This window comes from Micromys minutus (genome assembly GCF_963924665.1).
Source record: "Micromys minutus genome assembly, chromosome: 12".
In the NCBI taxonomy this organism is placed as follows: domain Eukaryota; kingdom Metazoa; phylum Chordata; class Mammalia; order Rodentia; family Muridae; genus Micromys; species Micromys minutus.
The window spans coordinates 15,204,016-15,276,104 of record NC_137981.1 but is presented as its reverse complement, the minus strand read 5'-3'; the positions used below and the strand labels follow the sequence as shown (position 1 = coordinate 15,276,104).

General features: G+C 40.0%; 1 gene segment (V, D, J or C); it reads left to right on the top strand.

Annotated features, from left to right (window-relative positions):
* Positions 1–370, top strand: part of LOC308428050 (T cell receptor alpha variable 19-like) — a 4,218-nt gene extending 3,848 nt beyond the window's left edge. The window contains exon 2 of the V gene segment in view: positions 60–370.
* The last annotated feature ends 71,719 nt before the right edge of the window (positions 371–72,089 follow it).

The following is a 72,089-nucleotide window of genomic DNA, read 5'->3' as shown; positions in this document are numbered from 1 at the left end:
TAGTGTTCCACTATAACAGCATAAGCTAACAGCTTTTAACTCTTCTGTTTGTTTTGCAGGATTCAATGTGGCCCAGAAAGTGACTCAGGTCCTGTCAACAGCAAGTGGGCAGGTGGGAGAAGAAGTCACCCTGGACTGCTCATATGAGACAAATAATTTGTTATACTATCTTTTCTGGTACACCCAGCTTTTTAGTGGGGAAATGGTTCCCCTTATTCATCAACCTTCTTATGATCCTGAGAACAAGAGGAGCGGCCGCTATTCTGTCGTCTTCCAGAAGTCACTCAAGTCCTTCAGCCTTGTCATTTCATCCTCCCAGCAAGAGGATTCAGGGATATACTTCTGTGCTTTCTGGGAGCTGACACAGTGATTGAAGTGACAGCACAGCCTGAACAAAAACTGGGGCTCCTTAAGCAGAGGCTCTGGTGGGAGAGCCCAGCCGAGAAGCACATCTGCACATCCTGGACCAGAAGGCCCCAACTGTGGATGCTGCCTCTGTGGTCTGCATCAGAACTGGGTTTCTAAGTAAAACCTCAGCCCATGCAATTTAGAAGCAGTTATGGTGAGAGGCTTTTGATAATACTTTGTCTTGAAACAGAGTTAAAAATAGAGCACTGAGAGTATGTTTAGGATTTTCTACAGTTGGGAATCTTGCACGATAATCATTTGAAGTTGTCTTTATTTTGGTAGGAGCACATATCTCAGATGAGATATCTACAATAGCAAAGGACATAATACCCTGGTGAGAGTTCCACTCAGAGAAGGAGATCCAGCATGGGTGAAGTAGTCAGAGACAGATTATGAAAATTTCACCCCATAAAATACCGGTGGTAACTGGGTTATCCCCACAAATCTTTTTCTTTGTTCCTAGTACTGGGCCTGAGGTACTGAAGGTCAGCTTGACCAGCAGTTGGGAAGGACAGTTACATGGCTGTATGGAGCCTTGTGAGAATTCAGGGAGGCCAAGAAAACCAATGGAATCTAGAAGGATAAACCTCCCGTACCTCCTCAGTCTCTTGGTTTGGAGGACATCAGAGGAAGTCATGCCATTTGTCAACACACTGCAAACAGACTTGACCCGAATAAAGAAAAGCTACAGAAGTAAGTAGAGCATTAAAGGTAAAGTGAGCTGGAATGTTTGTGGGGCCTGAATCTGCAGGGTTATATGAAAAATAATTAAATATCTCACACCTATCTCTCAAGTTTTCCTCAGTTGCCTTTTCCATGCCCACCCCCAAAACAGAGCACCACGGAAAGGAAATGTTGAGAAATGTGTTTCCAGATATGTTTTTAAAGATTATTTTTATATCATGTGTATAACCTTTTTATACATACATGTGTGTGTGTGTGTGTGTGTGTGTGTGTGTGTGTGTGTGTGTGTGTGTGTATGTGTGTGTACTAGGTGAAGTCTGGTTCTCAAGGAGGCCAGAAGGGAATATTACATTCCAGAAATTAGAGTTATTGAAGGGAAGGATTTACTATGGGGATGTCAGGAACTGAATCTCAGTCCTATGCCAAAGCACTGATTGCTTTTAACTAGTGAGTGTATACTCCAGCCCCTTCATTTCCATAAACTGTACATGATAACGGAGGTAAATAATTTGAATTCACCAATTAAAAAACATAGGCTACCTGGGTGCAATAACAAACAATACTTACTTTCTGTGTCTCCAGGAAACACCCCCCATAGCTAAGAACAATGACACTGAAAGTAAGCAATAGAGAGCAGCTTGAGAAGCAAATGAAAGCTGTGAACTTGGCACAGCCAGGGTCATCTCTGAAAGAGGAGACTTCACACCGAAGCTAGTCAGAGAGCAGAAGAAAGCCACTACATGGCCACAGACGGTAAGCTTTGTGAGTATGGACACATGGTGATGTTGCTCCCAGATCAACAAAATAAACACTAAGTGTCACAAAATAAAACATGGTTTCTTATTCAGTAATGACCTTAAACTTCAATGCCTCACTGTGATGTTAGCAAGTCTTCCTAAATTAAAAACTAAAAAAGAAACTCCAGAGTGAAGGCATCCTGCAAGTCTGCCTCTCTGACTTTGGCAGGAGATTCCCAGGCAGGGAAGGGAAGCCAATGTGCTCTTAGAGAATTCACTAAATGCAGGCTACAAAATCTTGCTAACGAATATGAAATCCACATTCTTTACTCTAAGAATCAAAAGCCTGATGCTTTATTAAAAAGCCCAACAAGGGAAAGAAACTTTGTAGAACATTTTAATGAGTAAATTACCATAACATCCTGAACTTGTTTGTACTTGTTCTTTTGAAGATTCCTCAATTGGACCTAATCGCACCAACCTGCAAGTTTAAGATACCATGGACCAGGGACGGAGGATTGCCAGTTTGAAGCAACCCAATACAACAGCCACAACCCTCCTAACACAAGACAATAACAAAGTTAAGAAGCAGGAAAGTTCATTGACATACTGGAAAATTGTTTTCACAATGTGTGTTTTGTTAGGAGCCATTTCGGTGATTCTAAATTAGCAGAACTAATAATTTATTGTGGCTGCAAGGACAGCAGATCAAATATTGGTTGAGTTTACCTATACAAAACTTCAGTGTCAACTTAGATACAAAAATTATGACCTTTAATTCTCCATGAAGCTGTAGGAGTCAGTGACAGAAAATTAATGTTTAGCCAGACAATTACTCTTAATGAGAACAATGCAAACATCTCTGTAATAAACTTCTTATTCAATTTCTAATTTGAATTTATGTTTGAACTTTTAATGAATTTTTGTTTTAAAAAATGCTCAGAGAAATCTTGTGATCTATTCTCCTAGGAAAGTTATGAAAAACTAGGAACAATTACATTGTGTGCCATTATTATTTTTTTAATTAAACAAATTTATTTTAAAAAACAAAGATGAATGTACAGATTTTATGCATTTTTGCATAAAAGTATATGAATTTATTTTTGTCAGTACTTGAGTTTTTTAAAAGGTTTGTTAGTATGCATTAAAATCTTGCTAGTTACAATGAGCATAAAGTACATGTAAAACAAGATGTAACCTGGAAATAGTCAAGGTTTTCTTGGTGTGTAAAGATTAAGCATAATAGTTTTTCATTTTCTTTCTTTCTTTTTTGCCTTTGTTTTTCTGGAACTTTATATAGTCTGTGAGTTGTTTTGGTGGTGTTCAGAGCTTTCTGGGGTTAGTATCCAATTATCAGTGACTGCATACTATGTCTGTTCTTTTGTGACTGGGTTACCTCACTCAGGATGATATTCTCTAGATGCATCCATTTTCTTAAGAATTTCATAAAGCCATTGTTTCTGATAGCTGAGCAGTACTCCATTGTGTAAATATACTACAATTTTTGTATCCATTCATCTACTGAAGGACATCTGGTTTCTTTCCAGCTTCTGGCTATTATAAATAGAGCTGCAATGAACATTGTGGTGCATGTATCTTTGTTGTAAGTTGGAGTGTCTCTGGGGTAAATGCCCAGAAGTGGAATAGCTGGATCTTCAGGTAAGACTATGTCCAGTTTTCTGAGGAATCTCCAGACTGATTTCCAGAGTGGTTGTATCAGTTTACAACCCCACCAACAGTGGAGAAGTGTTCCTCTTTCTCTGCATCCTCGCTGGCATCTGCTATCATCTGAGTTTTGGATCTTGGCCAATCTGACTGGTGTGAGGTGGAATTTCAGGGTTGTTTTGATTTGCATCTCCCTGATAGCTAAGGATGTTGAGCAGTTCCTTAGATGCCTCTCAGCCATTCGATATTCCTCAACTGAGAACTTTTTGTTTAAGTCTGTACCCCATTTTTTAACAGGGTTGTTTAATTCTCTGGTGTCTAGCTTTTTGAGTTCTTTGTATACCTTGGATATTAAACCTCTATCAGATGTGGAGTTGGTAAAGATTTTTTCCCAATCTGTTGGCTGCTGTTTTCTTGACAGTATCCTTAGCCTTACAGAAACTTTTCAATCTCATTAAGTCCCATTTGTCAGTATTTGACCTTAGAGCCATTGGTGTTCTGTTCAAGAAATTTTTTCCTGTGCCTATGAGTTCTAAGGTTTTCCCTACTTTCTCTTCTAATAGTTTCAGTGTACCTGGTTTAATGTGGAGTCTTTGATCCACTTACACTTGAGCTTCGTAGAAGGAGATGAGAAAGGGTCTATTTTCAATCTTCTACCTGCTGAGTGCCAGCTGGTGTGCCGTTATTATATTAGAACACGATAAAGCAAGATTAGAAGGGCAGCAGAGTAAAGCAACTTAGAAATGAAAAGGAAACTTAGAAATTAATAAAGCAATGCACAAAGAAGGCAATAGTGTCAAAGGTTCATGGTATTGGTACAAACAGGAAGGTAGATCAATGGAATAGAATTGAAGAGCCAGAAATGAGCCCACACATCTATGGTCACTTGATCTTTGACAAAGGAGCTAAAAACATTCAATGGAAAAAAGACAGCATCTTCAACAATTTGTGCTGGTTCAACTCATGGTCAGAATGTAAAAGAATATAAATTGATTTATTCTTATTGCCTTGTACAAATCTCAAGTCTAAGTGGATCAAAGACCTCCACATAAAACCAGATACACTCAAACTAATAGAAGAGAAAGTGGGGAAGAGCCTTGGACACATGGGCTGGGGAGATTTTTCTGAAAAGAACACCAATGGCTTATGCTCTTAAGATCAAGAATTGACAAATGGGACCTCATAAAATTGCAAAGCTTCTGTAAAGCAAAGAGCACCGTCATTATAAAAAACAGCAACCAACAGAATTGTAAAAAAAAAAAAAAATTGCCAATCCTGCATCCGATAGAGATTTAGTATCTAATATATACAAAGAACTGAAGAAGTTAGACTCCAAAGAATCAAATAACCCTATTTAAAAGCTGGGAGACAATGTGAAACAAAGAATTCTCAACTGAGGAATATCGCATGGCTGAGAAGCACCTAAAGAAATGTTCAACATCCTTAGTTAATAGGGATATCAAAATAACCCTGAGATTCTACCTTGCACCAGTTAGAATGGCTAAGATACAAAAAGGCAGGTGATAGTAGATGCTGGCAAGGTTGTAGAGAAAGAGGAACACTTCTCCATTTTGGTGGGATTGCAAGCTGGTACTTTCACTCCAGAAATCAGTCTAGAGGTTCCTCAGAAAATTGTACTTAGTACTATCTGAGGATCCAGCTATACCACTTCTGGACATATACCGAAAAGATGTTCCAACATATAATAAGGACACATGCTCCACTTTTCCTGTAGCAGCCTTGTTTATAATAACCAGAAGCTGTAGTGAACCCAGATGTCCTTCAACGGAGAAATGGATACAGAAAATGTGGTACATTACACAATGGAGTACTACTCAGCTATTAAAAACCATGACTTCATGAAATTCTTAGGCAAATGTTTGCATCTAGAAAATATCATCTTGAGTGAGGTAAGCCAATCACAAAAAATGAAAAAAAAAACACACATGCTATGTATTCATTTATAAATAGATATTAGATTACCAAAAGATCAGATTACCCAAGATACAATTCACAGACCACACGAAAAAGGAAGACCAAAGTGCAGAAGTCCTTTTTAGAAAGGGAACAAAAATATTCATAAGAGGCAATATGAAGACAAAGTTTGAAGCAGAGACTGAAGCAAAAGCCATCCAGAGACTGCCCTACCTGTAGATCCAGCCCACATATAGCCACCAAACCCAGAAAATGTTGCTGATGTCAAGAAGCACATGCTGACAGGAGCCTGACATAGCTGTCTCCTGAGAGGCTTGGCAGAGCATGGCAAATACAGAGACAGATGCTCACAGCCAACCATAGAACTGAGAATGAGGTCCCCAATGGAAGTTTTAGAGAAATGACAGAAGGACCTGAAGGAATTTGCAATACCATAAGAACAATACCAACCGACCAGAGCTCCCAGAGACTGAATCACTATCCAAAGAGTACACAAGGACAAACCCATGGTTTTAGTTGCACATGTGGCAGAGGATGGCCTTGTTGGGCATCAATGGGAAGAGAAGCCCTTGGTCCTGCCAAGGTTTGATGCCCAGTGTAGGAGAATGTCAGGGTGGGGAGGCAGGAGGTGGTGGGTGGGTAGGAGAGCACCCCATAGAAGCAGAAGGAGAGGAGTTGTGTTAGGGGGTTAATGGAGGGAAACCAGGCAAGGGGATAACATTTGAAGTGAAAATAAAATATATCCAATATAAAATATAATAATAAAAAATAATTGTAAAAAAAGAGGCATTCACATGCAAAATTCCAGGCAAATGTCTTATTCAATATTATGTTAGGATTCTCCAGAGAAACAGCATGGGGGGTGGAGGGAGTCTCAGAAAGAAACTGCACCTTCTGTTGACTCTGTGGAAGGCAGGTGAGTGACTAAAACCTCGCTGGTTGGGGAGAAGCTGAAGTGTTGCTGATCGAGAGCTCAATTGCGATTTTCCTTGGCTACATTCAGGCAAATTTTACTTTCTCATTTGAGGTTCATCTATCTGTGTTTCCCTGACATTTACTCCTGTCTCCATACAGGGAAATTTACCCTGCAAAGCCCTAGACGATCATTCCATTACTGTTAGAACCCCTTTCCTGTGCCCCTCCTCCTAGTGGCTCCCCGACTCTCCTTCTAAGCCCCCTGCTTTCCTGTATTCGGTCACTCTATTCTCCCTCTTATTTCCTGCCCTCTCCTAAGATCTGTGTTTTCTACTAGTGGTCTTTTTCTAGTTCACGGGACAATGACATTGGTCCACTTATCTATGCATACTTTAACATCACAGTCTAAGACATGCGTATGAGAGAAAACAAGCAGTGTTTGTTCTGACAAAGAAAAATGTTTTTGACAGAATTGGCCACCGGAGGTCTAAAAAATTGACATTTGAGCTGAGCTCCCGGCTGCCCTCTAGTGTTCATGAGTTAAATTGGAAGAATGCCTAGTGGTAGCAGTAGTTGTCTTTGCTGACTGGAAGGCATATGTTGTCCTAAACTGGAGCAGTCAAGTAGCTTACTTGTTACAAAAGGGTGTGTGGCCTGGGCTCCTGGATCAAAGTTCCTAGAGGTTTTAGATGGATCTAGTGCAGCAGACTGGCCAGGGACTGGAGGATGGTTTCTGAATTGTATACAACTAAGAAGGGGCAAACAAGTCCTTTTCTAGAGGAAGCCCATGAGTTGTATTTTTCATTTACTAAGTTTCTGGGTAGGATAGGCATGTCTAAGTATAGGAATTCAGGTTTCTAACTTGTTGTGGGAAGCAGAGTATGCTAGATTTCTGTAGCAAAATTCAAGGCATTTCTAGGAGCTGCTGGTGGGTCTGGATCATGTGCCCATAGACAGTCTTGGTGCTTAGTTCCCAGGTGGTATAAGTGGGCCTCAGCAGAAGAGGGTCCTCTCTGCTACTCTGATGGAATTATTTATACTTATAAACCTTTCTTTAAAAACTGCAAACTTCTGTCCACATTTTCATCTAAAACACGCACACACATATGTGGAGGGGGGCTGTTAGCATCTTTAGAAGGTATCTATGCTCACCATCATACCATGGGGGGGCTGTTAGCATCTTTAGAAGGCATCTGTGCTCACCATCATACCATCAAAGCTCCATTCATTCTCACATGGCAGTAATAACTAGTAACGAGGAAAGAAATATGAGGATTAAGAGACATCATGGATCAAATGGGCTTCACAGACACCTACTGAACAGTTCATCAAAAGCTTCAGAGTACACGTTCTTCACAATAGCACATGGAACATTTTCTAAAACAGATCACAACACTAATAATATCTTAATCCTTAACAAAAGGATTAAACTGATTGATTGTTCCTTATAAGATTGTAGTGGGATAGGATTAGAAGTTAATAACAATCCACTTCTAGGCATTTACCCAAAAGATGCTCCAACATACAATAAAGACACATGCTCCACCATGTTCAGAGCAGCCTTATTTATAATAGCCAGAAGCTGGAAAGAACCCAGATGTCCTTCAGTAGATGAATGAATACAGAAAGTGTGGTATATTTACACAATGGAGTACTACTCAGCTATTAGAAACAATGACTTTATGAAATTCCTAGGAAAGTCGATGTATCTAGAGAATATCATCCTGAGTGAGGTAACCCAGTCACCAAAGAACAGACATAATACACAGTCACTGATAATTGGATACTAGCCCTAGAAAACTCTGAATATCCAAGAAACAACTCACAGACAAAGGCCAAAAAGTGGAAGCCTCAGTCCTTCTTAGAAAAAAAAAAAAAGAAATACAATAAGTGTACAGCATTCTCTCAGAGTGGAGTGTACCTAGACCTTAAATCATTAATAACTCAAGAGCTACGAAGATAACTTTGTGACAATTTTTGATATTTAAAAGAAAGAAATGAAAAACCATTATTCTTAATCTTTACACACCGAGAAAACTTTGACTATTTCCATGTTATGTTATGTTTTACATGTACTTTATGCTCATTGTAACTAGTAAGATTTCAATCCATACTATCAAACCTTTAAAAAAATTAATTACGGACAAAAATATATTTGTATAGTTTTATGTTAAAATGCATTTAATAATCAGTACATATATCTCTGTTTTTTAAATAAAGTTGTAAGGAAAAAATTTTAGCAGCAAAAAAAAAAAAAAAAAAAAGAAGTTAATAGCAAGAAAAAATGAGTAATTACATGGTGGTATAAAAAGGGCCAATGATTCATTGAGAACAAACATTGAAGACTTTAAAATTCTTAGAATAAAATTTACAAATTATAAAAATATTTTAGGTATATTAAAAGCAGTTATATAGAGAGGAAAATGGTTTAGTGTATAAACTGTCTGTCTGCCTATCTGTCTCTGAGTCTATCTTTCCTCTCCCTCCCTCCCGTTCTCTCCCTCCCTCCTGTTCTCTCTCTCTCTCTCTCTCTCTCTCTCTCTCTCTCTCTCTCTCTCTCTCTCTCTCTCTCTCTCTCTCTCTCTCTCCCTCCCTCTGCCTCCCTTTCTGTGAGTGTATGTGTTTTCTAGGGCCAGTTGCTCAAAAGTGTTGCATTCACTTTACATGCGTCCGTTTTCTATGTACTTGTCTTGTGTGATCGCTATCAATTTTAACATCTTTTCACTATGTAGCTCCTCACTGGTTCCAGAAATTCCAAATTTGTACATCTTAGGGTGACTGGTGTCTAAACATATCCCGGGCATGTTGGAGTGTTGGGAGGCAGGAGAACAGTGAAATCCATTAATGAAGTACCTGTCTCAATGCCTTCTGGTTCTACTTAGTATTAGATATTCTGTATGATGGATGAAGCCGTCAAGAATATCATCAGAAATATTTATTCTAAGATTATAGAAATATATGAAACTGTGTGCTATAGATAGGTGACATTCAATTAGTTCTCAACTCTGGATTCTATAACTGTAAGACAATTTTTGAATGAAAGTAAAAAGTAAATAGATGAAGAAAAGTAATATTATAAAGAGGATTGGATCGAGCAGCCTGTGCAGCAGGAAGGAGCTGTCCACAAGGTGGCGCACCATCTCTGTGGCTTGCAAACTCACACAGAGACTCTGCCTGCTGTAAGAGCAGCCTGCCATCATCCGCCCTCTGTGCAGACAGCTGAAGAAGCCTCAGTGCTGTGGAGGTGAGTTGATCACAGAGGCATCCTGCCTGGCTGAAGGCACCGTCCGGAGAGAGAGCCATGAAGACAGTGACTGGACCTTTGTTCCTGTGCTTGTGGCTGCAGCTGAACTGTGAGTGAGCTTTTGGGGAACAAGGAGTGAGTGTTCGTTATCCGTCTGTGCAGCAGACTTTTCCATACTTCCTGAAATCACTTTAGGAAGGAAAGCAATGTCTGGAGAATGGCATCCTCATGGTCTTCTGCTGTTTCCACTTGCACAGGCGTGAGCCGAGGCGAGCAGGTGGAGCAGCGCCCGTCTCACCTGAGTGTCCGGGAGGGAGACGGCGCCGTCATCATCTGCACCTACACAGACTCTAACAATTATTACTTCTTCTGGTACAAGCAAGAGCCGGGGGCAGGGCTCCAGTTGCTCATGAGTGTTTTCTCCAGTGTGGACAGAAAAGAAGAACAAGGACTCGTTGTCCTACTCAACAAGAAAGACAAACGACTCTCCCTGAACATCACCGCTGCCCATCCTGCGGACTCAGCCACGTACTTCTGTGCAGTCAGTGCACAGTGCTCCCCAGGCACCTGCTGCCTGCACACAAACTTGAGACCAGAGCTGGAGACAGATGTATTTTCCTCTGTTGAGACCAGGAGTGTCCTGTATTTTATGCTTAGTAGACAGATGCTCTAAAACATCTTGAAATCGTGATTCTAAAACATACAGTGGATGCTTGGGCATCTTGAATGACGTCATAGTGAGAATAACTAATTAGATGTCAAGACTCTAGAGTTGACTGCCAGGTGCTATTTAGATTGCCCCCCTGCAAAGATATCTCAGTGCGACTGGAAGCGAATACTCATCCTAATGGAAAGGTCTTTATCTTTTAATAATGGCACTTAGTATGTTTACTAGGCTATTAACGAACAGTATAGAAAAATCATTAAAATTGAAAGCAATTTTTCAAGTAGCAGAACTTGATATGTGTTTGTTTGTGTGATATGCATTTCATTTACATATAGAATATATTATTTTAGATAAACATTACATATGATCCCCTGTTGGCTGCTTCTCTTCCTCCTTCTCCTCCTATCCCTCCTCCTCCTCCTCCTCCTCCTCTTCCTCCTCCTCCTCCTCCTCCTCCTCCTTTAATTGACACAGGGTCTCACTCCTTCTCCTCTTTCTTCTCCTTCTTTAATTAACATAGGGTCTCACTATGTATCTCTGAATGTCCTGGAACTCACTCTGAGTGAGGGGCCTCACTCTCTCAGACATCCACCTGCCTCTGCCTCTCAAGTACTGAGTTTAAAGCCATGTACCATGAAACCTGGCTCTCCTGTGGTTTTTTAAACCTACACGGTGTTACTCATTCCTCCTCCTTCCTTCTGTTTTGTATCTGTATGCAGTATCTCCCGTTTCTTCTGTTTCCTTATTAAGAGCACCCTTGGCATTCGAAGCCTCTCCCTGCAGTGCTTTCTCCCACTGTGATACTTTTTCACTTTCCAAGTTTCTGCATTTCTTCAGGTCAGTTACTCTGAAGACTATGATCTGGGAATCACAACTAAGAGAGACCATGCGGTACTTGTCTTTGTGGTCCGGGTCACCTCACGCAGTATGGTATTTTCCGGTTTCCGAGTTCCATCCATTTACCTGCAAAGTTCACGATTTTATTTTCTTTATGCCTGAATAGTACTCCATGGGTATATAGCATTTCTTTTCATGATCCCTTCATCAGTAGCAGGCGTTTAGGTCATTTCCATTTTCCAGCTGTTGGGAACACAGCAGCAATGAGCAAGGCCAGGCCCGTATCTACGGAACAGATGTCTAGTCTCTGAAAGTGTACAAAGGACAGTAAGGCTAGGCCACGCAGTAGATTTATTTTTAGGGTTCTCCACACTGACTTCCAGCGTGGCTGGACCAGCTTGCATTCCTATCAACAGTCAGTGAGGGCTCCAGCTTCCCCACAGCCTTCCTCACATTGGCCGTCACTTGTCTTGTTTATCGTAGCTCTTCTTGTTGAGATAAGATGAAACCTCAAAGTATTTTTTAATTTTTAATCTTACAGTTGTTAAGAGTGTTGGATCCTATGAAATGTTTCTTAGCTATTCTTATTTCTTCTTTTGAGCGCTCTCTATTCTAAACCTTAGCCAATTTTGTAACTGAGTAGTTTGGTTTTGACAATTTAAGAATTCTTTCTATTATATGCATAGCAGCCCTTTGTCATGTGTCCAGTGGGCAATAATCCTCATTTTGTGAGCTTCTTCTCTATTGACTTGTTTCTTTATCTGTGTAGAAACTTTGTAGTTCTATGATGTTACATTCTGCCCTGTGTCCACTTCCCTCATGGGGTGGGCAAAGTAAAGAATTACACTTAGGAACACACCTGGGAACAGCTTCAAAGAACAGGTTTGGTTTTATAGTGCAAAGGTTGCATTTATGCCCCCTGGGGAGGTGGCTAGTGTCTCTGGGACAAGGTTAGTGTGGTTGGGTCTGCCTTTGGCCAGGGCAGAGGTGTTCGAAAGATGCTTCGTCTGCATGCTCAGGGGCTGAACCATGGTAGAGATCAAAGGTGAAACAAGCAGTGTAATAAATTCTTACTTGGGTTAATGGTACAAGAGTCAGCTTTATGACACCAGGTTGAGAGGAAGGAGGTAGCTAACTTTGGCCATCCTCCTGATTGAGGTATCCAGAATTGACGCTCCCTTGATATTTCTCCGTAATCCTGAGCAATTATGGTCCCACCATCCTTCAGGCCAGACTTTGGCCTTAATTCTTGGATGAAATGAATCCTGTTAAGTAGGCCCTTTCCTCCATCTGTATGTTCTAAGGCACTGCCTCTGCTTTCCTCTAGCTGTTCCAGTGTTCCAGGTTTACCTGAGGACTTTGGTCTGTTTGGGGTTAGGCTTCGCACAAGGTGATACATAAAGTTGTAAGTTTATTCTTCTACATGTGGACATCAATTTTTTCCAATGTCATTTGTGGAGGGGGCTGTTTTTGTTTTTGTTTTTCATGTTTTAGCAACTTAGTCAAGTAGGAAGTGGCTGAACTTTGTGCATTAGGGTTTGGGTCTTTGTTTTTGTTCCATTGGTCCATCTTTCTAATGCTAGTATTATATTATTTTATATGCCCAGGGAGTTCCTTTTATAGACCTTATAGCATGAATACACACAGAGAAACACACACACACACACACACACACACACGACCTCGGTTAGAGTCCCATTCAAGTATAGGCAGTTTCTACTCAAATGTGTAAATGTGTTCCTAGTGTTGCTGGTTATATCCAGGTATGAAAGTCAAGGATTGATCTTCCCCAAACAGTTTTAAGTTCCTAAATAACAGAGCAAAGCGCGTCTTGTGAATTGCACAAGACTAAAAACAGAAACAAATTATTATTGTTGTTGTTATTATTAATTGTTTTATTTATTCATTTCACATCCCAATATCAGTTCCCCTTTTCACAATACCCCCTCACACAGATTTTACCCCCCATTCCCTCCTTCCTTTTCTCCTAGGAAAGGGAAGTCTCTCTGAGTATACAACCTCCCCAACCCAATTCCCCATCCACACGTAACAAGCCAGTGCAGTACTAGGTACACACTCTCCCACCGAGGCCAGACAAGACAGAGGAGTTAGGGGAACAGGATCCACAGACAGGCAACAAATTCAGAGACAGGCCCCACTCCAGTTGTTGATGGACCTACATGAAGAGTAAGCTGCACTCCTGCTGCATACGTGCAGGGGGCTTATGTACAACCTGTACATGTTCTTTGGTTGGTGCTTCAATCTCTGAGACCACTCAAAAATTCAGGTTAGTTGACTCTGTTGGTCTTTCTGTAGAGTCCCTGTGGTTTTGTGTGTGTGTGTGTGTGTGTGTGTGTGTGTGTGTGTTTGTTGTGTGTGTATTTGTGTCCCAGTCTTTCTCCTAACTCCTCCACAAATTTTCCTGAGCTCCCTCCATCTGATGTTTGACTGGGGGTCTCTGTATTTGTTTCCATTGGCTGAAGGGTGGGGTCTCTCAAAGGACAGTTATGTTAGGATCCTGGCTTCAGGCTTAACAGAGCATCGTTATTAGTGTCAGAGATTGGCTTTTGCCCATGGAATGGGTATCGACTTGGGGGTAGTCATTGGTTGACCACTCCCTGTGTCTCTGTTCTATCTTTGTCCCTGAACATCTTGAAGGCAGGACAAATGTTGGAATGAAGGTTTTGTGGGTCAGTTACTGTCCTTATATGCCACTGAGAGTCCTGCCTGACCAAAAGAAGTGGGCAATTTAGGATACATGCCCCACTACTAGGAGTCTCAGCTAGAGTTGCACACATAGGCACCTTGCTCCACTCCCCAGTGCAGGTCACTGGCACATCCTAGAGATACCTCCCAATTACCCTCTACTCACACCTCTGTCCAACACCAATTTCCCTTCTCTCTCTCCACACCTAAACTCACATTTCCTGCTCCTTTCACTCAGTTCCCTCTTTCCATCCACCTTTGACATATATTTTATTTCTTCTTTGAGAAATACTCAATCAGCCTCCCTTGAATCCTCCTTGTAATTTGGGCTCCTTGGGTCTATGAATTATCGTATGGTTTCCCTAAATTTTATGGCTACTATTTACATAAAAGTGACTACATTCCCTGCGTTTCCTTTTGGATCTGGGTAACCTCACTCAGCATATTTTTTAGCTACATTTATTTGCCTGCAAAATTTGTGATGTCCTTGATTTTAATAGATGAGTAGTATTCCATTGTTTAAATGAGCCACATTTTCTTTATTTATTATTCAGTTGAGGGACATCTGAGGGTTTCCAGCTGCTGTGTATTAAACATAAAGCTGATTGAACATAGTGGAGCAAGTGTCCTTGTGGGATGGTGGAGAATCTTTTGGGTTTATGCCCAAAAGTGGTATAGCTGAATCTTGAGGTAGAACTAGTCCTATTTTTCTGAGAAACTGCCAAATTGTTTTGCAGAGTGATTTTGCAAGTTTCCACTCCCAGCAGAAATGGAGGGGTGCTCCCCTTGTTCCATATCCTAGAGAGCATGTGCTGTCCCTTGAGTTGTTAATCTTAGACATTCTAGTGGGTGGAAGGTAGAATTTCAAGGTCAGGAGGTTTCTATGTTAAGAAGTCTGTTTAGTTCTGTACCTCATTTTTAAATTGGGTCATTTGTGTTGGTGTTTACTTTCTTGAGTTCCCTATATATTTTAGATATTAACACTTTGTCAGATGTGAGGTTGGTGAAGATCTTTTACCAACATGTGGAAGGTCATTTTGCTCTACTGAAGGAGTCCTCTGACTTAATGGATATTTTCAACTTTATGAGGTCCCATTTTTTTAATTGTTGATCATAGCGCCTGAGCCATTGGAGGTGTGTTCAGGAAGTTGTCTTGTACCAATGAATTCAACAATATTCTCTACTTTCTGTTCTATTAGATTGAGTATATCTGATATTCTGTTGTGGTCTTTAGCCAACTTGGATTTGAGTTTTGTGCAGGGTGATAAATAGGAATTATTTACACTCTTCTACATGCAGACATCTAGTTAGGTCACCACTATTTGTTAAAGATGCTCTCCTTTTCCATTGTATCAGTTTGCTTCTTTTTCAAAAAAACCAAGTGTCTGAATGTGTGTGGGTTTGTTTCTGGGTGTTTTATTTGATTACATTGATCAACTTGTCTGTTTATATAGCAAAACCATGAAACTTTTATTACTATTACCATGTAGTACAGCTTGAAGCCAGGGATAGTGATATCTCTAGAAGTTTATTTTTATTTTGCAGGTTTGTTTTATCTATCTTATTTCTTTTTTCTATATGAGGTTGAAAATTAGGGAACAACTTTTGATGTTCCTTTGTGAAAGTATAATACCTTTATTTTATACAATACATAAAACGTAAGGCTAAACAAATCCTATATTAAAAATAAAATAACAAATCTATAAAGAATATGTCAATAAACATAGTTTAGGTTCTTGTGAATGGTTTAGGCAAGTATTTCTTAGATATTTTACTGAAATGAAAGCAAAAATGAAAACAGATAAAATGATCTTTATGGTTCAAAATACATTAACAATAATATGAGAATGGCCTCACAATGGCAAAAAAGTATTTACAATTCATTTATCTGATAACACACTTCAAACCACAATTATCCTTACCTTAGTGATAAACAGAGAAATAACCTAGGATTAAAAATGAGCTCAAAGGTGAATAAATGGTCTTCTCAGGATTTTATGGAAATGCTTGATAAACACATGAAAGAAGGTTGAACCTTCTTTAGAAAAGGACCAAACTCCTACAGTGGACTGCATATGTGGTGGTTGGAATAGATACTCCCATCCCCATAGATTCATGTGCTTGAATATGGAGTGGCACTCTTTGCATGTATGGCTTTTTTGTAGAAAGTGTTGCCTTGTCCGTGGAAGTACGGCACTGTGGAGACACGACGTTGAGGGCTTAAATGCATGCATCCTGTCTGCTTTTGCTGTCTGGGGAACAAGAGGTAGAACTTTTGGCTCCTTCAACACCATGTCTGACTGAACATTACAAGGCTTCCCTCCATGATGATAATGGGTTACACCTGCCCATTATCTGTGACGTCCATTAACCATAAGCTAGACCCAATTAAATGTTCTTCTTTATAACAGGTGCCTTGGTTATACTGCATTTTCACAGCAATAGAATGCTAACAGCACTTCCACTAAAACTGGAAATATAAAATAGAGATAATAGAATGGGTTTTTTGAAATCAGCATGCACTGTCCATGGGAAGGAAAAGCATTGAAGGTGCTTTGGAAAATGGTAATTAATTTCCTAGTGATATACCAAAGAGCCATGAACGTGTGTTGCATAGGAAGTAGTGTGACACGTTCTCGTCTCTGCATACCCATAGCTTCACAAAGTGGGAATGAACCAGTAGCTGCCAATAGATGACTAGAAATATGTAGCGGAGTCATGGAAAGCAATGTCATGGCAATAGGAAAAAATGACATACTGACCTCTGCTACAAAATGAAGTGTAAAATATACAAAAGCACACAATAGGCACCAGCTGCAACAGACCATATAGGACAAATGTCTACTTCGATGTAATAGCTACTAACAAAATCCTATCCATGGCAGAATTAGAGGGGGAAAGATGGAAGTAACTATTCCTAGGTATGGAGTTTATTTTTGTGGTTGAGGAACTTTGTTAAAATTTGTTTGATGATGTTTTGATAGTTTTGTGTGTAAAACAATAATCAGCATACACATTGAATGACTGAGTTATACAGTGTATGAATGGTCTTTCAATAGAATATTCACAATACAAAGCTGTAACGAACTGAAAAAACATTAACTCCAAGAGTAGACATCTTTGAAGTGAAAACAAAGCTCCACCCTCAAGGCTATTAAGACCTCCTATTTCGAATCTGTCATCTGGATTGACACACCCACTACCTCCTCCTCTCACAGCTGTTCCTTAGCCCAAAGCTTCTGTCCATGCTGGAAGTCTGTCCTTACACAGTAGTTTGTACACAGTGCCCTAGTTTTCATTCTGTTGTTTTAATAAAGTCTGACCAAAACCAGCGTGGACAGTAAAGGCTTCATTTGGCTCACAGGTTACAGACCATCATCAAGGGAAGACAAGGTAGGAAGTCAAGGAAAAACCTAGAGTCAGGAACTGACATAGAACTATGGAGGGATTCTGCTGAGTTGATCCTCATGTTTTAGGAGAACCGTTAGTTTTTATACAGTTCCTACGTTGTGGTGACCCCAACTGTAAAATCATTTTTATTTCTACTCTATACCTGTAGTTTGCTGCTATTATGAATCATGATATAAATATCTGAAATTTCTGATAGTCTTAAGAGACTCATGTGAAGGGGTCCTTTGATCCACCAAATGGTCTTGACCCACAGATTTAGAAGTGCTGATCCAGAAGAAATAGGATTGTGGACATATGCTGCCAAGTCCAGCATTACATGAGCTCTGGAAATCTGACCCCAGGCCTTCATATTTGTGCGCCAAGTGCTTTTCATCACTGATATATCTCCTCGCTGACTCATTCACAGTCTTAAACAAGAATAACAAGAATATGAGGTTAGTAATTCAAGTGACTGTCTGATGTTTTTCAGTGATGGGAGTTGCATTCTGTCAGTGTAGAATAGAAGAGAATCTCACTGTGTTATATCATGGCCTAGAAGACCATGTTGTTCTAGGCAATATGGCGCCCTTGGATTTTACACATGCTGGCCTCGGTAAATTGTTACAGTAAACTGAACACCAGCATGAGATGATCTTTGTTTTCAATGTGCTTCTTTCTTACTGACAAAACTTCACTAGGGCTCTAGCTCCTTCCATCTTCTGGAAGTACTTGTAAATCTGACTTCTTACATGATTGTCATTCTTTTAGCACACATAGATTTGAGTTTATTACAGTTTGTCTTTAAGTTATGGGGAAGTTTGAAAGAAACACATATACACCCCTTCCATAGCCTCATTCACAAATTGCTGGTATGGGTAATCCTTCCCCAGGAGACAATCCCTGCAGGTAGAAACAGATGAGAGAGAACCTATCTTTCTTCTTGTTTCTTAGAGCAAAAAAATATACACTTAGTGTGTTCCCTGGGCCCAGACAAAGCTTTAAATCACAAGTTTCTTTCCCTGAGGACAGCAGTACTTTCATCAGACATGGAAATCTCTAGGTTGTACTTTCTCTAACTCTAGCACAAAAACCTTATTTGGAGTCCCAACTTGTCATAGATAGCAGAGGCAATCTGAATTTGTGTAGTATCTGCTCCATAATGCATTGCCACCATGACTGGGGTGGTCATTCACCCTCAGCCTGAGACAATTGCATCTGAGGTATGTTTTCATAACCTGGTTTCATAGGAAATATTAACAAGCCATTCACTTCACCAAATGCTATAAATATTATCTTAAATTACTAAAAGACACAATGTGCTTTGTGAGAGTTTTTCTTTGTCAGTGAAATAGGAACACAGCAGGAGGTAGGCTGTGGACCATAAAAACCATTTGGTTCCTTAAGTGTACTATCATGTCATTTGCAAATAGTGATATTTTGACTTCTTCTTTTCCAATTTGTATCTCGTTGTCATCCTTTTGTAGTCTAATTGCTCTGGCTAGGACTTTGAATACCATATTGAATAGGAAGAGAGTGGGCAGCCTTGTCTAGTCCCTGATTTTAGTGGGATTGCTTCAAATTTCTCTCCATTTAGTTTGATGTTGTCTTCTGGTTTGCTGTATATTGCTTTTACTATGCTTAGGTATGGGCCTTGAATTCCTGATCTTTCCAAGACTTTTAACATAAATAGCTGTTGAATTCTGTTACATGCTTTCTCAGCATCTACTGATATGATCATGTATTTTTTTCTTTGTGTTTGTTTATATAGTGTATATAGTATATGGATTATATTGATGAATTTTCATGTATTGAACAATTACAGCATTGCTTTGTTGAAGTCTAATTGATCAAGATGGAGGATGGTTTTGGTGTGTTTTTGAATTTTGTTTGTAAGAATTTTATTAAGTATTTTTGCATCAATATTCATTGGGGAAATTAATTTGAAGTTCTCTCTAACCAAGCAAGTGAAAGATCTGTATGACAAAAAATTCAAGACTCTGAAAAAAAAATCAAAGAAGATTTAAGATGGAAAGATCTCCATGCTCATGTATTGGCAGGATTAATATAGTGAAAATGATCATCTTGCCAAAAGCAATCTACAGGTTCAAAGAAATCCCCATAAAAATTTCAACTAAATTCTTCAGAGATTCAGAAAGAGCAATTTGCAAATTCATTTAGAATAACAGGTAAACCCAGGATAGCAAAAACTATTCTCAACAATAAAAGAACTTCCGAAGAAATCATCATCCCCACCCTGAACCTGTATAACGTAGCAATCATGATAAAAATTGCATGGTATTGTTACAGAGACGGGCAGCTAGACCAATGGAATAGAATTGGAGAGCCAGGAATGAACCCATACACCTATGGTCACTTGACCTTTGACAAAGGAGCTAAAACCATCCAGTGGAAAAAAGAGAAAAATTTCAACAAATGGTGCTGTTTCAACTGGTGCTCAGCATGTAGAAGAATGCAAATTGATTCATACTTAGAGCCTTTTATAAAGTTCAAGTGAAAGGGGATCAAGGACCTAAACATAAAACCAGATACACTCAAACTAATAGAAGAGAAAGTAGAGAAGAGACTCAAACATATGGGCACAGGGAAAATTTTCCTGAACTGAACACCATTGGCTTATTATCTGAGATCAGGAATAGACAAATGGGACCTCATAAAATTTCAAAGTATATGTAAGGCAAAGGACATTGTCAATAGGGCAAAATGTCTCCAACAGATTGGGAAAAAAATTCTTTACCAATCCTACATCCAATGGAGGGCTAATATCCCATATATACAAAACACTCAAGAAGTTAGACTCCAGAGAATCAAATAACCTTTTTAAAGATGGGGCACAGAGCTAAACAAAGAATTCTCAACTCAGGAATATTGAATGGCCAAAAAATACCTAGAAAATGTTCACCTTCGTTAGTCATGAGGGAGATGCAAATTAAAACAATCCTGAGATTCCACCTCACACCAGTTAGAATGGCTAAGATATAAAACTCAGGTGACAGCAGATATTGTTGAGGATGTGAAGGAGAAGAAACAATTCTCCACTGTTAGTGAGATTGTAAGCTGCTACAACTACTCTGGAAATCAGTCTGGCAGTTCCTCAAAAAATTAGACATAGTACTACATTAGGATCCAGGTATAACACTCCTGGGTATATAACCAAGAGATGCTCCAACATATAATAAGGACACATGCTCCATCATGTTCATAGCAGCCTTATTTATAATACCCAGAATCTGGAAAAAAAAAAAAAACAGATGTTCTTAAACAGAGAAATGGACACAGAAAATGTGGTACATTACATAATGGAGTACTACTCAGCTATTAAAAACAATGGCTTTATGAAATTTTTAGACAAATGGATGGAACTAGAAAATATCATTTTGTGTGAAGTAACCAAATCACAAAAGAACACACTTTGTATGTACTCCCTGATAAGTGGATATTAGACCAAAGCTTGGAATACCGAAGATACAATTCACAGACCACATGAAGAAGGAAAAACAAAGTGTGAGTGCTTCAGTCCTTCTTAGAACGGGGAACAAAATACTCACAGGAGAAAGTACGAAGACATAGTATGGAGTAGAGACTGAAGGAAAGGCCATCCAGAGATTTCCCCATCTGGAGATCCATCCCATATACAGTCAGCAAACCCAGACAATACTGCTGATGCCAAGAAGCACATGCTGACAAGAGCCTGTTATAATTGTCTCCTGAGAGGCTCTGCCAGATCCTGAAAAATACAGAGGCAGATGCACGCAGTCAACCATTGAACTAAGAACAGGGTCCCCAATAGAGGAGTTAGAGGAAGGACTAAGGAGCTGAAGGGGTTTGCAATCCCACAGGAAGAATAAAAACACGAACCAACCAGACAACCCAGAGCTACCTGAGACCAAACCACCTACCAAAGAGCACACATGAAGCGACCCATTGTTTGAGCCGCATATGTAGCAGAGGATGGCCTTGTCGGGAATCAATGGGAAGAGAGACTCTTGGTCCTGTGAAGGCTTGATGCTCTAGAATTGGGGAATGCCAGGGCGGGGCGGTGGGTGGGGTAGCACCCATATAGAAGAAGCTAAGGGAAAATTGGATATGCGACTTCTGGAAAGGGAATAACATTTGAAATGTAAACAAAGAAAATATCCAATAAAAGAGAAGAGGAGGAGCAAAGATTCATTTTCAAAAGAGACCTCTGGTTCCTCGTATGGCCTCCAGAGGGCGCTGCTGCACTCACCAGTGTTCCTTGTTTTGAAGATCTCCACCTGCTCACCTTCATCCTTCCTGCAGCTGGCTGAGTGTTCAGCAAAGGCAAGTGACAAGAATCAGACACCCAGAACCTTCCCGGCTCGCGTTTGCAGCATCACTGCTTATCTGAGCGGGAGACTTCTCCAGCAGACTCTTCCCTACACCTGCGTTCAAGCTCTGGCTTTCCTCAGCCCACTTCCCTCCCCCGTCCTGTTCGAGTTCCTCCACAACCTTCCCAAGGTGCAAGCATGCTCCTGGCGCTCCTCCCAGTGCTGGGGATAAACTTTCTTCTGAGTGAGTACAGCTTCCTTGTGGTTCTCTGTATCTCTGGATTCTGACTGTCCTCAGAGAAGTCTGCTCTGCAGTTACTGACCTAATTAATATTCCTTTCCAGGATTTGCCCAAGCTCAGTCAGTGACTCAGCCTGATGCTCTTGTTACTGTCTCTGAAGAAGCCTCTCTGCAGCTGAGATGCAAGTTTTCCTCTTCTTGGTCAGCTTACCTGTTCTGGTATGTCCAGTACCCTCGGCAGGAGCTGCAGCTGATCCTCAAGTACTATCCAGGAGACCCAGTGGTTCAGAGAGTGAACGGCTTCGAGGCTGAGTTCAGCAAGAGTAACTCTTCCTTCCACCTGCGGAAAGCGGCTGCGCACTGGAGCGACTCGGCTGTGTACTTCTGTGCTCTGAGCGCACAGTGTGTGGGACTGCAGGGGGAGCTGAACACAAACAGCCTGGCCGTGGTGCTCAGACAGAACATCTCTCCTTGTGTTCTCTGGACCATCTCTTTCAACTTGGCGATGAAAAAGGGGACGTTGCACAGTCCCAGCTGCCTATGTGCAGCTCCTTTCCAGCTAAAACATTCACTGTCTGCCTTTGATTCGAAGCTCTTTGCATATTTTCAAAATGATCTAATGTTCAACCATAATTGTTTAGAATGGCAGAGACTATCGTTTCTCCATGAGAACCATTTCCTGAGTGGGCATCGCTTGGACAGTGACTAAGCTCAGCCGCCAACTGTGTTCGTGAGGAAAGAGCAGCGGCTTCCATCTGTCATTTATGTTTCATCTACACAGGAAGCGGAAGTTGTTCTCTTCAGCTTTTGTCCTCGTTTTTCTCACTACTGCTGATTTTCCTATCAATTCTTCTTTTACTAATACACTGATCAGACGTGATCACAGTGTTTAAGCACTTCCATTTAGGAAAGAATTTCATGCATTGTTAGTTAACATGGAATTTTACCAGAAACAGGGAAGCTTAGGGAGGCAAGAGTCATAGTGGATGTTACTGCTCACTGGCTCTGGTATAGAATTAGTTTCTTCTTCCTCTGAGACAGTTGTAGAAGATATTTTACCTCTGTTCATACAGCAGAGGAGGATGGATACTCAGGATAAGAAGGAAAAGGAAGGGAGAATTTTCTAGCTGATGCTGGCTCAGAAGTGGAAGTGGGTGGGCTCCATGGACTCGTGAGCACTTGAGTCTAATTTCCAGCACACACATAAAAAGCTGGGCGTGGTGGCTGTGCTGGAAGGTGAGGACAGACAGATCCCTATAACCTGCTATCAGCCAGCCCAGCGTAACCATAAACTCCAGGTATCAGTGAGAGAACCCGTCTCCAATAAACGAGGCAGATAGCTTCAGAAAAATGACATCCATAATTGACTTCTGGCATCCACATGCATGTGCCCATATGTGCACTTAAATACCCCCCTCTCTCTCCAAAATATAAGAGACATCCAAGGTTTTTCCTTAGTCTCTACACGTACACATGAACATGCATACACATGTGCTTATACAGGCCACCACACACGTGTGCCAACACACCCATGAGCATGTTCCCATACACATGCCAGAGTATATATTTTAACACTGGACACTGGACAGAAACACTCTGAGCTAGATCTCCCAGGATATCTCTACTCCTGATCCTCCCACCCCCAGAAATCAGTGTGTGTGGCATCTCTAGGAGGTGCCAAAGACATGAGATGGAGGAGGATCCAGGGAGTCTATGAGGTGACTTTAGCTGAGATTCCTAGTAGTGGGAGATATGGAGCCTGATGTGGCCACCTCCTGTCATCATGCAAGACTCCCAGTGGAGGGATAAGGACACGAACCTACCCACAAAGCCTTCAACCCAAAATTTGTCCTGCCTAGAAGAAGTGCAGGGACAAAGGTAGAACAGAGATTGAGGGAATGGCCAACAAGTTACCCAACTGGAAACCCATCCCATGGGCAAGAATCAATCCTTGACACTATTAATGATACTCGGTTATGGTTGCAGTCAGGACCCTGTCTTCTCAGAGGCTCCACACAGCAGCTGACTAAAACAGGTACAGAGACCCACAGACAAATATCAGACAGAGTTCTTGAAGAACCCTTCTGGAGGAAGGGTTGAGGAACCCAGAGGGATAGAAACTCCATAAGAAGACCAACAGAATCAATTAATCTGGACACCTGAGTTTCTTAGAGATTGAACCACCAACCAGAGAGCATAAATGGGCTGGACCTAGGTCCCCTGCACATACATGAAGATTTATAGCTTTGTCTTCATGCAGGTCCTCCAAGAACTGGAGCTGAGACTTACCCTGACTGTTGCTACCCTGTGGATCCTGTTCTCTGAACTAGGTAGCCATGTTGGGCCTCAGTGGGAGAGGATGTGCCTAGTGCTGCAGTGACTTGAGGTGCCAGGGTGGGTTGGTACCCAGGGAGGGGAATCTCGCCCTTCTCAGAGAAGAAGGGTTGGGGAGAGAGTGAAGCTGCTGGAGGAAAGTGATGGAAGGTAGGTGATAATTGGAATGTAAAGTGAACAAAAACCCAAACAGAAGCACAATTCATCTAAAAATTCCAATACCCAGTGATCTATCTTTTCTATTGCTCTGTAATCTCCTAGTTTTTTTTTTTCTTTTTTAATGAACTAAGAATACCATGGTATTTATCATTTTATAAATACTACTCTGATAATCTCTTATTTTTTTATACTGAATGAGAAGACAGGAATATTGTAAACAATCCTAAGACACAGAACCTACATCAGCCAGGAATGTTCACATATGACTTTAAAGTCTGCTCACCTGCTGCAGGCCGTAGGGTTTCCCATTTTTGCCACTGCACATTTGGCCTGGCTGAGAACTTCAGGTCCAGGGAATTCTATGGCAGAGCTTCCTCTGTTCCTCACTCCACTCACCCGAATGTAGTTGATATAGCCACATGTTCTTATGTGCACCACCATCATCATCATCTTCTTCTTCTTCATCATCATCATCATCATCATCACCATCCACACTGTCATCACAGTACCTCACATCCAAACAGTGCACTCTGTTCCACTGTGTCTCACGGTACCTAGACAAGGAATTGTTAGGGATTAAATGTTTGGTTGTTAGTGGGTCAAGTACAGGCTAATATAGTCTTTCTATACCATGCTTATTTGGTAAAAAGTGTGTCTCTAAGATAATCTAGTCAAATCACCAACATAAGCACATTAGGGAATAAATATTTGGTTGTTAGTTGGTCAAAGTACCGGGTGATATAGACTTTTAGACTATGTTTATTTGAAAAATGCGTGTCTCTAATGTAAATTTAGCCAAACCAACAACAACGTAAGAACCTTCATTTTTTAAAAAACAGGCATTTTCCATCTAAACTTGTGCCCTGAGCAGACCTTGAATGCTGGTTCCATTCAAACAACACCCAGAGGAAGCTTGCCATGGAGGTACTCTAATATGTTTAGGATCTCATGTGAGGAAAGTAAAACATCTGCCCCAACACCTGGAGTAATCAGTACCCCTGAGATCCGGGGATACAGGGAGCTCCACCCAACCAGGGGCATAGGTTCCTTCCAGTCTGAACTTGGGCCTTGGCCAGATCTTGAGCACTGGTTCCACACCCATTCCCATAACTCCCAGAAGAAAACAGTCTCCCAAGGGCTCTAACACACCCAGGATCACATGATCACAGGAACACTAATAGGCCCAGGAACACAGAATCATAGGATCACAGAGAAAGCCCAACTCAGGATATCAGACACACTCAGGAACACTGGAGCTATGACACATTGAAGATCTCAGTTGAGGCTACAACATCTTCCCCAACATCTAACATAACTGGGACCCCATAAGAACCAGGAAAACAAAAACCCCTGCCCAACCAGAGGCATGGGTTCCTTCTAGCTTGTACCTGTGCCTGGTACAAACTCAGGGCTCTGGCCTCTCACCCATTCCTGCAACACCCAAAGAAAGCTTGACTCCCAGGAGCTCTGACACAACAGGAACTCAGGATCTTGGTCACACCAGGATTTCAGTATCTCAGAGGCAGCTTGACTCCCAGGAGCTCTGACACACACAGGATCACAGGATCACAGAATCACAGAATCACAGAATCACAGAATCACAGGATCACAGAATCACAGAGACAGCTGGACTCTGAGTAGTTATGACACAACAAGGATCACAAGAAGGACAGGCTGCAGTCAGGAACAGCATGGGTAGGTAACCCAAAACATTCAGGAAACCCAGGACACAATGAGAAGACCAAACCTAAGAATAATAAATATAGAAGAGAGGGAAGATTTCCAATTTTAAGGGCCAGTAAGTATCTTCAACAAAATTATAGAAGAAAACTTCTCTAACCTAATGAAAGAGATTTCCATGAACATAAAGAAGCCTACAGAACTCCAAATACACTGAAACAGAGAAGAAATAGCACCCATCTCATAATAATCAAAACAACAAATACACAAAAAAGAAAACAATACTAAAAGCAGTAAGGGAAAAGGTCAAGTAACATATAAAAGCAGAACTATCAAAATTATACTGGACTTCCACCAGAGACCCTAAAAGCCAGATGACCCTGGTCATATTTCATAGAGACCCTAAAAGAACACAGGTACCATTGTAGGTTATATACCCAGCAAAAATCTCAATTGACATAGATGGAGAAATCAAAACATTCCATGACAAAAACAAATTTACAAAACAAAAACAAAAACAAATTTACACACTGCCTTTCCACAAATCTAGTCCTACAAAGAATAATCGATGGAAAACTCCAATGCAAGGAGGGAAACTACACCCTAGAAAAAGCAAGCAAGCAATCTTCTTTCAACAAACAAACCCAAAAGAAGATAGCCCAAAATCCTAAATCCACCTCTAACAACAAAAATAACAGGAATCAACTATTACTTTTCCTTAACAACTGGTAACATCAGTGGACTCAATTGCTAAATATAAAGACATAGACTAGCAGACAGGGTATGTAAACAGGACCCAGCAATTTTGGTGCATACACAAAATGCACCTCAGCTACAAAGATAGGCACTACTTCAGAGTAAATGGCTGGAAAACAATTTTCCAAGCAAATGGTCCCAAGAAACAATCATGAGAACCATCATAAGGTAAAATAAAATCAACTTTCAACCAAAAGTTATCAAAAAGAGATTAGAAAGGACACTTCAAACACATCAAAAGAAATATCTACCTAGATAAACTCTCAATTGTGAACATCTATGCTCCAAATGCCAGGGCATCCACATTCATAAGAGCAATTTTACCAAAGCTCAAACATACATTGCACCTCAGACAATAAGAGTGGGAGACTTCAACACTCCACTCTCAGCAATGGACAGACCATGGAAACAGAAACTAAACAGGCACAGTGAAACTTACAAAGAGCTTGAAATCACACCAGAAAGCTATAGAACAAAAAGAAGCAGATACACCCAAGAGGAGTAGACTGCAAGAAATAATCAAACTCAGAACTGAAATCAACCAAGTAGAAACAAAATGAGCTATACAAAGAATCAACAAAACCAGGAGTTGGTTCTTTGAGAAAATCAACAAGATAGATAAAGCCCTAGACAAACTAACCAGAGGACATAGAGATGTATTCAGATTAACAAAATCAGAAATGAAAAGTAAGACATAAGAACAGAATCTGAAGAGATTAAAAAGAACATCAAATCCTACTACAAAACATATCAGCAAAACTGAAATGTCTGGACAAATTGGACAATTTTCTCGATAGATACTAGGTACCAAAGTTAAATTGGGATTAGATAATCTATCTAAACAACCCCATAACCATTAAAGAAATAGAAGCAGTCGTTAAAAGTCTCACAACAACAACAACAACAAAAAGCACAGAACCAGATGAATTCAGTGCAGAATTTTATCAGAGCTTCAAAGGAGACCTAATATATATACTCTTCAAAGTATTCCATGAAATAGAAACATGAAGAACACTACCCAGTTTGTTCTATGAAGCCACAATTATGCTTATTCATAAAGCACACAAAAATCCAACAAAGGAAGAGACCTTCATACCAATAACCCTTACAAATATTTATGCAAAAATATCCAGTAAAATTCTTGCAAGTCAAATCCAAGACTAAAAATCAAAATGATCATCCCTCAGGATCAAGTAGGCTTCATCCCAAAGATGCTGGGATGGTTCAATATATGGAAATCAATCAACCTAATATACTATATAAACAAATGTAAAAAAAAAGACAACATGATTATCACATTAGATGCTGAGAATGCATTTGACAAAACTCAATACCCCTTCATGGTAAAAGTCTTTGAAAGATCAGGAATCCAAGATCCATACAGAAACATAGTAAAAGAAATATACAGTAAACCAGTAGCCAACATAAAACTAAAGAGAGAAATGAAACAATCTCACTAAAATTATGGACTAACATGGCTCCCCATTCTACCCTACCTATTTAATATAATCAAATTTCTAGCTAGAGAAATTAGACAATAAAAGGAGATTAAATGATAAAATTTGGAAAAATAGAAGTCACAATGTCACTATTTGCAAATGATATGATAGTATTCTTAAGTGACCCCAAAAATTCCACCAGAGAACCCTTAGAGCTGATAAATACTTTTAGCAAAGTGGCTGGATATAAAATTATCTCAAACAAATAAGTAGCCTTTAGTATTGAAAGATAAACAGACTGAGATAGAAATTAGAGAAACATATAATATTGGGGCATCACAATAGCCAAAAACATATAAAATAACTTAGTCTAACTCTAAGCAAGCAAGTGACAGATCTGTATGACAAGAACTTCAAGTCTCTGAAGAAAGAAATTTGAGAAGAGTTCAGACGATGACAAGACCTGTGATGCCCACAGATTGGCAGGATTAATATAGTAAAAATGACCATCTTACCAAATGCAATCTACAGATTAAATGCAATCCCCATCAAAATCCCAACTATAGTCTTTATATATTTGGAAAGAGTGATTTTCAAATTCATTTGGAATAAAAAAAAATCCAGGATACCAAAAACTATTCTAAACAATAAAATAACTTCTGGAGGAATCATCATCCCCAACCTGAAGCTGCATTGCATAGCAATCATGATAAAGATTGCTTGGTGTTGGTACACAGACAAGCACGTAGATCAGTGGTATAGAATTGAAGACCCAGAAAAAAATACTCCTAAACTATGGCCACTTGATCTTTGACAAAGGAGCTAAAACCATACAGTGGAAAAAAGAAGAGCATTTCAACAAATGGTGCTTGTCCAACTGGCAGTCAGCATATAGAAGAAAGCAAATTGATCCATTCTTATCTCTTTGTACAAAGCTAAAGTCTAAGTGGATCAAGGACCTCCACATAAAATTTCTCCACATGATCACATGATACCCTGAACTTAATAGAAAATAAATTAGGGAAGAGCCTTGAACACATGGGCAAAGGGGAAATTTTTCTGAACAGAACACCAATGGCTTATGCTTTAAGATCCAGAATCAACGAATGGGACCTCATAAAATTGCAAAGCTTCTGTAAAGCAAAGAACACTATCATTAGGACACAATGGCATCCAACAGATTGGAAAAAGATCTTTATCAATCATACACCCAATAGAAGGCTAGTATGGGTCAGAAGGGTAAAAGTTGGAAATACAAGAGATTGATGTCAGTCGAAGCTCCAAAGATGGTTATGGAAATAATCATCAACCAGTAGGTGCTTTTTGAACTCCCTATTATAAATCCACTTTGGCTGGATGCACCACAATGGGGCAGATGTGCAAAGCTCCTGGCATGCCCCAAACACCTCCACAGGAGAGAGTGATGAAGACTCTAGCCAGATCAGCCACTCTCTAGTTCCCTCCCCTACACGCATGTATTATTAGAAAAACAACTATGGCCAATCTCAGAGGAAAAGTAATGGGAAATGGGTGGTTAGATCCCAGGTTGTTTAAAAAGGACAGAACAAAGGAGACAAGCATGTAAAATAAAGACACATGCTGAAACCTTCTCCTAGGTCCTGGCTCTGTTGTGGTTCTGGCTCCTTTGTCCTTCGTGAACGCTCTATTCCAGAGACTTGTCACAGGCCCTGCACTGCTAACTGACAATCATGCTGGGGTTTATGGCCCAGCCAGCTGGGCTTTAATCTCAGCACCCCGCTGAGCATTGGCCAGCCAGAGCTCACAGCCTGGTGGCACCTCTATGGGATTTGTTCCCATGCCTCCCAGCCTGAAATCCAGCGGGCCAGGCAGAGGGCCCCAGAAACTGCTTCCCTCAAAAGAGCTGAGTGAAGCTACCTTCCCTCAGAGGAGCAGTGTGGGCCCCAGGCACAATACAACAAGCTAGTATCAATATATACAAAGAGCTCAATATATTAGACTCCAGATAATCAAATAACCCTATTAAAATGGCAGACAGAGTTAAACAAAATTTCTGAATTGAGGAATGCTGAATGGCTAAGAAACACTTGAATAAATATTCAACATCCTTAGTCATCAGAGAAATGCAAACCAAAACAACCCTGAGATTCTGCCTCACACCAGTCAGAATGGCTATGATAAAAAAAAAAAAAAAAAAAAAAAAAAAAAAAAAAAAACTCAGGTGACAACAGATGCTGGCAAGGATGCAAAGAAAGAGGGATACTTCGCCATTGTTGGTGGGATTGAAAACTGGTACAACACTCTGATTTCTGCAAGAAAATCAGTCTAGAGGTTTGTAAGAAAATTGGACATAACTATACCTCTGCTGGACATATACCCATGAGATATATAACCAGAACACCTGCTCCACTATGTTCATAGCAGCCTTATTTATAATAGTCATGAGATGGAAATAACCCAAATGTCCTTCAACAGAGGAATGCATACAGAAAATGTGGTACATTTACACAGTGGGGTAATACTCAGCTATTAAAAACAATGACTTAATAAAAGTCTTGGACAAATGGATGGAAATAGAAAATATCATCCTGTGTGAGGTAACCCCGTCTCAAAAGAACACACATGGTATGCACTACCTGATAAGTGGATTTTAGCCCAAAGCTTGTAATACCCAAGATACAATTCACAGACCACATAAAGCTCAAGAAGAAGAGATCAAAGTGTGGGTTCTTCTGTCCTTCTTAGAAGACAGAACAAAATACTCACAGGAAAAAATACTAACACAAAGTAAAGAGCAGACACTGAAGGAAAGGCCATCCAGAGATAGAACCACCTGGGATCTATCCCATATATAGTCACCAAACCCAGAATTTTTGCCTATGCCAAGAAGTCCATGGTGCCAGAAGATTTATATAACTCTCTCCTGAGAGGCTCTGCCTGAGCCTGACAAATACAGAGTCTGTATGCTCCCAACCAACTATTGGACTGAGAAAGGTGTCTCAAAGAGGAGTTAGAGAAAAGATTGAAGGAGCTGAAAGTTTTTGCAACCCCATAGAAAGAACAACAATATCAAGAACCAGACCCTCTCTCCAGAGGTCCCAGAGACTAAACCACCAACCAAAGAGTACACATGGAAGGTCCCATAGCTCCAGCTGCTCATGTAGGAGAGGGTGGCCTTATCAGAAATCAAAGGGAGGAGAGGCCTTTGGTCTATGAAGGCTCAATACTCCAGAGTTGGGGAATCCTAGGGCAAGCAGGTGGAGGGAGTGGCTGGTTTGGCGGATGAACACTCTCATAGAGGCAGTGGGATGGTGGATGGAATTGGAGGATTCCAGAGGGGGAAACCGGGAAAGAGGATAACATTTGAAATTTAAATAAAGGAAATAACCAATAAAAGTAAGAAAAAAATAGAAAAAAGTTCTTTTTCTATTTGATTATTCTATGTAATAAGCAAAATCCTCTGCTAATGAAAACTACTGTATGGTATTTCTGGGTGAAATATGATGAGATTTTGTCTTAAGCATATTGTTGCAATAGAATTTCAGTTTCCTCTGCTCTGGTCTTCATGCAATATGGTAACTGGCAAGTCCTGGAGGATCCATTCTTACACATACATAGTTACACTTGTACATGCATTTCTTTTGGTCATTGATATATAAACATCTACAAAAAAGTTTTAGAAATGGTACCCTGCAAAGTATAAAGTCCATGCCATGGTATTTTCCCCTTTTCTGTAGCAATTCTAAGTGAACTTAAGATGTACAATTGCTTGGTTCAAGTACTGAACCCAAAAACACTCAAAGCCTTACTAAGAAAGTACAGTAGCTTTTCATTCCTTTGTCACGGGCACTGGGTCACCATACTTGAGATGCAGACTCCACCCTTTCCATCACGTTGATAGTATTATTATGACCATCAGACCTTCAGGAATGATTCTCATGAATATTCTGGCAAGAATGGGCAACTTTATTATGTGAGACAGCTGCTCTAAAAGAAACAATAAATGTAGGATGATTAAATATTGGGCATTTTCATCTCTACCGTTCAAATGGACTCAATTTCTGATTTCACAGCACACCACAGGGTGTGGCTGAGACAACACAAATTTCTTTTGTCAAAGCCTTAGAGGTAGAAGTTCAATGTAAGGGTGTGAGCATAATGCTGTTTTCCAGAAATTTCTTTCTATGGCCACAGATGACTGTGTTCCATGAGTCCTCACAGGGTTCCTCTCAGAGGATGTGTGGGTCCTTGGTCCTCATCAATCTAAAGGCCCAGCCCTCCTGTTGCAAATTATTTATTTTAGTTTAGTTACTGTTTAATATCCTATCTTCAAGTGTCATCCCACTGAAGTCCTTAGTGTGAGGGCTCCACCATAAATATGTTGGAAGGGACACAGATTAGTTTTTAAAAACCTTATAAAATTAATGTTTGAGTATAAAAATTATTGAGTCCTCCTTATTCTAATATTTTTCTAGTGTGCACACAAACACACAGGCACACAGACATAGACACACACATGCACGCACACACACACACACACACACACACACACACACACACACACACACACAAACACACCAGAAAACATCTTATATGTTGAAATTTTGGGTTGTTTCATTGTAGATTTTCCTAAAGTAGTATGTAGCAAGACTTAAGATGATGATTAAGCAAAATTGTTGCTTTTTATGTGGTTTTATTATGTGAGTATATAAATGTGTGTGAGTGTGTGTGTATACATGTACGTATGAGTGTATATGTGTGAGTGTGCACAAAACTGAGTCCATTGGGAATCACATGTAAGTTTGATGAGTGCCTCTTCTTCCATTTCCTGCATGTTTCTAGAAGAAGTAGAAACAAAGTTATAAATAATTTACAAAGAAGCTAATTATGAAAGAATGTAAGTACAGGGACCTGTGGTAATAACTGAATCTGAAGGAATATTATCCACACTGGCTGTGTAATTATACAGCTACCAACTCAATGTATGAAAAATTTAGATTTAGCCTCATTCTTTTCTGCTTCATTTATTCTCGGTGTTTCCCTCTGCCCAATCCCAACCTCCCGTTCTGTAAGTATTAATTCAACCTTTACTTGCACCTCCTCTCTGGTTTCCTTGTCACCTGAGGTGATTAGCATGACATGCTTCCCACTCTGTTCACACACTTCCTCTCCACCCACTGACACAGTACACATGCTTTGGAGAAAGCTGTGGTGATCGTGAGGGGTTAGTGGGTTGGAAGGAAGATTTTAATGTGTTTCCGCACTGGCAGGAAGACAAAGCCTGCCCTGCACAGTTCTGCTCAGCACTCATAGTCTGGGTTACATTTTTCCAAAGGTGTGCCAAGAATTAATGTTTGCCTCACCCAGATGATTACTTTTTATATATAATTTGCTAGCTTTTATATGTGGGTAGTTTTAATATTTTAGTGGTTTTGGAAATCTTGATTATTTTCCTTCTTCTATTGCTTTGATAAAGCTTTTATTGTTCTCTAGAACAACACGAACATCAGCACACAGGACTGTATTCGGTTCTCATGGTAATTTCCACAATGCCTCAATGACACGGTCGCCTAAACAGGGATGTCACCCGTAGACAACCAACACATATACTAACGTAGAAGTGGAAAATCTTGCAGAACCCCAATCTACACAAAATACTACAGTCAACTAAGAAATGCTGAGAACAGGAGAAACAGTTTTACCCAAGGAAGAAACTCCCGATTTATTGTTGGATACCTTGTGGTCTGCCCTGAAGTCATATACATACAAGTTACATTATAGACTCTGAGCTTGTGGTATCTACATATTTTAGACTCCATATGGAACAACAATTAAAGAAAAGGCAGGAAGACAACATGAATTGGGGGAGGGGCTATGTAGAAAAGTTGAAGTGAGAAAGGGATATGTTTTTGCTTTTTTGTTATGTTTGGTTACTTTTGTTTGTTGCTTTGTTTGAAGATATCTATGGATCTTGGTAGCAGAATGGTCAGCCCAGATAGAAACAATTAATATAAGCCATATTTGTGTGTTGATGCACATATATACATATATATGTGTGTATATATATACTCTCATTTGCATTTTACATATTTTTGGTAAATAGATACTAATATGCTTTCTTACGACCTTTGTCGACATCGTTGCCGTAATTCCGCATTCTCATCTCTGTCTTTCTATGCTGACCTCTCTTCCCTTCCCAGCTACCTCCTTTAATTTTCCCTGTTTCTCCCATCACATTTTTCTTGCCTTGCTCATCTTATCTTTAGGGTCTGTCCTAGATTCATGTTCCCCTTTGTACCTTTCTGGCCTCTGTGGTTACTCCAGGTTAAAACTTTTCATGTGAAAATGTGGAGCTAGGACTCTCCACAATTTCTACTGAAGTTAGAAGAACATGTGGCCTTTGTTTTCTAGGTCTCAGTCAGCATATTTAAGATTATCTTTTCTGGTTCCATCCATCTAACTGTAAAGTTTTTAATGTTGTTTGTCTCTGCATTGAAGAATATTCTATAATCTCTAGGTATCACAGTTTCCTCATCCATTTATCAGATGAACAACATTTATGCAGTCTCCGTTTCCTAGTTACTGTGGGTAGAGCAGTAGTGAACACTGTTACTCAAGCATCAGTGGAGTGGAAAAATACCAAGAAGGAGCAGAAGGAAGCCGTGTGGTGAACTGATCTTTAGTGTTTGAAGATTCTCCACACTGATTTCCACAGGAGTTGCACCAATGTCATTCTCCTGACCACGAGTACAGGTGTCTTCACCCACTGCATAACCTCCCCAGGATTTGCTGTGATGAGTTTTATAGATTTTACATATTCTAACTGCATGGAATGAAATCTCAAAGTTGTTTTAGTTTGCATTTTCCTAATTGCCAAGGCTGATGAGAAATTTTGAGGCTTTCTTCCTTCCTTCCTTCCTTCTTTCCTTCCTTCCTTCCTTCCTTCCTTCCTTCCTTCCTTCCTTCTTCCTTCCTTCCTTTCTCTTTGCCATTTTAATTTCTTTTTTTGAAACCTCCATCTAGATACTCTAGTCTTCTGACTTCTGCATTTCCTTCACCAGGAAGTGACCGGCTGGTTTAATGAGGATTGTTGATGGTGTCAGTCCACTAGGGGGCACTGCAGAGTTTCTAAAATTACCTTTTTATAAGTTGCCCTGAGATTTGAAGAGCTGTGAAGAGGCATAAGGTATAAGGTAATCCATTCCTAAAACAAGAAGAACAAGAGATGATGTGACATTTGATGGGGTCTTTAGCTCTCTGTCTTTCTGTAGAAAACCATAGCTATGTAGAGTCTGTTCACTGGATCCATGTGTCTATAAATCTATTTTAAGAATAATTCTCTGAACAGATATAAACAAAATAGAATTACTGGGCATATGACAATGGACACTCAAGAGAAAACAGCTCTACTTTTCAAAATTTATTTTAGGTTTATGTTTATAATTCCACAAATTCAAAGAACTAAAATTCCAATACCATTTGTATCACACACACACACACACACACACACACACACACACACACATATACAAGCGTGCACACATGCACACCGCACACATACACACACTCACTAAAGTGATAGTTTTTCACCCAGCATTCTGTATTTATGTATTCCCCTTTCTCAAACATCCCCAACCCCCTCAAGGTCCTTTATATTATGTGTTACATTAGAAACACAGAGTCCTGGGCTCTACATCAATGTCCTCCACAGGCCTGGGGCAATTACAGTGCAGAGTCATGAGGTGAAGGTGGGTGGAGTTTCTTGTTCAGATGACTGAGGAAGCTCAGTGACTCAGAGAACTATAGTCTGTAAGCACACGTGGTCTGGGAACAAGACTACACTCTTCAGAGCTGGAGAGAAGACAGCGCAGCGATTGGACAGGGGCCATGGACAGAAACCTGGGAGCAGCGCTGGGGATTCTGTGGCTGCAGATTTGCTGTGAGTCGTGCTCAGCCAAGTTCCTATTCTGGGTTCTCCAGAAATGTTGGTGGTAGAGGGGGAGAAAGTAGATGAAAATCTCCTGTGCAGTCTTCCTCATGAGGGTTTCCTGAGTATTTGACTTGTTAGGTTAAAACCTCTTTTTGATTCTGGTTTCTTTTTCTGTTTCCACCAGGGGTGAGAGGAGCTGAGGTGGAGCAGGGTCCTTCAGCCCTGAGCCTCCAAGAAGGAGCCAGTTCTGAGCTGAGATGCAATTTTTCTACCTTCATGACAACTGTACAGTGGTTCCGACAGGATCCCAGGGGCAGCCTCATCAATCTTTTTTACCTGACCCCAGGAACAAAGGAGATTGGGAGGCTGAAGTCAACATTTGATTCTAAGGAGCGCTACATCACCCTGCACATCAGTGAAGCCTGGCCGGAGGACTCAGGCACCTACCTCTGTGCTGTGCAGCACAGTGCTCCCAGCATGCCTGCAGCCTGGCCACAAACTGCAGCTGGGTGTGCAGCTACAGCCCCTGCCACAGGCAGACTCTGCAGGAGGAGGTGCACAGCTGTGCCTGCATCAGATCTCCACAAATTACAGAGATGTGAGAAAACATAAAAATACCACTTACATTCTGACTGACATGACATCAACTTCTGGAATGTTAAATGCTCAGAAATACCAGCATGCATGACTAAAATATACACTTTATTTTTTCATATGCTCATGCTAATGTCATAGAGTATAAACCTCTCTTACATATTTGAGAATCACTTGGGTCATTTCTTAAAACTTGAAACTGAAAGTAACTGTTTCCATTCTTTGTCTAAAGAGCACAAGACAATTGAGCTAATCTGCTCAATATGAAGTTGAAATTTTAATTAATTTATAAAATAATATCTAAAGCTGCAGAAAGGCAAGGGAAATCTTATTATTAGATCATATAGAAGTGTCTTGATATTTTAAATATATAATACATTCAATTATGCAGTATAAAACAAATATTTCACACCATAGTTGAGCCAAAAAATAAGTTGCCAACTAGAGAGATATATTTACAATTTATGTCACATAAATACAATTTATGTCACAAATATATGCAAAGTTAAAACACTGCTTTCAAAAGAAGTCAGTGTAAAAACCTCCTAAATATCACAAAATAGAGGAATGATTCATCATACAGTAATTAAATGTGAAACAAACAACTTCTGCGGGTTGGCAGATTATATTGCACAGTTGAGAACTCTGGCTTGTCCTCATGTCTGTAAGGAACTAGGAAACAGCCACACGGTTCATCCATGCATTGTCTACGCACTGCTGTTTGCACTCAGAAACAGCACCCGAATGGCTACAACTGTGACCAGACGGACTTTCATTTTTTTTCTAGGGCTTCACAGATTGACCGAAGCCTGTGATACACTCAGTTCCATCCCCATAGTAATTACGCTTCTTTAAAATACAGATTGTTTGAGCTTCCCAGATAACGAATTATCCCCAAATGTCAATAAGATTTGTGTGGGCGTGGCCAGAAGTGGTGCCACTCGAGTGACATTCCCATAGGAATTATTGATTCATTCATCTCGGAGAGTGCACAAATCACAGCCATTCTAATCCTTGTTTCTTGGTATGGATATATCTATATATCTGTAAAATCCAAATTAAAGTTAAATAAAATGAGAAAATGTATCAGTTGAGAAAAGCACCTTCTATTCTGCTGTATTCGCACCCACAGCCATCCAGCCATCGGCTCAGATACCCAAGGAAGATTCCTAGCGTACTCTCATCTAGATATGTGCTTATTTGTGGATAGTGATCTCTAAGGAATGCAGAAGACTTCCAAATAATGGCCGGATGAAGTTAATTTGGGGATTTTCCTAAATTAAGCCAGACATATCTTCTCTCAGGGAAAAGACATAAAATGAACTATAATGCAGAAAGTTCCAAATAATAAAACAAGCAGAGGTCAAAATGCAAAAGTTAAAGACAGAAGGACAGGGATTGCAGCAATCCGCTCAGCTTTGCTGGAACCGTGTCAAGCAGGATGCGGCATTTACGACTCTGGTCATTTTCAGTAGCTATAACTGTGCTAGGTTTGATTAGTAAATACGGTTCTAGACAGAAGAAATGGTTTACACACACACAGAGCAACATAACGTGTGTGTGTACTTATGTATTCATATACATATGAAATCATCACATGTATACCCTGACATATGAAACATAATGTGTACTATGTGTTATATGTAATAATAAGAAACAGCTTCATTGGTGTGTACAAATACCATTCTTAATCTCTCAATACTAAATCCCACTTGAGATGACTTATTGTTTGATGTGTCTGAGTTTCTTACAGGTTTGGAGAGAACTTAGCTTGAGGCCTCCGTGGTTAGGAATGCAACCACAAGGTGTCAGTAGATCTTAACTGCTGGGATGTATGCAGAGAGCTCACTTCCGTGAGTGCTGATTTTGAAGGCTTGCTACAGAAGCAAAGCCTTATTCTCAGTGGCTGAGGGGAAGACTCCAGAGCTAGAGTTGTTACTGAAAAAGAACAACATAGCTGACCTGCTGGTTATCACAGTCCATACTGGATTTTAGTTTAACTGGGAAGGGCAATGGAAACATATGTTTCTGCAATACTCATGTTTCTATGGCTGCAGCTGTATGGTGAGTTAATATGTGAAGGCTGCAGAACCATCGGGGGGCATTTCTGAGACATCTAAGGGGAACTCTACTTTATTCAGGTTTATTCTAGTTACTGTAGAAAAAGAGGATCCTGGAAAAACATGACCTCTTTCCTTTCTCCTTTCTCTCCATCTCTCGGCATAGGGATGAGCCAAGGCGAGCAGGTAGAGCAGCTTCCTTCCATCCTGAGAGTCCAGGAGGGATCCAGTGCCATCTTCAACTGCACTTATGTAGACAGTACCTCTTCCTACTTCCCTTGGTATAAGCAAGAACCTGGAAAGCATCCTAAGCTCATCATTGACATTCGTTCAAATATGGAAAAAAAGAAGACCCAAAGACTCACCTTATTACTGGATAAGAATGCCAAACGCTTCTCCCTGAACATCAAAGACACCCAGCCTGGAGACTCAGCCTCGTACTTCTGTGCTGCAAGTACACGCTGCTCTATAGGCACCTGCAGCCTGTCCCCAAACCTGCCATGGGGCCTGGAGCCCCATCTACATCCTGTGCAGCGTGTGCCACTTGTTAGCTTGCAGGTCCTAATTAATACAGGCATTAAAAGTACAAAATAAGAAAGTTAGCTTCAAATCACTCAAAACAATTTAGGACATTTTCTACATTTTTCAAATCTTATTTTAAAAATTGAAATATAATTGAAATATAATTTTATTAATTCCCATTTCTCTTTCCTCCCTCCAGTCCCTTATACATTCCCTCACAAACACATGGTCTTTCCTTTTTAACTATTAATATTACATATATGTAAAAATACAATCAGTTGTGTCACATTAGCCTTGGCTATATGTATATAATTTTAGGACTGAACACTTACTATTCGATAGCTAATTAGGGAGATTATCCTCAAGGATGAACAATTCCCCCTATTTCTCTTAATTCTTTGTTTTCTTTTGTCTAGAGAGCAGACCACTATGAGATTTGAGCAACAAGATAAAACAATGATATCAAAGGGATACAAACATGAGAAAATAAATCAAGTTATCAGAAGATTTGGTATTATACATAAAAGACCTCCAAGACCCTACAAGAATCTTCTAGAAACTATCAAAGAGTTTAGCAACATTATAGGATACCAAATACACTTATGAACATCATACCTTTCTACATACTAACAACAAACATGCTGAGATTGAGATCATGAAATCCCACACACAATCCCATTCACTACAGTTTCGAAAAAAAAAAAAAAATATCAATGAAGAAACCTAACTACGGAAGTTAAATTCTTCTTCAAGAAAAATGATAAATCTCTGAAGAAATGGGTAGAAAAAGACACTATACAATGAAAAATATTCTTATTCTCATTGATTTAGTAGGACTAATACTGCGAAAATTACCATTTTACTAAAATTCAAAGATTCATCAAAACACACAGCAGTCTTCACAGAAACACAAAAAATAAAACATCTAAAGATTTATATAGCAGCACACAGAATACTGAATAGAGGAGACCCAAAATGGTAACTTCCCATGGCATATCATATTTCAAATCCTAATTATATCTAGATAAGAAATAGCATTGAAAACTGAAGAAGAAAAAGCACAAGTCACGAACAAAGGAAAGCCTATCATAAAAAGAGTTTATTGCAAAATGAAAAGAGGAAAGCCAGAAGATCCTGGAGAAATGTATTCCAAATCCTAAAAGACCATAACAACTATTCTAAAATAATAATATGCAGCAAAACTCTCTGCCATGATTGATTGAGGGAGCAAGAGAGACTATATATCCAACAAAGCAAACCCAAAGAAAATATGAGAAGCATTATTTGGGTTTAGGAGAGAAATGTGGGAGGATACGAGAGAGGCTTTGAACATAAATACAAGCCATAATTATGAAAACATAAAACATCTCTGAGGACACAGACAACAAGGCAAATCTCAGTGACATGATGACCGTATCTAACACACATTTTAATAATAACAGTACATAACAATAGGCTCAGTTAGTCACTCAAAATCTACAGTGTGACTAAGTAGATGAAGAAACAAAATCCATCTATCTGCTGCCAGCTATAGACTTATCTTAGTTTTAAAGTTAGGCACTGCCTTGCAGTAAAAGGAAGGTCAAAAGTACTTCAGTCAAATGGGACATGAAAGCAAGTGGCCATTTCCACCCTAAAGTCTGACAAAATAAAAAAATTTTCTAGCAGTACAGAGACTCTTGGAGATTAAACCATTCATCACTAAATGATGAAGGGCTGAAAGAATTAATCAATAAGTAGATGAAATAATTCCTGGAACAAAATGAAAGTAAAAACATAATATTACAGATCCCTTTGGGATACATTGAAAACAGTCTTATGAGAGAATTTTATGGCTCAAAGTACCTACATTAAAAGAATTAAAGCACAAATAAATGAATTAATAATGCAACTAAAATGTTGAGAAGGAACAAGCAAAATCCAAAAATAGTTGATATCAAGAAAGTGGGGGGGGGAGAGACCAGAAATCACTGAAATAAAAAAGTGAGCATATAAAAAAAAAATCAATGAATCTAAGAGATAGTTCTTTGAGAAGAGTAGCAAGATTGGCAGATCTTTGGTCCAACTAAGTAACAGAAAGAGGTGACTCAAATAATCAGAATCAGAAGTGAACAGGAAATCAATGTAACAGATACCAAAGGAATTCAGAGTGGTTTAAGGGAATTTTTTAAAAATATATGCTCTGTTAAGCTGAAAACATAAAAGAAATGCATGAATTTCTAGATTCAGACAAACCATGAAAAACCATCAACCTAAACAGATCAATAACAAATGAGGAATTTGAATAGTAACAAAAAGCCTCTAACCTTAAAAACATTTCTGGGACAAGATGTATTTGATAACAGAATTTCACTAGACATTCAAAGAAGATCTGCAGACATTCTCATTAAACAGTTAAAGAAAATAGAAAAGGGGCATCCCCCAAATCCTCAGATGCCACCATTGTTATACCCAAACCAGGCAAAGATACAACCACAAATAATACTATAAGACAATGTCTCTAATAAGCATAGACTCTAATGTACACAATAAAATACTTGTGAATACAGATATACATTGAAAAGATTCTATATACTAGGGCCACAGTGGCTTTATCCCTGAGGTGCAGAAATGGTTCAAAGTACACGAGACAATTAATAAAATAAAGCACATAAATGGACTTAAAAACAAAAATCACATGATCTTCTCAACAGATTCAGAAAGGCCTTTGAAAAATCCAGCAGGCTGTCATGATAAAAGTCCTAGAAAATGTAGGGTTAGAAGAAACATACCCAACACAAAAATTATCCAGGAGAAACCCACAGCTGACACCATTCTTAATCTCAACCCATGGATTGCTGTCTCCATTGGAACCAAACAACTTTTTCACAGGGGTCACTTAAAACCATCAGAAAACAGATATTTACATTATGATTTATGATGGTAGCAAAATTACAGTTATGGAGTAACAATGAAACAATTTTATGATTTAATGATCGGTGGGTCACCACAGTAGGAGAAACTGTATTAAAGAGTCACCACAGTAGGGAGGCTGACACAGTGCTAAATAAAGAAAAACTTAAACCAATCCCACCAAAGTCAGAAATGAAACAGGGATGTCCACTAGCCCTATTCCTTTTCAACATTGTGCTTGAAGTAGTAGTTGAAGCAGTAAGCTGAGTGAATGAAATCAAAGGACAAAATTAGGAAAAAAAGTCAAAGTATTCCTGTTTGCAAATGACAGGATACCATACATAAGAGATCTCCAAATTTTACCAGGAAATGTATAAAAATTATTTTAAAATTTAACAATATGTCAGTATTCAAAATCAGTATACATAAATTAGTCTTTTTCTATACCTCACTGAGAAACATAGAGAAAAGGTGTTCACAGGTACATTCTCATTCACACTAATTTCAAAGAAAATAAAGTATCTATGAATAAACTTAACTGTGGAAGTTAAAGAGCTCCACAAAGGAAACTTTAAACTTCTAAAATGAAGATAGAGAAAATAACTAGAAAGTAGAAAGACCTGTATGCTCATGGGTTGGAAGAATTAACATTGCAATAGTGACTATTATACCAAAAGCTATCTAGAGATTCGGGGTAATCCCAATCAGTATTCCCATCTTATTCTATAAAGAAAAGTAAAAAAAAATCTACTCTCAGATTCATATAGAGTTACAAAACAACTTGATATTTAAAACAGCCATGACCAAAATGAACAATGGTGGTAAAATTATAGCTTCAAATCAAGATATATTATGAAGTCATAGTAATAAACACAAAATCATACTGTCATAAAGACAGAGTGTATAGACCAATGGAATAAATTCAAGGTTTACATGAGAATGTATCTCTTTAAGCACTTAACATTTGAAAAAGATACAAGAAAAACCTTTTCTAAAGGGAAAATATATTCAACAAATGGTGCTGGTAAAACTGGATGTTCACATACCGAAGAATGAAAGTAGACCTATCTTTATCACCTGGCACTTAAGTAGTTCAAAATGGATCAAAGGCCTAAATGTAAAATCTAAAATGTCAAAACTTCTAGATGAAAGCATAGGCAGTTTCCTACATGATGTAGAAGAAAGGACTTCTGATAAGACTCCATGTGTCAAACAGCAGAGATCCAGAGACACAGGCCTGGTGAGACTGCGCTGCGAGTAGCCGGGGAGCAGAGAGGTCTGTGCCCAGCGCTTGGAAAGTGTGCACCCCGCTATTGGTTCAGGGGAGCAGGAACCCTGCTGTAGGGTCTCTGTTTCCACCCCGTAGGCCCTTGCATGCAAAACAGTTGCTCAGACCATCTGCCACCAGGAACAGTGGAGATCCAGGGACACAGGCCAGGTACACAGGAGAGACAGGAACCAATCACTGACAACAAGACTACCTATAATCACAGACAACAACATGGCAAGAAAGCGAAAGAATATACCCCAGGGAAACCAAGACAACCTGGCAACTCCAGAACCCAGCTCTACCATCACAGCAAACAGCGGAATGCCAAACACTCCAGATAAAGAAGACACAGACCTGAAATCATACCTCAAGATGATGATAGAGATCCTTAAAAAAGAATGGGAGGAAAAGCATAAAGAAATAGAAGCTTTTAAAGAGGAAACAAGAAAAAAATTCAAGGAAATCAAAGAACTAGAAGCAAACAGAGCCAAAGATGAAGGAATGAAAGAAGGAATTTAAAATGGGAATGGAAACAATAAAGAAAACACTAAAAAAGACAACCCTAGAGGTAGAAATCCTAAAAAAGAAATCAGGATTCACAGATGCAAGCATCTCCAACAGACTACAAGAGATGGAAGAGAGAATCACAGAGGCTGAAGAAAACATTGAAAACATAGACAAAAGAGTCAGAGAAGATGCAAAAGCCAAAAAGCTCCTAACCCAAAATGTCCAGGAGATCCAGGATAAAATGAGAAGACCAAACCTAAGGATAATAGGAATAGGAGAAGGTGAAGATTACCAACTAAGAGGCACAGTAAATATCTTCAACAAAATTGTAGACAAAACTTTTCTACCCTTAAGAATGAGATGACCATGAACATAAAAGAAGCCTACAGAACTACAAATAGAGTGGATCAGAAAAGAAATTCCTCCCAACACATAATAGTCAAAACTCTAAGTGCACAAAGCAAAGAAAGATACTAAAAGCAGTAAGGGAAAAAGTCAGGTAACATATAAAGGCAGACTAATGAGAATCACACCTGACTTCACAACAGAGACTATGAAAGTTAGAAGAGCCTGGACAGACATCATGCAGATCCTAAGAGAGTACAAGTGCCAGTCCAGGCTGCTATAACCAGCAAAACTCTCAATCACCATAGAAGGAGAGATGAAGATATTTCAAGACAAATCTAAATTTACACAATATCTGACCACAAACCCAGCACTACAACGAATTATAGGTGGAAAACCCAATACATTGAGGAGAACTACATCTTAGTAAAAACAAGAAAATACCTAAGCAAAAAAAAAAAAAAAAAAAAAAAAAAAAAAAAAAAAAAAAAAACAAAAGAAGAAAGACAAACAGGCATAATTCTACCTGTAAAAGCAAAAATAGGAAACAGCAACCACTATTCCTTAATATCTGTTAACATAAATGGATTCAATTCCCCAATAAAAAGATATAGGCTATCAGACTGGATACATAAACAAAACTCAGCTTTTTGCTGCATACAGGAAACTCATCTCAGAGACAAAGACAGACACTATCTCAGAGTAAAAGGCTGGGAAAAAACCTTCCAAGCAAACAGCCCCAAGAAGCAACCTGGAGTGGCTATTCTAATATTGAATAAAGTAGATTTTCAACCAAAAGTTTTTGAAAAAAGATAAGGGAGGACACTTTTTACTCATTACAGGAAAAATTTGTCAGGAAAAACTCTCAATCCTTAACATATATTCTCCAAATACAAGAGCACCCATATTCATAAAAGAAACCCTACTAAAGCTCAAAAAATACATTGCACATTACACAATAATAGTGGGAGTCCTCAACACCACACTCTCATCAATGGACAGATCATGGAAATAGAACCTGATCAAAAATACAGTGAAACTAGCAGAGGTTATGAACCAATTGGAAGTAATAGACATCATCAGAACAAATCATCCTAAAACAAAAGAGTACACCTTCTTCTCAGCACCTCATGGCACCTTCTCCAAAATTGACCATATAATTGGTCACAAAACAAGCCTCAGTAGATATAAGGAGATGGAAATACTCCCATGCATCCTATCATATCACCATGGTCTAAGGCTGGTCTTTAGTAACAACAAGGACAACAAAAAGCCCATATACACATGGAAACTAAACAATGCTCTATTATACTGTAGCATGGTCAAAGAAGAAATAAAGAAAGAAATTAAGGATTTTCTAGAATTTAATGAAAATGAAAACACAACATACCCAAATCTATGGGATGTAATGAATGCAGTACTGAGAGGAAAACTCATAGCTCTGAGTGCTTCCAAAAAGAATCTGGAGAGAGCATACACTAGCAACTTGACAGCACAGTTGAAAGCTCTAGAACAAAAGGAAGCAGATACACCCAAGAAGAGTAGATAGCAAGAAATAATCAAACTTAGAGAAGAAATTGACCAAATAGAAACAAAAAGTACCATTCAAAGAATCAACAAAATCAAGAGCTGGTTCTCTGAGAAAATTAACAAGATTGATAAACCCTTCGTGAGACTAAGTAGAGGGCAAAGAGAGAGTATTCAAATTAACAAAATCAGAAAGGAAAGTGGAGATATAACAACTGAAACTGAGGAAATTCAAGAAATCATCAGATCCTACTACAAAAGCCTATACTCCACAGAACTGGAAAACCTGGAAGAAATGGATGGATTCATAATCAGATACCAGAAACTAAAGTTAAACCAGGACCAGGTAAACTATCTAAATAATTCCATAACACCTAGAGAAATACAAGAAGTCATCAAAAGCCTCCTAACCAAAAAAAGCCCAGGTCCAGACGGGTTCAGTTCAGAGTTCTATCAGACATTTACTGATGACCTAATATCAATACTCTCCAAAATATTCTACAAAATTGAGTCAGATGGAACACTACCTAACTCATTTTTCGAGGCCATAATAACCCTCATTCCTAAACTACACAAAGACCCTAAAAGAAAAGAGAACTTCAGACAAACCTCACTTATAAACATTGATGCAAAAATACTCAACAAAACCCTTGAAAGCCAATCCAAGAATACATCAAAACGATCATTCACCATGATCAAGTAGGCTTCATCCCTGGGATGCAGGGATGGTTTAATATATGGAAATCCATTCATGTAATCCACAATGTAAACAAACTCAAAGAAAAAAACCACATGGTCATCTCACTAGATGCTGAGAAAGCATTTGATAAAATTCAACACCCCTTCATGTTAAAAGTCTTGGAAAGAACAGGAATCCAAGGCCCATACCTAAACATAATAAAAGCAATGTACAGCAAACCAATAGCCAACATCAAACTTAACGGTGAGAAACTTGAAGCATTCCCACAAAAATCAGGGACTAGACAAGGCTGCCCACTCTCCCCCTACCTATTCACCATAGTACTGGAAGTCCTGGTAGAAGCAATTAGACAGCAAAAGGAAATCAAAAGGATACAAATTGGAAAGGAAAAAGTAAAAACATCACTGTTTGCAGATGACATGATTGTGTATGTAAGTGATCACAACAATTTTACCAGAGAACTTCTACAGCTGATAAAAAAGTTCAGCAAAGTGGCTGGATATAAATTAACTCAAACAAATCAGTAGCCTTCCTCTACTCAAAGGACAAATATGTGAAGAATAAATTAGGGAAAAGATACCCTTCACAATAGTCACAAACAATATAAAATAGCTTGGTGTGACCCTAACTAAGTAAGTGAAGGACCTATATGACAAGAACTTCAAATCTTTAAAGAAGGAAATTGAGGAAGATCTCATAAAATTGAAAGCTCACCCATCATGGATTAGAAGGATCAACATTTTAAAAATGGCCATCTTACCAAAAGCGATCTATAAATTCAAAGCAATCCCCATCAAAATTCCAACCCAGTTCTTCATTGAGTTGGAAAGAGCAATGTGCAATTTCATCTGGAATAACAAAAGACCTAGAATAGTAAAGTCCATCCTCAAAAACAAGAAAACATCTGTGGGCATCACTATCCCTGACCTCAAGCTATATTATAAGGCAATTGTGCTAAAAACTGCATGGTACTGGTACTAAGATAGGCAAGTGGATCAATGGAATAGAATAGAAGATCAAGAAATGAGCCCTCACATATATAGTCACTTGATTTTTTACAAAGGAGCTGTAAATATTCAATGGAAAAAGGACAGCCTATTCAACAAATGGTATTGGTCCAACTGGCACTCAGCATGCAGAAAAATGAAAATAGACCCTTTCTTATCTCCTGTACAAAGCTCAGGTGCAGGTGGATCAAAGATATCCACATTAAACCAGGAACATGGAAATTATTAGAAGAGAAAGTAGGGGAAACCTTAGAAAATTTCCTGAACAGAAATGGCTAATGGCTCGAGCTCCATGGTCAAATATTGACAAATGGGACTTAATGAGATTGCAAAGTTTCTTTAATACTAAGGACACTGCCAAGAATGCAAAACGGCAGCCAACAGATTGGGAAAAGATTTTTACCAACCCCATATCTGATAGAGGCCTACTATCCAAGGTATACAAAGAACTCAAGAAGTTAGACACCTGAGAATCAAACAACCCTATTAAAAATGGGGCACAGAGCAAAACAAATGTTCTCATTTGAGAAATATCGAATGGCTGAGAAGCATCTAAGGAAGTGCTTGACATCCTTAGCCATCAGGGAAATGCAAATCAAAACAACCATGAGATTCCACCTCACACCAACTGGAATGGCTAAGAACAAAATTTCAGATGACAGCAGATGCTGGCAAGGATGTGGAGAAAGAGGAACACTTCTCCACTGTTGGTGGGTTTGTAAACTGGCACAACCACTCGAAATCAGTCTGGTGATTCCTCAGAAAATTGGACATAGTAGTACTTGAAGACCCAGTTATTCCACTTCTGGCGTATACCCCAGAGAAGCTCCGCCATACAACAAAGACACATGCACCACAATGTTCATAACAGCTCTATTTATAATAGCCAGAAGCTAGAAAGAACCCAGATGTCCTTCAGTAGATGAATGGATACAAAAACTGTGGTACATTTACACAGTGGAGTACTACTTAGCTATCAGAAACAATGACTTATCGAAATGCTTAAGAAAATGGATGCATCTAGAGAATATCATCTTGAGTGAGATAACCCAGTCACAAAAGAACAGACATAATATGCAGTCACTGATAATTGGATACTAACCCCAGAAATCTCTGAACACCCCAGATACAACTCACAGACTATATGAAGTTCAAGAAGAAAAAAAAAGAAAATGAAAAACCATTATACTTAATCTTCACACACCAAGAAAACTTTGACTATTTCCAGGTTACATCTTGTTTTACAGGTACTTCATGCTCATTGTAACTAGTAAGATTTTAATGCATACTATCAAACCTTTAAAAAAAATCAAGTACTGACAAAAATGTATTTTCATACTTTTATGCATAGATGCTTCAAATCTGTACAATAAAGTTGTTTTAAAAAGACTCCATGTGTCTAACAATTAAAGCCAACTATTGAAAATGGGAGTTTATGAAACAAAACAACAAAAGAAGAGAAGTTCAAAAACTGGATCTGAGAACTGGATAGAAAACAAACAAACAAACAAAAACTAAAATATCTGAAAAAAAAATCATTCCTAGAAATTAGAGAACTGAAAATCAAAACAATTTTGAGATTTTGACAAATATCCATGGAACAATGGACAAGGTTGGAATGGTTCAGAAAAAAAAAAGCCATTCTTGTTCACCATGGTTGGGATTGCTAAATGGTGTAGCCACCATTAAAATTACTGAAGATAATAACAAAAAGATAAAAGTTAATATCTCATATGAACCAGTCACACCACACCTCAGCATATGCAGGACGGACTTCTTCACTGATATTTGCTCTGTCCTGTTCACTGTTATTTCATTCACAATAGGCAGAGAATGAAGCAATATAAATACTGTACAGCTGGTTCGTGTATAATGTCCATGTGGTGTGGAAACACTGTGGGATCCTCTTCCTCTGTAAAGAAAAATGAAATCAGGAAGTTCGCAGGTAAATTGTTGGAACTAGAAAAGACCATATTGAGTGAGGTAATCCAAACCCAGAAAGGCAAATGTCACATCCTCTCTTATTTCATGCTCCTAGCTCCAAACCTTCAGTCCAAAGTTCAAAGAGTAGAGTAACTACAGAAACCAGGAAAGTAAATTGGTACCATCTCCAAGTTACTGGTTACAGAACAAAAGCAGGATATAAATTATGCGATCAAGGACATGGGGAGAAAACAAGGGATCTTTAGGGAAGGAGAGGGATGTAAACACACAAGAAGGTGAAGCAGAGTAGAGGGCACTATCAGGATATAAATAGTATGAGGTGGCCACATCATCCTCTATATCGGATGTGTCTGGGAGTCTCAGCTAAGGTCAAGCTCATAGACTCCCAGGAACCTTCCTGTCCCAGGACTCATCTGTAGCTCATCCCAGAGATGCACCTCCTCCCATCACACTGATTTCCCTTTTCCTCCCAGCCCTCTCTCTCCCTCTGCCTCCCTAACCCATCCCACTCTCAGTCCATTCCTCCATCTCCACTCCCATCTCTATTTTATTTCCCCTTCTGTGTGAGATTCAAGCATCCTCCCTTGGACCCATCTTGTTATTTATTTTCTTTGGGTGTGTGGATTATAGCTTGGTATCCTGTATTTTATGACTAATATCCATGCAAGTGAGTACATACCATTAGTGTCTTTCTGGGTCTGCATTATCTCACTTAGGATGGTATTTTCTAGTTCCATCCATTTGCCTGAAAATTGTATAATGTCTTTGTTTTGAATAGCTGAGTAGCATTTCATTGTGCAAATGTACCATATTTTCTTTATCCCCCCTTTTTTTGGTTTTAGGAAATTGAAGTGGTTTTTAATTTCTGGCTATTTTAAATAAAACTGCTAAGAACATAGTTGAGCAACTGTCTTTGGGTATGGTGGAGCATGTTTTGAAAATATGACCAGGAATGGTACAGATGTGTCTTGAGGTAGAGCTATTCCAAAATTTCTGAGAAACTGCCAAATTGGTTCCCAAAGTGGTTGTACTAGTGTGCACTTCCACCAACAATTGAGGGGTATTCCTCTTACTCCACATTCTCCCAGCATGTACTTTCAGAAGAATTTTTTTAATCTTATCCATTTTCAGAATCATTTTGATGTGCATTTTCCTGATAACTTAGGATTTTGAACATTTCTTCAAGTGCTTAACCCCTAGCAAGGAAATGTTTCTGTGCAATAGATAAAGACCACTAAAGAATACCACTACCAATCAAAACGAAGAGCTGTGGGGCCCAGTTCCAGTGGATATGTCAACAAATACTCAGGAACATTGCAGAAGAGGAGACAGAAGGATTATGAAATGCAGAGGACCAGGAGTTTGCTAAAACATTGTGTTTGTGTCACCTATAAATATCAAATTTATATATATATATATATATATATATACATATATATATATATATATATATATATATATCTCAAGTTGGTGTGTGTATGTTTATGTGTGTGTGTATGTTTGTGTGTGTGTGTGTGTGTGTGTGTGTGTGTGATCATGGTCATCGAAATGTGAATTGAACAAAGACGATACCAATGACCATGTCAAACTCAACAGGGAGAGCTCATGAGGCCTTAACCCTGAACAAAGAGGTATAGGCCTTTAAATGAAGTATTTTTATATAAATAAACTGCAAAATTAACCCAGTAGCCGTGTTTCTTTACCTTTGCTAGACCCCAATAACAACATAGAGAAGCCAAGATTTATTCAAGCTTCACCTCAGTATCTGAGCGGTGAATGACTTATGTCCACCCTATGCTCCTCTGGTTCCCTCCCAGCCCCATTCCATGATACTTGCATCTCATTAATCATCTGGATCTCTGAGCTCCAGATGTTTTTCTCATGGTGTCTTCTTGAGCCCTCTCCTCCTTGTTGCTGAAATCTCCCTCCTCACTTCTGCTCCTGGGTGGCAGACGCTTCCACCCTAGTCTCTCTTCTGCCCAACCACTGGGTGATCAGTATTTATTGACAAGCAGAGAATAAATGGTAAGAATTGTTTACACCAACTCGAAACAGGAGATACTTGATCAAAGCAATAAAACATCGTGTCCGGATTGAAACAATATGTGAGTACAGAGAAATCAGCATTTGAATAACACAAGGATAACCTTATAACCTTTACACAGTGCATAAAAACAGTATGTCTACAATAGGTAAGGGAAGAATTCTGGGAATGAGAGCTGGGCCTTACCCAGGCTGCGGCAACTGTTGTCCAGAGCCAAACAGATACTCCTGAAAACACACATGCACATAACTTTACATGTACCACATTACTGAATTCCGTGGAGTGGCCTGAATTTGGGAAAAGGTTTCACTTCTCCCTTGAAACTTTCCTGCTAACATAAACTGGCTCACTCTCTGAGCTAAGTCTACATGACAGCCTTGACTTTCTGCCTTTATCTGCACTGGGCATCTCTCCGTGCTTAAGTTAAGCTCCATTTAAAATCCCTTTCCTTGCTTCTACTAAGAACATTCTGAGATGAAATGTAATGATGATAGACATTCCTTTAGTTTCTTGTTACCGTGTTCATAAATGTTTGTGTTTCTTCACTTTCCCTGGAATTTAGAAATATTGAGCATTTTTTATGGAGTGTGGTTTCTCTCCTGAATAACTTAAATTAAAAATTCCATAACAATGCCATTCTCTTAGAACAGAGAAAGCATGATCTTTGAAGTACAAGGGATCTCTAACTCTACCCAAGAGCAGCACATTGTCTCTTTTAGCAATATGGCTACATTTAACTTGGTTTTATTCTCCGGCCACCAGAGGGCAGAGCATCCCAACACTATAGCGTTTCCTGTATGAATTTAAGTTTAGGCGAATTTCTTCTCTGTGTGTTTTCAGCATCTAAGGATCGTGCACATTGTCGAGATGGCTCTAAAGACGGACTCTTCTCCAGGCTTCGTGACCGTGACGCTCCTCCTACTCGGTAAGTGAAGTCACTTTAAACTTTCCCCTTTCTTATGTCAGAAAGATATTAATCCCTAGCTTTATCCGAGAGCTTTGTCATCAGTGGCATTCATAACTCTTTTTCTTTTTCTTATTATTCCCCAGCAAGGGCCCATGGAGACTCAGTGACCCAGACGGAAAGTCAAGTGTCCCTCTCAGAAGAGGACTTCCTCACTATACACTGCAACTATTCAGCCTCGGGGTACCCAGCCCTGTTCTGGTATGTGCAGTACCCAGGAGAAGGGCCACAGCTGCTCTTGAGAGCCTCGAAGGCCAACGACAAAGGAAGCAGCAGAGGGTTTGAAGCTACGTATAATAAAGGGACCACGTCCTTCCACCTGCAGAAAGCCTCAGTGCAAGAGTCAGACTCGGCTGTGTACTACTGTGCTCTGAGTGACACAGTAGCAGAAACCACAGGGGGAGCTGAGCACAAACTCTGAGAAGCAGGGGCTGACTGCTGAGCCCCTGGGGTTGCTTTGGTTCCTTTGTGCTGTGTGCCTGGCAGTTTCTCTTTTTGGCATGGAAATTACACAAACAGCCACAGGAGAGAGAACATACCCATCTTGACTGAAACCGAACCAAACCCTGATGCAAAAGTACCTCGTGCGGAGCTCAAGGAGCCGCAGAATAAAGCTCTGAGAATAAGAAAGTGGTCTGTCCGCTTGTCATTGCTGATGGAGTCTGTCCTCCACAGTTTCTTCCCCAGCTCTGGGAGAACTAGCTGTACTTTATATTTGCAGGGAACAGGATGTACCCGCAAAGGGGGCTTCTGCAGGATGTCTTCTGTGAGAGTAGAGGAGGAAGTCACAGGAAGAAGTGAGGGCATCTCCCCAACAAAGGCTTTGGGTTCTTCTGAAGGACTCAGTGCCAGTCTTATTCTCTGCACACTGACCCCTTGGGGATCTCTATGCTAATTGCCACCTACGGGATGAGAAGACTTTTCTTCAATGAGGGTTGTGAGACCAACTGATCTGTGGCTATAAAAACACGGAATTAAGAGCCCCCTTTAAGGCTAAATCCGCTCAATAATAGTACTAGGTTCTCTCTAAGTCCTATGAACTATCTAGTTACATGTTCTTTAAAAATAAATGATGAGATAGTGTGGGGTGTATGAGCTGACACAGAGAACAGAGAAAGCACATAAAGTATTATTTAATTGTAAGAGCTTTGCTCTGAACACCCCAGAAACAGCTCACAGACTGTGTGAAGTTCAAGAAAAAAAAGAAAGAAAGAAAAAAAAAAAAAAAAGAAAAAACCATTATGCTCAATCCTTACACACCAAGAAAACTTTGACTAATTACAGGTTACATCCTGTTTTACATGTACTTTATGGCCATTGTAACTAGTAAGACCTTAATGCACACTGTCAAACCTTTGGGGAAAAAAAAAAGCCAAGCACTGACAAAAATGTATTCGTATACTTTTATGCAAAAATGCTTAAAATTTTCACATTTATCTTTGTTTTTTAAAATAAAGTTGTTCAGAAAAATGTAAGCGCTTTAGAAACTTTATGGAACAGCAACAAGGGGGAATACTTTTTAACTGAGAAAACAACTTGCCAGTTGGTTAAAAATGTATGCCTAAGTATGCACAGACATAGACTTGAGCAAATGCCTTAAACTTCTCACCTGACTTCATCACCATTTTTAATAGTTCACACAAGAATGTGTGCTTGAGGATTTCTTTGACACTAAGGTGAATCCACAGGATGGCAGTATCTTCTCAAAGACCCAGAGGCAGTTTCTCTTATGGTCCTGTGTATGCGCATGTATGTGCGTGTGCGTGTGTTGGGTGTGGCTCAGAGGGAAGAGGAAGGCTTTTGATGCAGCAGTGAGAACTAGGGCCTTCTTTCTAATTGGATGCATAGTTGGGGGGTTTTTCTTTTTTATGCATTTTCAAGAAGAAGAACTTAAACTGAGCAAACGCCAGCCCTTTGCTGTACTTGAAGTGTGAATCTTCAGTGAAAAGAGTGATGCTTCCCTTTCTTGGTTCATTAGTGGTCCTCTGGCTTCAACCGAGTGGTGAGTTTGGCTATTCTATGGGAATATAACAATATAATAGGTCATATTGCCTATCTTAGGCTGGAGAGTAAAGGTAATAATGTTCTTATGCTGCAACAAAAGCAGGTTGGAGGCCTATGGAAATTTTATTCTAGAGTGTTAGTATCCGTATGCACCCAGTTCAGTTTGTCTGACCTTCGTCTTTCTGCACAGGGGTGAGCAGCCAGCAGAAGGTGCAGCAGAGCCCAGAATCCCTCAGTGTCCCAGAGGGAGCCACGGCCTCTCTCAACTGCACGTTCAGTGATAGTGCTTCTCAGTCCTTCTGGTGGTACCAACAGCATCCTGGGAAAGGCCCCAAAGCACTGATGTCCATCTTCTCCGATGGTTACAAGAAAGATGGTAGACTGACAGTTTACCTGAATAGAGCAGGCCGGCATGTTTCCCTGGACATCAGAGACTCCCAGGCTGGCGACTCCGCTGTTTACCTCTGTGCAGTGAGCACACAGTGCTTCCCAGGCACCTGCATCTGCACACAAACCTGCTGGGCTTCAACAGTGTCTGAGCTAGAGTTCAGAACTTAAAGGGGGTGGGGAGGAGATTCTGCTTGTTCTCTTGGTCCTGCACATGCAAAGGGAATTGGAAGCACACAAGGGAGGGTTTGACTTATATGAGTACTACTTTATAGTCCTGATATGCATAGTACACATATTGGTGGGGCTGAAACATTTTTTCATTTTATTTTAATTAGAAAAAAATGTGTACATTATATTTTGATTGTGGTTTTCACTCCCCCAATTCCTTGCAGATTCTCTCTACCTCCCCATACAACAAATACTGCACCTTTTTACTTTATATATCTTTAGAATAAACCCAGGCAAATAAAAAAAATTAAAGAAAGAGAATGCACAAGATATACACATATGAACCATTTTGGACCAGGGGGGTGACATTCTGATCCTATTCCTTGCCTGGCTGCAGTCCCTTCCAGTAAACCCAGCAGTGGAGAGAACACATTCTGACTTCTTCATTCCGTACTCCATTCCCTGGGCCAAAGCTCTGCCGGCATCCCTAGTGGGCTGCTGCCTTCTAAAACAGCCAAGTGAAATCCTCATGATCCATTCCCCTCCCCACTGGTCCCTTACCTACTGCAGGCCCAGCATCCTTGAGGTCTACCCCCATCCCCTACGTGCCTTAACTTCTACTTCACATCTCTACATGCAATCCTGGAGGTCTGTAGCTATCAGAGACCACCATCTCTGCCTGTATCCCTGGAAATAAGGCTATATGGGACAACCAGAGGCCTGAAGCCATCAGAAATTGCCAGCTCTGCCTGCCTGTATCCCTGGATGCTTACTGCCACCCAGGACACCCAGCTCTATCTGTAACATCAGAGGCCTTAAACCTAATCTTATGAAGATGATAGAGGCCTTTGAAGAGGAAACAAGTAAATCCCTTAAAGAAACACAGAAAAATACAATCAAATGGTTGAAGGAAATGAATTAAACTGTTCAAGTCTTTTGGAAATAGAAGCAAGAAAGAAAACACAAACTGAGGGAATCCTGGAGATGGAAAATCTACGAAAGAAGAGGAATTCCTGGTGCAACAACATAATACTAGAGATGGGTATTACAAGAAAATTCAAGAGAATCTCGGGCATAGAAGATACAATAGAAAAAATTGATAGAAGAAATTGATACACCAGCCAAAAGAAATTCTAAATCTAAAGTTTTTAACACACAAAATCCAGGAAATATGGGACATTATGAAAAGACCAAACCTATGAATAGTAGGAATAGAAGGAAAAATTTCCCAGCTCAAAGACCAAGAAAATATATTCAACAAAATTATGGAAGAAAATTTCCCTAACTTAAAGAAAGAGATACCTATAAATATACAAGAAGCTTATAGAACACCAAATAGATTGAACCAGAAAAGAAAATCCACCTCTGCTAGGGACTAGCTTTGGTGGTTTTGGTGGTTTTGAGGGAACTTGTGAAGGTAGCCAGGGGTAAGAATGTTGGCGAGGGCAAGACTTGGTCTTACAAGATATTTAGAGTTGTTGTTATTATTATTATTATTATTATTATTATTATTATTATTATTAATTTTGTTATTATTATTATTATTGTCATCATCATCATCACCTCCTATCTTAAGTCTAAGTTATTTGCTGGGTTAGCTGACATGCCTGTCTGAGTTCCTCTGAGGCTAGGAAACTGTAGTTTCTGGTGTTTAGCACCTCATCCTAAAACAACACTGGATAAAGTAGAGTAACCTTTGTTCTTAACACCACAGGAATCACTCCTGTCTAGCTTGCAACATGCCACTTAAAGTCACAGGAAGAAAAGGGTACACTTTGAAAAGTGATTTTAATTTTTAATTCTAAGTTCTTCTCCAAAATATATTTAAAAATTTCTCTCTCCAAAAAGTTTTTCTTACACTTTAAGTTCCTTTTTAAATTTCTAAGTTTCTCTACCCTGCTGCCCTCTTTCCTTCCCCTAATCTCTCTCTCTCTCTCTCTCTCTCTCTCTCTCTCTCTCTCTCTCTCTCTCTCTCTCTCTCTCTCTCTCATCATTAATACATCAATTTAACAATGCTTTTTATTCATTTAAACTGAGATCTATGTGTGGACCTTTCTAGTAACAACTTTCTCCAACTAGTGTAAACCACAGTGAGTCTAGTTACATACGGGGTAAATCCCCTTTCAGTCACTATTTGTCTACAGCATCAGTGTGGGAGTGTAGAACTGGTTTATCTGGAACCCTCCAGGGAGCCAGAGAGCAGCCAGCACTCAGAAGCTGTTTCTGCACTACTTGGCTACAGTCACTCCACTGCCAGAGCTCATTGGTCGTTCATTGGCTGAATGTCTCCAGGAAATAGTCTCCTGCATTTCTGTCCTGGACAAGATGTCTCTTGGTCATACCTGAACTCCATACACATGGTCATCTCCATGTGTTTCTGTGGACCCGGTGTGGTGAGTTTAGTGAAACTCTCATAGCCTGTGGGCTTTTTGCTTGATTTGGAATTGGTTTGGTAGGAGAATCGAGAGCCCAGGCAGAGTCTAACCTGAGAACCACATGTCAGTCTTTGAAGGTACGACCTGTGTTGACACAGTGTCCCTCCTCTTATTTTGGGATTCCTGTGCTTTCCTGCTATGTGGGTGGTGCCCATACAAGGCCTCCGGTTCCTGAAACACATCCCATGAGGCAGGCCCAGAGGTTTCGCCCCGTCAAAACCCTGACATCAGTCTTCATGAATGTAGCTTTAGTGGACAGCAGCTGAGCCCACTCAGGTAGACACTGAGCAACCAGGTTCAGGCCAGAGTGGTGAGCTGAGCACTTACATCAAAACCAAACTGCTCAGAATCTGTACAGACTTGGATTTCTGGGGAGAAGTAGAAAACCTGAAGTGTTTTGGATATTGAGTTTTTCCTTTAAAACAAAAGAGTAACAATTTTTGCTTTTAATGTTTATTTCATTAGCACATTTTATATAAAATTCAATGAGATGATTCCATATATCCATACAGTATGCACTGATAATATATCATCTCCTTTATACACACCCCATACAATGCCTCTCAGTCTACAGCAACAATTAGAATGTTTTCAGAGGGATTTTTTTAACATCTAGGCAGAAGAATATTTATTTATTCTAGGGCAACCTGTCTCGTTTCACTTCTAATTTTTTGCTGAAAGTAATTAAGGTTTTTTTTGGCTAAAAATATTCTTCTTGATTCTATATCTGATCTACTCTGGAGAGAGGCACATAAACATGTGTGCATGTGTAACGATGTTATACCGTGTGTGTGTGTGTGTGTGTGTGTGTGTGTGTGTCTGTGTGTGTGTGTGTGTATTTCTGAATGTGTTTCCAGGTGTAGGATAAACAGTAGTTATGATTTTGGTTTTCTGAAGCATTTCTGATGGCTTTCCACAGTGGCTCTATTTATTGATATCTCCGTTCCTGAATCTATTTATTGATATCTCCACTATTCCTAATCCATTTGCCACACTCCTTCCTCAGCATTGTCTTCAGTAGTGAGTGACCGGGAGCCTAATCCTGGCTTTGTTGTCCACTCCAATGGCTAACAGCACTGAACATCCCACATCCTTGTCTGTTTTGAGTCTTCTTTGCTCTATTCACAACCTTTGTCTGTTAGTAATTGTGTAACTTCTCTTTTGTTGTTTCAAATTAACCCTGTGACAGAGAATACTTGGACAATAACTTCTCCTAACTTTACAGATTGTTTGACTTCTGTGCAGAGCTTTTAAATCTGATGTAATCCAGTCCCCCATTTTTGAATAAATATTTTAAATTACCTAGATGGCCAACTTACAGTAGAACATCTTCCTTGATTTGAAGCCTTCATTTTATGATTTTCAGCAAACCAAAGATTAAGTAGGGTAAAATATTCTGCAAATCCATGTATCAAAGATGTTTGCATTGGTAAAGTTTTCAGAGCAGCAGGGGTATGACTTAAGTCATTGGATACAGAAGGACAAACTCTAAGGAATCTGCATTAACAATGTCACTATTGTCTTATTATGGAAAGGGAATACAAGCTAGGTGGTGTTGGTTGTGAACATAGAATCCTGGCTTGTGTTGGGACAGACCACACCAGGCCAATGCAGTTCAAAGTGGGACACGTTTATTGGTAATGACAGAGACAAAAGGGAGAGAGAGAAGAGAAAGAAGAATAGAAAGAAGAGGAAGAAGAGGAGGAGGAGAAAAGGAGGAAGAAGGAGGAGGAGAATAAAGAGGAAGAAGGAGGAGGAGAGGAGAAGAAGAAGGAGAAGGGGCAAAGGAGAAAGGGTCTGCTTTTTATTTAAACTATGACATAACCTCTCACAGGTAATGGTGGCAGATAAACCAAATGGATGCTGGGAATGTATGGCCATTGCCATGGCAACAAATGCGTGGACCCTGTCACCTATAGGTGACATCATGGCTGGGTTTGGAGGTGAAAGCTGGTTCCTAATGCCAATGGTGGTGTATGTCTTTAATCCCAGCACTTAGGGAGATGGGCAAATGGATTCCTTGGGTTCTAGGCCTCTCTGATCTACAGAGGGAGTTCCGAGGACAGCCAGGGCCACACAGAGAAAGCCTGTTTAGAAAATAAAAACTAAAAAATTAAAAGGAATGGGATATAGTGCCCATGTCCATTGTTTGCCTATAAAGCTTAAAATCAAATAGAAACAAATAGCAATAAATACACAATATATACTTTCCAGGGGTGACTTTAAATAATAACATTGTACAGTGAATGCTTATTAACAAATTTTTGAAGTAATTTACAAAATGAAAAGAACCTATTTACTCACAACACAGAAAATAGAAATCCAAAGGAAGAAAAGCTTAGTTAATTATGCCATTATCTGTCTTTCTCATTATAACTGCAAACAAACCCATTTGTCCATTATCCTTTCCACTAATATTGCAGATTGAATTTTGTAGAATTTTTGTGGCTTTGTTTGATTTGTTAATTGTATAAAATCTGTGACAGAAACAATTTGGAGCTAATTTTACCTGCTCTGTGTGTTTTTAGAGACCTAGAGAAGAGGTTCTTTACAGAAAAATCTTCATTTTTTTCTTAATTTTGAGAGACACCAATGCAGCTCTTTCTCGGGTTCTTGGCAGACACTGGCCACACTGTGCTCTGAAACATAGTCCCACAAGCTGTATCTCACAGCATATATTTATATATAATTATATATTTACTCATTTTCAGACATTCTGGCATATTTTATGATGTAAGGACATATACATTTTAGAAACTGAACTAGTGATACTGATATTATTAAAACTTCTTGATTCAGTATTGAAATATGTATTAAGTCTTTGGTATTAAGAACTGATTGGGCTCTGATATTTGAAGAAGAGTAACTGATATTATATAAGTGTGGTGGGAGAAAAGATGCGCAAGAGGATTCTTTCTATAGGAGTGACTGGTACTCTTCTCAGGAGATGGAGACATATTAGTTCTTAATGAGTGGATTAATCCAGGCAAGATGAGAGATAGGAAGGCATTTAGGATGGGACAAAGTTTCTGGCACCAGGGGACATACCTCAAGAAGAGGCCCTTGAAAGCATTTTCATAATCACAAAGACAATAAAATTACTATAAATGGAGGTAGGATAAACATTCTATTTTGGGACTAGCGGGGACCTAAAGAGTTCTACTTCCCTATACTTCAAAGAGATGACAAAGGAACATACCTGCTGTTGGGGTGCATTCTTCTGGCAGCCCCACTTAGACTACAGACATCTCTTTCCCTTCCCTGTTGTCTACAACTTACAACAAAATTACTACATTCATATAGAAGAGCATTCTGCCATACAGCGATGAACTACCAGGGAGAAGCATTCCTTTATGTCTTTGATTGATACAAATTCACTCAGTTCTCCCTAGCTTCTACCTCTGACTCCTAACATTCAGGAAAGTATTAGTCTTGCTAATACAAGAGCCAGATTTTCTCTCTTTATTTTTAATCCTGTAGACTACCAAGTAATTGGTAGAAGAACCCTTTTGGTTTTGGTGTAAGAAAACAATGAGGAGAAAAAAGAAAACATGGGTCCACTGTATCTTAGGCAGCAATTCTCGTTCCTGGCACATGGCTTGTTGAAATACAAACAGTAACACTTACTCAAGTGTCCAAGGTGCCCTGTTCCTTGGTTTCAGGATGACAGCCCCTCAGACTTGAGGATACCCTCTTACATCACAAGCACAAAATCCTGTTAATTGTTTAGGAGAAACTTGAGTGTCTCTGTGGCCCAGACAGAAGGTCACTTGCTCTCCCTGATGGGCGGCTCCAGACATGAACTGCATGTACCATCCAGCATCTTACTTTCTCTTCTTGATAGCTGCTGTGTAAGTGGCTGAAGATTGCCCTCAGGAATTCCTTAGTTGACGAGTCAGACAGCAAAAGTTTCCTCTTCTGTGTTCCCTACGGATCACAGCTCCGTCAATGTGAAAAGCAGTTTTTGAAGGGATCAGACTTCAATATATCTTCTGTGCTGTAGAAACATTGCCAGAGCCCTGAGGAGAGTTCAGAGAGTTTCAGGTGCACTTCCTGGGTCCCTAGGGGTTCAAGTGCACTTCCAGGGTTCCTAGGGGTGCAGGTGCACTTCCAGGGTCCCTAGGGGTGCGGGTGCCTGGACATGAGCAGTCCTGGAATAGGCTGTTTTCTCTGTAGTTCTGTTAAGCTGGAAGTAAAATCTCCACGACCTCAATCCCCATGCCTCCTGTAAGGCACACTGGAGTTCTTGGAATGCTCTCCCAAGTGGCACTCAGGGAGGCAGTGAGATCTTCTTGCTCCATATATTTCTGGTTTTAGCTCATTTGTTTGCTATGAAAAATACTCCTGGGAAGTGTCAGCAAACCGACAGTGTGGCAATACATTATTATGAAAAGACTGCTTACATTCAAGGGGTCTAGAACTCCTGATGGACCTTCCAGTGGAGCTAATAATACATCTAGGTCACTTTAGACTGCTATCCCGCTGCATATCAACCTCATTATCTACCTTAAAGAAAACAATGCAACCTTTCTTACTTTGGATTTCACATGCATGAGATAAAATTTTACAGCATAAGGTAATGCATAAAAATAATCTTAAGTTATGTACTCTTCCAGGTTGTTGATCCAGAGAATGATATATGTACGTAGGTTTTAAGTGTTTTACAATAATTGTTTTCTGAAACGGCAAAGAGGTTGAAACCAACCATATATGACAAACATCCATTGTGGTGCTGGAAGCAGCAGCATATGAATATTATTTAATAATGAATTGATTGCTTTTCTAATGCTTTGAGGTCATTGGGAATAAATACCTTGATCACTTGTGAAACTCTGTTAAAGAGTTCTGTAAATTATCTCTGCTTCCTTTCCCATATGATGCTTTCAAAGCAACTTCTCTTTACAACAGATCAAGCCCAATATGGAAAACCACAAACAAAAAATAAAAAAATTTAGTGACAACTGAACATGGTACTGTGTTCCACTATACACGGAAAACACAATTGCTGCACTTAAGGTCCGGGGACCATCAGTGGAAGATGGGGTGAAAAGATTTAAGAGCCAGAGGGCCAGGAAAGATGTTATGAGAGTGTGTCTCATAGAAATGATAGGGATTCCTCATCCATGATACCTTACCAATATGGCTGCCTGAACAAGACCTGAAAAAATGTAATTACAATAAATATGTAACCCCACAGGCTCCACCCCTACACAAGGAACTATAGACAGCTAACAAGTGTTGGTGGAGAATTAGTTTTTCCAAGTGCTCGGTCCCTTATTGGTTATCCAATATCAAGAAATAGAATCTGAATTCATATACATACAAGTAACACTACATGGACCGAGCAAGTTGTATTCATATATTTAGGCATGTATACAAATAACTACAGTAAGGGAGGCTGCAAAGTTAAAGGCAAGAGTGAGAGGATTCCTGGGAGGGAGAAGGTGCAGGGGAAAAACTTGAGAAAAATGAATCAATTATGTTTTTATTTTAAAAAATCTCCACAGTTTCTAAAAACGGAAACAGTAAATTACAAAATCTCATTAAAGAACTGCCTTAGTAGCTTATTACTGCTGTGAGCCTTATAACAAGGCAAGTCTTATAAAAGACAACATTTAATTGAGGCTGGCTTACAGGTTCGGGTGTTCAGTCCAGTATCATCAAGGTGGGAAAATGGCAACATCCAGGCAGGCATGATGCAGGAAGAGCTGAGAGTTCTAGAGCTTCACCTGAAGGCCACTGGGAAAAGACTGATTTCCAGGCATCTAGACCAGGGGTCTTAAAGCCCATACCAAAAGTGACACATCTAGTTCAACAAGGCCACACCTACTCCTACAAGGCCACACCCACTCCAACAAGACCACACCTACTCCTACATGGCCATACTTTCTAATAGTGCTACTCCCTGGGCCAAGCATATTCCAATTATTTCAGTGTCCACAGTCTCTTAACCATGAGTTTGTATAAAATTTGAAACAAGTTACATTTCTTCTTTCAAGAGAGAAGAACCCAGGTAAAAAAACAAGAACACTTAAGCAAAATCAAACCCAGTAGCATCAACAAAATTTTGTGGCTCATTGTCCAGTATCCAAGACTCAATTGTGATCTTTGGGCTCCCCGGTACTTGGAGAGCCTCAGAGCTCCACAATGCAGGTAGCTTATCTCTGAGGTTCAGGCCTGCTTCTCTACATATCTGCCTTGGGTTTTGGTAGCCATCCCAGAGTCCTGACATCTCCAATACACTGGGCTCTCTACTGAAACTTAGGGCACATCTTCACCAACGGTCTCTCCTTTCCTCTTCAAAGACTTGAACCATGTGCTTGTTCTAAACTGTTTCTCACCATGACTTCTTCAAATCCAGCAGCTTCCATGCTGCCGAAATCAACAGCACATGGGAGACTCTTACACACTACTAAGTCCAGCTGTCAGCTTGAGATGTGGCTTTGGCCTTTTCTGGAACACAGCTTCTATGTACTGAAATCCTCCCCAGAGAACTTACATCTCCTTGGTTTGGGTCTTTTGTTAACCACAGAGGATTCTTCAGCCCTAGTGATTCAGAAACCATAGACATGTTCAGTGATAAAACCATGGCACAAATGTTATGGGAGCAATCACATAGTTTCTGATTAAAGCCAAGCTCAACATGGAATCTTTGCCTAGTACCACTAACTGGGACCAACCCCAAGTCTTGGTAAGTCATAGGCCCTAGGAGAGAGTTTAGTACTATTATTCTTCTAAATAGACTTAGCAATACATTCTCCCTTGACTCCTTATCTTGCACCCACAGATAACTGCTTCTGTCCACTCTGACCAGAGAGATTTCTTTTCTCAGTAGTTGGCTATTGATACAACAGAGTTCTCCTTCAGTGTGCCTAGCACTAGCGGCTTTGAAGCGGTGGCTTGTAAAGGAGACACTGCATCGTGATAGTCATCCAAAGTCCAGGTATCAGAGCAGAAGAGGGAAAGGAAAGACTCTAAGAGCCAGAAAGACTGGCTGTCTGTCGGGAAATGTTCTTTGCTAGAGGTGACAGTACAGTAGCACACATGAACTCCAGTGGCTGGAATTTCATGCTCTGGGCTGGTGTAAGAGTAAGCTGCTCAAAATCCCCCTGGGAACGGGCACAGGCTTAGGAAGTCTTCCCCCAGTTGAAAAGCTATAGGCAATCAATGGCTACTGGGAAACTTAAAGTCACTTTTCTTCAGGGCTGGAAACCCTGAGGGGTCACTTATGACCCACTAAGCGGTGCCACGGCTGTTCACGTGCCTGACAGCACTAGATGAACTTAGTAAAGGGAAGGGGTGTGAGGAATTAGGAGGGAAGGTCATGGTGGTCAGGACAGGGAGATAAAGGGTGGGTGTGCAGAGGATTATGTCCAATCAATTCATATGAAAGTGAGAATTTCAAATAAAATACTTAATAAAAGTGATGTCATACATGAAATACAGCAACTTTATCAAAAAATGATTTTGTTTTCCTTTTGGAACATTTAGGTGATAAACAATCCAGAATACTTCTCTGTGCTTGGAGAGATTAATCAGACAGACCCCTTTACACAAATAGCTTAAAGGCCTGGGAAGAGCCCAGAGGTCTGCTCAAATGGTCTAAAGTTCCTTATTGTTTTCAAAGGGTAAAATTATTTGAAGGATTTTTTCCTTTTACATTCCTCTCAATTATATGTTTATTTGCCAGGTGATGATAAAGTGGCCGTAAACATGTTCCAGATGTGGCTAAGGTAAATGACTGGGTTGAATTGATTCGTGTGACCCACAGTCTCTTTGTTGTAGGCTTAGGTGTCACCACCAAGATTTTGAAGCCTTAAGCTACCATTTTACATTCTGACTGATTTCATGTCTGGTTACTTAACTCGAAGTGGTGACATGAGTAATTTCCAGTTGGGGTGTGTATCTCTGCTCCCTTCCAGCTTCAGATGTTTCTCCTGCTCTTATTCTCCACAGCTACCTCACTCTGATCTGTCTAAGGAGGTTTCTGTCCTTTGTGTTCTTACTTTGGCACAAAATTGCCCCACTGGATGGTACCTGTTAAAAGTTAGGATGACTTCTTTTTTTCTCCGTGAACCTGTGTATTTATTCACATCATACCCCACCCCTGCGACCCACCCTGGCACATCAAGTCACCTCAGGACTAGGAACAGCTTTTCCCACTGAGGCCAGACAATGTACTTCCTCCATGTGTTCATAGCAGCTTCATTTGTAAAAGCCCCAAACTAGAAACAACCCAGTTGTCTCTCAACCAAAGAATGGATAAAGAAAATGTTGTCCATTTACACAATGAAATACTATTCAGCTATTAAAAACAAGGACATCGTGAAATTTGCAGGCAAATAGATGGAACTAGAAAATATCGTCCTGAGCAGGGTACCCCAGAGCCACAGGGACATGCATGGTATGTACTCACTAATAAGTGGAAATCAGCCACGAGGTACGGGATACCCATGTAACCATCTAGAGACTCAAAGAAGGTAAGTAACAAGAAGGGAACAAGAGAGGATGCCCGAATCTCACTCAAAAGTGGAAATCAAATAGTTATCTGAGTTAGATGGAGGGTGGGAACTGGATGGGAGAGGGGCCGATGAGGGGAAGTGGGATCACTTCTCAGAACTGGAAGGTGATGCTTACATTATCTGCCTCCTGGTGTTCAAGAATGTCATAGTCTCCTTCTGTTGGAAAGACCTAGGTAGATTTTGACAGATTCACCCTGGGATTAAGTTACATTTCATAAGAAAGGTAGCAAGATTTTGCATTAGTAGCTAAGCCTCTAATCAGTCTGACACGAGATGAATTTGACTTTGAGTTTATCAAAATAAATGTATTTATAGCAGGCCATTGTTTTCTTGACGCATGTTGGTAATTAATTTTGGTTCAGTACTTCCTAGCTGGCTCTTCTTGAACACAATTGTCATGTTTCTGTGGAAAGAAAAGGAAAATGCAAGTCTTTATTCGCAGCAGTATTAATCAAATTGTTTATTCTCAGTGTACCTTGGTTATGTTATTTGGATTTTAAGAGTAAAATAACATCTGATTTTTCTAAATACTGGGATTTTTTTTTCTAACATTTTCCTTTGAAATGTGTAAAGGTGGGTGTTGTGATTGTCTCAAACTGAGACAGTTTGTGTTCATTTTCAGTTTATAACTTTATACTCTTGTTTCTGCAAAGGCTACACATTTCCTGCTGTAGAAAGCACAAATCTTCCTCCGTTTATGATCAGGAGGCTTTGAGACTCAGTCCTAGAAAGGCTGTTGGAAAGAAGCACACTAAAATTGCGAAACTGTATTTCTCAGTTCGGCCCCTAGGAAGCGCTGCTCTCTAACTGAAAAAGGCCTTTTGTGCAGTTTGGATCACAGACACCAAAACCTAATTTCTCTACAATTTAATCATTGTTCTGAGTGAATGTATATGGGATGGTGACAGAATGAATCTCAGACACGAGAGACAGGCTGATTGCCAGGACTGACGTTTCCGAATAGTTTGATCAATGTTGCTATGGAGAAGGTATCAAAATCCCTCTGTCTACCTTTCCCACTTTTCAGTCTTTATTTCCTTCCTAGGAATCTCCCAGGAAGAAATGAGCAGCTTCCTGCTCCCCTTGGTGTCCCTGCTGTGCATCCTGAGGATCGGGGTAGCCCGCTGTTCAGTGTTACTCCTCTTTAGTCCGTCCTCACAGAGAGAACAGTGTGGCTTCACTCTGAACAGAGCCCCTCCTGTGGCTGAGCTCCCCACACACACTAATGCTTCGAAAGGATGCAGAGCCCAGGGTCCACCTGATGGCTGCACCTGTACATGTGCAGCAGCTGCTCTGGAGCTGAGGGGCAGCTGCCCATCCCCTGTCCCTCACGGTTCTTTTCTGCATGTGTGAAACTCTCACCAGGGTCACCAGTGCCTTTTAAAGCTCACACAGGAAGTTGGCCTGTCTCAGGCATGGCGCGGGTTCTTTCAGATTCCGTGCAGGAAGAGTGACCACCTCTCCACCTGAGGATCCCCTGACAAAGGGACCGAGGGAGCTGGGTGCTCCTCGGCCCTGAGGCGCAGGTGCAAAGCTGGAGGAAAACCTGAGGTTTGCAGAGTGAAAGGCCAGGGTCCCAGCCTCAGGGAGTTGTCATAGTCCCTGAAAGCAAGTCAGAGAAAATGGGATCTAGGGAAAAGCTTCATTTCTCATTTCTCACTTGCTTCTCATTTTGCAAAGGGATCTGATCCCTGAAGGACATTTTTACCTAATTCAAGATCCTACCCCAATATCGTTCAGCATCCTCCTCCCTGATGGGCTGAGATAAAGTAAGGTTGGTGTGAGTTCATTTTGAGCGAATTCTTGTTTAGCCTGACATTACTCGTCTCATTTCCCGATCAACCACATTTATAGTAAAAACTTTAAAACACACTTCTCCGCTGTTACGGGTGCACAGGACACTATTTCCTGCAGTAGCCAAGCACCAACAGCAGCCCTGTGTCTCCTGTCAGTCTCACGTGCAGCACGTCTGCAGTAGTTCTCCTGTTCCACTGTCTTCTTATGGGGCATTTAACAATCAGACATTCATTCCACAAACCCTTACTATAACTGAAATACCTATTAAAGTAAACGTCATGTGTGTCTGAACACGTCCATAATCCCCTCAGTGTACCCAAAATATTTCAGCCGTTGCTTTTAGGAGAAGACAGTAAAAAGCACCCCCTTTGGTGTAATTTAAGAAACAGCCTGGGTTTGGATTCTTTGCTTCCCCTTCCCCGTGATTTCCACAATCCCATGTCTGAATCTATCTGTGTGTGAGTCTAACCCTGTGTATCTTTTGTCTCTCATTTGTCCCTGTGTCTGTGCATGTGTATCCTCCACAAAGAATGTCTGTTCTGTAGTACACAGCACAGACAGCATCACATGGGGGAAGAACAGGGAGACTTTACATACATTTTGAAAGAATTTTGCAAAGAATAAGTCATTGACTCCAACCTATACTAAATGGCCTGGATAACAAGCGAACAGACACTATTAAACAATATCCATATGTTGTCTTTAATAGCTATACCAGATATCATTTTGTAAGAGTGATTTCAATGTATGTTTACTATTTCCGGCATTAATTACCATAGCATACTACACACATGCCTTTCTCTGGGTCAGGGGCATTGAAGTATATACATAGCTGAAGATTACTATGAAGATTACTATAGCTATGAATTAACATAGATTGGAGAACCCGGTTAGAGAGGAAGCCAGGGCAAATAATGTTGGTTGTTACACAGTTCTTTTAAAGTCAGGTTCAATAACCAGGCTGGACATACTCTAGAACAGCAGCCTCCAGCAAAAGTTCCAATCCCTTAAAGTGTAAGAGATATTTTTATAACGATGTATTTGGCACAACACATATTTCATTTGGGCAATCACTAAAAAGAGTTAGGGTGTGTTTTACTTCACATGATTGAAATGACTCTCATTTTATTTAATTCATGGGTCAATAAAGATGCTTGAGGCAGAGCATGCATGTGTTTCCTGGCATCAAAATTGTTTCTTTTATAGTTCTTTACGCTCTTCTTATAGAGCTGAGTCAATTTTCCTCAAAGATCATGCACACTGCCTACAATCCCAGGGTCAAGCTCAAAGTGCTCCTCTCCCCTTGACTTTAGTCCAAACCAAACTCTCAGCCAGGTCTGGTTTGGGAGGAAGTTCAGGTTCTGAGGCTGGGAGGGAACTCATCAGGGTGTGGCCTGGCAGGGTCCTTGGGTGGAGCTCACTAGATGCAGCAGGAGGGGACACTTCACCAGCCACCCTGACACCACAGCCCAGGGCTTGGTTACTTGTTTCTGTCTCCAGCAGCCACACAAGCACCATGAAGAGGCTGCTGTGCTCTCTGCTGGGGCTTCTGTGCACCCAAGTTTGCTGTGAGTCTGCCTGTCCACACTCAGGGCACCTGGGAGGATGTGGCTCAGCACATGGAGGGGTGGGGAGGGCAGCTCAGGAGTCCTGCAGAGCTCCTTCCTTCTCAGAGGTCATGGTGTGCTCAGGGCTCTGTGACACTGCAGTGACAGCCATGTGTGTCTTTCTCTGTTTCTAATCAGGGGTGGAAGGGCAGCAAGTGCAGCAGAGTCCTGTGTCCTTGGTCCTGCAGGAGGGAGAGAAGGCAGAGCTGCACTGTAACTTTTCCTCCTCTGCAACCCAGCTGCAGTGGTTTTACCAAGGTCCTGGGGGAAGCCTCTTCAGCCTGCTCTACAATCCTTCTGGAACAAAGCAGAGGGGAAGACTGACATCCACAACAGTCACTAATGAACGAAGAAGCTCTTTGCACATTTCCTCCTCCCAGACCACAGACTCAGGCACTTATCTCTGTGCTGTGGATCCACAGTGCTCCCCACACACCTGCAGCCTCTACACAAACCTTCAGCTGGGAGGGTGTGGCCCTTACCAGTCAGACACCCGGAAGCCACCACAGACTATATATCTAGTTTAGTGTCTCTTTCCAGAGTTGACAGTGTTTCTCCCTTTCTCAAGATTTTGGCCTCTTAGGTTCAGAACTTTGGTGGTAATCTTCATTTCTCAATTTATATTCCCTCCTGAAAGACAAATGTTCAACTTGTAACCAACAGAGAATCTGATGGGAGGAATGACTCAACATGAAATTTGGATACATCAACAAAGCATGAACACACACAAACGCACACACACACACACACACACACACACACATGTACACACCACACACACACACACACACACACACACACACACACACACACACAGAGAGAGAGAGAGAGAGAGAGAGAGAGAGAGAGAGAGAGAGAGAGAGAGAGAGAGGCATAGGCAGAGACAGAAACAAAAACAGAAATAGAAGCAGACAGACAGAGAGACAGAGACAGAGAGCGCTAAGGCTCAGAAAACAATATAGAGAGGGGGAAGAAAGATCACAAGAGCCAGAAGATTAGGAAGATTACTGTGCAAAGGCTCCTTTTCCCAGTGTAGGGGATACCAAGGCACTGAGGGGTGGAAAGGGTGGTTGCAAGAGGGAGCACCTTCATGGAGGCAATTGGAGAAGGAGGGGGATAGCATTGGGGAAAAGGGGATAACATTTGAAATGTAAATGGAGAGAATATCTAATTTTTAAAAAGATGTATACATCCTACTAAAAAGTAAAACAAATAATTTTAACAGATCTATGACAAGCAATGTAATTGAGTAAATAATAAAAAATTGCAATTTAGGAAACTGAAAATGTTAAAGGCCCAGAAGAATTTATGTCTACCGAATATGGGGAGAACCAACACCACTCCCTTTAAACTCATTTCATAATACAGTAAAGGAGGACAGCTTTCAAAATAATTTTATGACGTCAGCACTAACGCCAATTGTAAAACCATATAAGTACTAAACAAACGAAGAAAGATATAGTATACAGACATAAGATATCAATAAATACTTTCAAACCGAAATTAAAGCATATCAGAAAGATAATTTTTTGTGATCAGACATCATTTCAGAGATGAATAAAGAATGCTTCATTATATGCTAAGGAATAAATACAGTACATCGTACATACATTCACTCAAGCAGAGAAAGCATATGGCTGTTTCAGTAGATCCAGAAAATTCCTTTGACAAAATCCCAACATTCCTTCATGGAAAAAAATATTGAAAGGGCAAGGAAAGAAAGATAATGTCTCAAAAACTAGAGATGAAAATAAATAACAAAGAAAGGAACATTGCTGTGAGATTGTGCCTCCTACTAACATCAGTGAACATCAGAAAGACAAACACATAAAATCTCACCAACATGACTGTTCAGACCTGAGCTAAACAAGAAGGAAATCAATAGACATTCTAAGCTGGAATGGGAAAAGCACACAGGGCAATGTGAGTATTTAAGCCATGGGCTCTGGACTCTTGATAGTTACAGAGCAGAAAGAATGAATGGCAAAGGCTATCATCTACACAGAAAATGCTGTGGACGCTGATGTCTGAAGCACAATCAGTCCTGACTGCGGTGGACCACAGCAAGGGCAGGCACGTGTGTCTGGCCTATTGATGCAGCAGAAAAACATCCTCAGAAGCTTCTATGCTGTGAAATTGATGTGAGGAGCACCTAAGATTGTTTTACCCTTCCCAGGTCCTTGTTCATATCTTTGGATATCCTTGTTCATATCCTTGGATATCCTTGTTCATATCCTTGTTCATAACCTGTGTACAACACTCTTCTTAGATACAAATATGTTCATAAGCATTGAATTTTCCTAATGCCCTCACTCCTAACACACCCAAGTGATAATGCCATGCTTGGTTCTATAGCCCTTGTCAAAGCCTATTGTGGGGCTATAGAGACAGCCCATTTCCCAACACCTACATGGCAGCTAATATCACCTGTACCTCTATTTTCAGAGAATCCAGCAGCCTCCTCTGGGCTTCAGGGACACTGGATACATATAGAATATAAATATACATGGAGGCAAAATACCTATACACATAAAAATAAATGAATGGATCAAAAACAAAGCACATGACTGGGGGCAGGGGGAGCGTCTACCTTTTATCATAGGCCCTATAGTAAAACCCACCATTTTTATTTTGCTGTCAGATTGTGATCTAAACATGTGTTTATGTCCAAAGTTCTGTCTTTGCAGTGGGCAGCAGTCAATGAAGACACAAAACTGGTCAAAGTACTGAGAATGAAGTACTGAGCTCTCACACCTTTACCAAGTCCACCAAGGCCCA